Raw genomic sequence first — 72,089 nt, forward strand, 5'->3', positions numbered from 1 at the left:
AGGATGTGAAAAGGATGTATGCATGTAGATGTGCATGTATGAATGTGAATGTGGATGTGGATGTGGATGTATGGGTGTGATGTGGATGTATGTATGTGGATGTTTGTATGAATGAGGATGTGAAAATGGATGTATGCATGTAGATGTGGATGTATGCATGTGAAAGTGGAAGTGGATGTGGATGTATGGATGTAGATACGGATATGGATGTATGTGTGTGGATGTGGATGTATGAATGAGGATGTGAAAAATGATGTATGCATGTAGATGTGGATGTATGGATGTGAATGTGGATGTGGATGTGGATGTATGGATGTGGATGTGGATGTGTATGTATGAATGCGGATATGGATTGGATGTATGATGTGGATGTACGTACATGGATGTGTATGTAGAATAATGAATGTGAATGTGTGTGAAATAATGTGTCGTCGACATGAGTGAATGCATAAGAATGAGTACACATATTGAATGGAATGTGGAATAAGTAATGTGGTCCGAGAGTGGATAATGTGGAAAGACAAGAGTTTGTTATAGAAACTGTATTTTGTGACTGTTTGTAAATGACTGTTTTATGTCAAGAATGCTGGGGAAGCATTTTGACCGTCTTGAGGATTAAGGTCATGAACACTGAACTGATAAATTTGCAACTACTGACGGAGAGTCAATGGAGGACGTCTCGCGTAGCAAGGTCAATCGAGGTCTTGACCAGCCTCGGTTCGATTTAAATGGGGAGCTTCCAGTACGATGGATGAGGGACCAAGGAAGCGGCCTATGAGTGAAGCGCTAGGTCTGCGAAGGATCCTAGAGGGTGCTGACCATACGGTGCTCGGGCTCTGGGTTGTCGAAGATACCCACACGTGCATCATGGAAGATATTGGAACAAGGAATAAGAGTTGTTTTCTGAAACCGGGCATGGATTTGGTTGATTGACCTTGCTGGTCCTCAACGGATGAGTCCATGGCTCTTTTATATGGATCTGTGGGTTGATCTTGCTGATCTTCCACGGAGATTCCATTCTATTATATGAATATATTGCCGGTTACTATGAGCTAGGAACTATGGAAAAGGCCCCTGAGTGAACAGGTGATTTGCCAATGATGCCATAAGTGACTGGAAATAAGGATTCAGCCAGAGACTGAGGATTGTCATCAGTGACATAATGGTTTCATTAAAGGATTGTTTTAAAGTTAGCTGATGCTAAGAAAAAGACAATTTCATATTGGGTGTGTAAGTGGTGTGACTAGTTTTATGTTTGCATGAACTTCCGGCTAGGGGGCCTTGGAACTCTTTTCCTTGGTACCCGAGACAAAACCTAACCAAATTCTTAATTGGAGCCCATCACTACAGTGGTTGGGCGGTTGGCTAACCCATGGGTAGGCTGGACTGATGGATCCGTAAATCGAGATTTAATTTCTATTATTACGATAGATGAAGTAAATCCCAGATAGTAATTGTTCTATGGATAGGAATCAACGGCTGTGCCTCTTGATGGGGAAAAAAGCATTGATCCCAATGATCCAAGTGCAAGTTTCTTCCTTGATCTGACCAAGTACTGTTAGAGGTGTAGTCGGATCAGTTTGATTAGTAATGATCTTGACTACGTTAGAGTAAAGAGTTATCCTGGTGGAATCGCCCGTGCTTTTCAGGTAAAGGAAGTTTTTTCGGTTTCGGTTTTGGATAAACCGACGGATTAGTCTCTTGTCTGGATATCCGTGGTGGGCGAGGCCCCGAGTGTGGGACCCTTGCCCCACGCATGATGTGCTACTTCCTCTGCTAGTACCCCAAATCCATTGCGCGGTGGAGACAGGGATCTCACAGTTGGTATCAGAGCCAATTAATAAAGATCAACTGAGAAGCCAAATAGGTCAAAAATTTATCAAGAAGCACAAAAAGGTTGTAATTGTGTGATATAATTCATACAATTTGATATTCAAACTGAAAATTCGTAAATTAATAATTGGGTCTTCAAATGGAAGTACCGCAATTGTATGGAACCCTGACTTGCTTGAGGCCTAGACATGATGGTATTTACCTTATAGTTCCAAGTACCATGACTACTGTATATACCGAGGGTATAACTGCAGCTCTTTATCGGCAGTATATACGAGTAAATCCAAGACTTGAAATTATAAGCATTAATGCTATCCAGATGATGATTTCGAATGTGGTTGATATGATTTTTTAATTCTGTTTGAGAACTGATGAGTTGATTTGGATTCTGATTGAAAAATGATGATCACTGAAAATGGATTGAAATGTAATAAACTGAGCGAAACCACAATGTGGATGATTGGGACGAGTCCCTGTGATGATATTCATAACTAGAATGATGATAATGAATTCAGAAAATCACTATGAGATTAGTGGATTGTGCTGTCAAATTGCTAATGTTAACACTTGACACGGTAGATCAAGTTAAGGGATGATAAATTGAGAACTTACTTAATTGAAATTCCCGTGGAGAAATGTTCAGAAGGAAATTTTTCAGTCTAATGGACCATTATCGTATGAATGATATGATCTAAATGAATTGTTATTTAATGATGAGTTCTATATAAGGAATATCTAAATTTCACTTGCATCCTTAATAGTGATGCGATGAGAAGATGGGTTACAAGATATGAGGATGCGAAGACAAAAAGGCAAACAGAAAGAGCTCTCTTTCGGAGGCAACATGGCTCTCGTAAGGCGTACCCTAATCATCTAGCAACACTTTCGAATGATATCCATGTTGATTGGTTGCATGAGGAAATGGAGAGAGCAGAGAGCGGCGAGGGGCTGCATATCACGATGGAAGAACGGGAGTATGCACGAGGATGCACGAGTATGCACGAGGATGCATGTTAAAGGTACATAGAACTAATGTTTTGCATTAGTTGTAAGTGATTTGCTTTTAATATTTATTCACAATGCTTACACAAATAAATTGCTTCTATTTTGGTCCAGTGCACTATGTTCAATGCTATATCGTGTGAAGGCAAGCATTTTTGAACACAAAGAATTGATGAAAAGAGGAATGCACAAGATTGCGGTGTCATTAGTAGCTTTGAGGGAGCTAATGAAAAAATGGTTGATTATTGTGGCATAATCCAAGATATATTTAGGCTTGACTTTCGTCGCTTCTTTGTGTATGTTTTGGATGTCAAATGGCAAATGAACGTGGTGGAAAAAGGGCCTAATGCAACAATAAAACGCCATGTTGGTCTCTGAATTTGGGTTCTTGACTTCCATGTGCCCTTGTCATGGCAGGAGTCGGGCAATCTTTTAACTGATGACAAAAACCTTGGCATCCAAAACACCGGTTCTCACTTCTGAACTCATTGTTCTGAATGGGCTCTTGATAAGGTATTCTGGGGAAAGTGTCTTCCCTTTTTAAACAGAATCTTTCTTTTATTTTAGGGAGGGAATAATTTTAAGATCAGAAAGGGAGATTCTTACTCCTGTATACCTCGAAGTTTGGGGGAGGAATCTTACATTCTACCCCACTTAAAAAGGTGCGAGATGTCCTCATCTCGCAAAGTAGAGGACAACTCTTTTTCTAAGATCCAATTTATTCTGGGGTTCCTTATATTCTCGACAACCCAACATCAGAAGATATGCCTTTACCCCATTTTTGGCTTGCCTCTCAGAGGTCCTTTTGTTAGATCACCTCATACCATTGAGGTAGGTGCGGCAATAACCAGCCGAATTATTCCCATAGATGAGTTACCTTATACGTGTGCAGCTTGTGAGTGCTCCTTTTGTGACCATATGATGGACGGACTTATGGAAGTGTAAAGAGCTCTATCTTTACTGTATATGTTCCAAGAATGAATAAAGTTGAAATCTTGTTCTTGTCTTGAATCTTGCTCTCTTTGAGACTTTTCTTGGTGGTTAATCTTAATTAATTTTTTTCTCTAAGTCTCATATTCGTACATCTTGCGAAATTATCCCAAGTTTGCGAGATGAGGACATCTCGCGTTTTTCAAGTGGGAGAGAATGTAAGATTCCTCCCCAGCCTCTCAAAATGTCCAGCATATTTCCCTGTAACCAATTCCCTCTTCAGAAATATAAGAGATCTTGTCTCTGCCTGTTTTGGCATAGAGAGAGAAAATATTCTAGAGAGAGAATATACAGATTTTGAATATTTTTCGATAGAAAAATATCTCATCTTATTAAAATGAATGCCCTTGAAACAGAAATTCAGAAAGAACTTTCCAATGTGCAATTGGAATTAATTGGAAATGGGTATAAAGGACCTTAGCCTAAGGGTCTAGATTTTCAAAAAATTTAGATTATGGTCCAATTAAGGCTCCTATGGGCCAATTGGATCAATCCATGTGTAGGGAGGAGATAAATCCAATTTTGTAAAAGAAGATACCCAAAAATGAATAAATGCTCACATAAGATGAAGAGTTGACTATGTACAAGGTTTATTAGTAAAAAACTATGAGCAATATTAAAAATATGAGATATTTTGGGTATAATGATTCCATTTTGACACCTAGGTAAGGAAGGTGAGTCCCTTCAATACTCACATAAGATGAAGAGTTGAAAATGTACAAGGTTTATTAGTAAGAAACTATGAGTAATATAAAAATATGAGATATTTTGGGTGTAATGATTCCATTTTTGACACATATGTAAGGAAGGGGAGTCCCTTAAAGGAGGTGCATACTTCACATGCTTGAATGAGTTTTAAACTCAAAAATAATGTGATATTTTTATCTCTCCTCTCTCTTGAACCAAACCAAATCAAAATGGAACCAAACCGAATCAAAAAGTAACCAAACTAGGTCCAAATCTAGTCCAAATTCAACCAAACTAAAATCTAGAAAATTCTAGAAATCAGTTAGCTTTGGTTAGAGCTTCCCTCTCCTATAAATAGATCATGAATCCTTTGAAAAAAATAGAAGAATTTTTCTATACTAGAGTTATGCTGAAATAATGCTAATTTCTACTACTCTCTAAAATTCTCTCCAAATTGAAGAAATTGGAGCTTCCCTCTTTGTTCAATCCCAATTGGTGGCTCCATCAACATACTTAACCAATTGATTGGTTGGGGGCCTCTACCGTGAACAAAGAATCAAGCAATTTGTAAGGTCAATGGTGAATTTTGATCTTTTCTATAATTTCTCAATGCTTCTCTCTTCTCAACCCCTCTCAAGCTTGAGAAGCTTAATTGGAATGGTTTTTGAATGCTATTGAAGTTAATTGATGAATGGTAGTGAAGAATTACATAATTTGATGAATGCTATTGAGTTTAATTGATTAATGATAGTAAAGAATTACATAAATTTCCATTTATGCTTAATTCTAATGGTTTTTATGTAATTTCTCTCTCTCACTCAAGAAATGGTCATACTCATGACCCATTCTCAATCCAAATGAAGCTTTTCATAAAGCTTTTCCTTAATCCAAGATTAATCTATGCTTGAGGTCAAATTAATGGCTTTTTTCTATGCTTTTAGTTTATGTAATTCATGAATATTAATGATTCAATCCATTATTGGGTTAATGATCCAATTAGGGATCATTCTAATCATTCCCTTTATTATAAGCTTTATTTTTTAAAAATAATTGAGATTTATCAGTCATAGCATCGGAGCTATGGTAAAATTTTTGTAAAAATTACACATAAAATAAATTCATTCAAAGCATGAAAAGAGAACTTACTACCATATTCTAGGAATTATCATCCTAGATTAATTGAAAGAATTTTATTGTAATCATGGAGAATTTGATTTTTATGTTATGCATAATTGATTATTATTTTAATGTAAAAGTGTTACTTTTATCATATTTGGATTTCATGCATAGAGGTATGCATAAAAGATTATTATTTTAATGTAAAAGTGTTACTTTTATCATATTTGAATTTCATGCATAGAGGTATGTATAAAAATTGATTATTTTATTATAAAAATGTTACTTTTATCATATCTGAATTTCATGCATAGAGGTATGCATAAAAGTTGATTATTTTATTATAAAAGTGTTACTTTTATCATATTTGGATTTCATGCATAGAGGTATGCATAAAAATTGATTATTTTATTATAAAAGTGTTACTTTTATCATATTTGGATTTCATGCATGGAGGTATGCATAAAAATTGATTATTTTATTATAAAAGTGTTACTTTTATCATCTTTGAATTTCATGCATAGGGGTATGCATAAAAGTTGATTATTTTATTATAAAAGTGTTACTTTTATCATGTTTAGATTTCATGCATAGAGGTATGCATAAAAGTTTATAAAAGTGTGACTTTTATCATATTTGAATTTCATACATAGAGGTATGCATAAAAGTTAATTATTTTATTGTAAAAGTGTGACTTTTATCATATTTGAATTTCGTGCATAGAGGTATGCATAAAAGTTGATTATTTTATTATAAAAGTGTGACTTTTATCATATTTGAATTTCATGCATAGAGGTATACATAAAAGGTGATTATTTTATTGTAAAAGTGTTACTTTTATCATATTGGATTTCATGCATATAGGTATGCATAAAAGATATTCTTTTTATACTAAAAGTGTGATTTTCATCATAAATGGATTTTATGCATAACTTAGATGTGTAGAGAAATCTTATATCAAATATAAGAATTCTCTTGTATTCTATAAATAGATAGTTGAAGTGATAGGATGTGATAAGAGGTGTATGAGATGTGATAAGATGTGTATGGGAAGTGATAGGATGTGATAAGAGGTGTATGAGATGTGATAAGATGCATATGAGATGTGATAGGATGTGATAAGATGTGTATGAGATGTGATAGGATGTGATAAGAGGTGTATGAGATGTGATAAGATGTGATAAGATGCATATGAGAATGAGTTAGGATGTGAGATGTGATAAGATGTGTATGGGATGAGGTAAGAAGTGTATGTGATGGGATAAGATATATATGGGTTGTGATAGGGCAAGAATGGATGTGATGTAAAAGAACAGATGTGAAGGCGTATGTGGTTATATGAATGGGAATGTGGAAATGGATGTATGAATGTGAATGTGGATGTGGATGTATGAATGAGGATGTGAAAAGGATGTATGCATGTAGATGTGTATGTATGAATGTGAATGTGGATGTGGATGTGGATGTATGGGTGTAGATACGGATGTGGATGTATGTATGTGGATGTTTGTATGAATGAGGATGTGAAAATGAATGTATGCATGTAGATGTGGATGTATGCATGTGAAAGTGGAAGTGGATGTGGATGTATGGGTGTAGATACGGATATGGATGTATGTGTGTGGATGTGGATGTATGAATGAGGATGTGAAAAATGATGTATGCATGTAGATATGGATGTATGGATGTGAATGTGGATGTGGATGTATGGATGTGGATGTGGATGTGTATGTATGAATGCAGATATGGATTGGATATATGATGTGGATGTGTATGTAGAATAATGAATGTGAATGTGTATGTGAAATAATGTGTCGTCGTGACATGAGTGAATGGATGAGAATGAGTACACATATTGAATGGAATGTGGAATAAGTAATGTGGTCCGAGAGTGGATTATGTGGAAAGACGAGAGTTCGTTATAGAAACTGTATTTTGTGACTGTTTGTAAATGACTGTTTTATGTCAAGAATGCCGGGGAAGCATTTTGACCGTCTTGAGGATTAAGGTCATGACCGAACTGATAAAGTTGCAACTGCTGAAGACGGCGGAGAGTCAATGGAGGACGTCTCACGTAGCAAGGTCGATCGAGGTCTTGACCAACCTCGGTTCGATTTAAATGGTGAGCTTCTGGTACGGTGGATGAGGGACCAAGGAAGCGGCCTATGAGTGAAGCGCTAGGTCACCTGCGAAGGATCCTAGAGGGTGCTCACCATACGGTGCTCGGGCTCTGGGTTGCCGAAGTGCGTCGTGGAAGATATTGGAACAAGGAATAAGAGTTGTTTTTTGAAACCGGGCATGGATTTGGTTGATTGACCTTGCTGGTCCTCAACGGATGAATCCATGGCTCTTTTATATGGATCTGTGGGTTGATCTTGCTGATCTTCCACAGAGATTCCATTCTATTATATGAATATATTGCCGGTTACTATGAGCTAGGAACTATGGAAAAGGCCCTTGAGTGAACAGGTGGTTTGCCAATGATGCCATAAGTATACCGATGAATGAATGACTGGAAATAAGGATTCAGCCAGAGACTGAGGATTGTCATCAATGACATAATGGTTTCATTAAAGGATTGTTTTAAAGTTAGCTGATGCTAAGAAAAAGGCAATTTCATATTGGGTGTGTAAGTGGTGTGACTAGTTTTATGTTTGCATGAACTTCCGGCTAGGGGGCCTTGGAACTCTTTTTCGTGGTACTCGGGACAAAACCTAACCAAATTCTTAATTGGATCCCATCACTACAGTGGTTGGGCGGTTGGCTAACCCATGGGACTGGATGGGGTTAGGCTGGACTGATGGATCCGTAAATCAAGATTTAATTTCTATTATTACGATAGATGAAGTAAATCCCAGATAGTAATTGTTCTATGGATAGGAATCAATGGTTGTGCCTCTTGATGGGGAAAAAAGCGTTGATCCCAATGATCCAAGTGCAAGTTTCTTCCTTGATCTGACCAAGTACCGTTAGAGGTGCAGTCGGATCAGTTTGATTAGTAATGATCTTGACTACGTTAGAGTAAAGAGTTATCCTGGTGGAATCGCCCGTGCTTTCCGGGTAAAGGAAGTTTTTCCGGTTTTGGTTTTGGATAAACCGACGGATTAGTCTCTTTCCGGATATCCATGGGCGAGGCCCTGAGTGTGGGACCCCTACCCCGCGCATGATGTGCTACTTCCGCTGCTAGTACCCCGAATCCGTTGCGCGGTGGAGACAGGGATCTCACATAACTGAACACTCCTCTTTTATACTCTGATGATCTCCCACGATTAATATATTTCAAGTTTCATTTCGCTATTATCCCTCTACATTTCTCTTTCAAGTTTCAACATAGACATGGATACAAGAAGGAAACAATGCACAGATAGAATTATAGAAGAGACACTGACATTATAGAAGAGACACTGACATTATAGAAAAGACAACATTATAAAAGAGACAACAGTATTCATATATTCTAGAAAATATACATGTTTGTTGCTGTGTGTGTGTGTATATATATATATATATACATGGGCTAATTTTAGGGGCGACGACGGCGAGGTGTTTGTGATGAATGTGAGAATGAGGATGTGAATGTGGCTGTGATTAGGTTGGCCTTGGATGAATGTGAGAATGAGGATGTGAATGTGGCTGTGATTAGGTTGGCCTTGGATGAATGCTCTCTTTTGCTCTTGACATTTCTTCCACGGTATTTCCTTTGCTTGCGTGCTGGCCACCTATTCTTGCCTTTGAGCCTCCAGCTCAACCTGTCTCCTGGATTCCACCCATTCATCCACCTCAGCTATGCACTTATCAAATTCGTCGATAGTAGCTTGGTGGTCTTGTACTTCCCTTTGGTATTGTTCTTCTTGGTGACACCTAAGCTCTTCGGCTTCCCTTGCGAAATCTCATGCCCATCTTACTATATCTTCTTCTGCACGATCATGCACCACCAAAATAATTCCTAAATTATTTAATATGAAATTGAGTATATTTGTACAGCTTTTATCCTGAATTGTTTAATATGAAATTGAGTATATTTGTGCAGATTAAGTTCATACACACAAAGGAAAATGTTTTATTAGAAACCTCATAGAGCTGTACATTAGTTGATGGAGGTGTTGATTATAGTACAAAGTGGTAAGGGGCCCGCGGACATCACACAATCCCCCTATCGCTTGGTACTGACCCCATGATCCATATGGCCTTATGTTTACCCCCATGTCTATCCTTTTATAAAGAAGGGGTCAATACCAAGCAGCAATAGGGAACTCGAAGGAATCGCATAAGCCCCTAATCGCTTGATACTGACTCTCTTTTGTTTTTTGGGAACTTCCATTTTGTCATCTATGTCAGTACGAAGCGGTAAAGGGCTCGCGGACATCGTGTAATCCCCCCTACCGCTTGGTACTGACCCCATAATCTATATGGCCTCATGTTTACCCCCATGTCTATCTTTTTATACAAAAGGGGTTAGTACTAAGCGCTAGGGAGCTCGCAGGCATCGTAGTAGCCCCTAATCGCTTGATACTAACCCCTTTTGAATTCTTTTGATTTATGGTCAGTACAAAGCGACAAGGTGCTCGCATGCATCGCCTAAGCCTCTTATCGCTTTGGTACTGACCCCTTGTATATTAAGCGTGCTCTTCCTAATCGACTGAAATGTTTCTTTAGGCATGTCAACTCCTGAGTTGGACATTCTCTTGGAATCTGGTGACAAGGCAAAGAGTCTTGCTGCACAGAAACATTGTATATGTTCCTATACAATGCACATGCCCACCACCGTGCTCCTGAATTGTCTGTAATGTTCAATGCAGAATTTTCTTTTTTTGAGAACATTACCAAGATTTCTAGGATTTTTCTTGCGGTGACCGAGAGTAGGAATATGAACAAATAGTTTTTGGCAACATCGTGATGTCCGATGGTGTGAATGATATGTTCATCCATCTGATTTTGCAACAGAAAACGTCTGGAAAAGAAGGCTCAACTGCTGTTTTAAAAAGATCCCCAGCTGTGCAGCAGTAGAGTAGAGGAGAAATGCCCATTACACTCAAAGAAGTGTTGCCTTCTCCAATACAGTTTACGGATTTATTTATTTTCTGCATCTCCTTATTGAAGACTCTGAGCCCTAGACAACGGATTTACCAAGCAGTCAAGTGCCAATTGAGGATGATGTAGTTGAAGAAGAGGTGGCTATCAATCCAGCAGAGGAGAGGGCAGAGGCTGAAAAGGAAACGTTTCCCACTAGTACATCCCTTGTCGGTGTCGATGCAACAGCACCCATGAGCACAATCCCATTGGAAGCCAGTCCACCTAATGAGAGAACGAACAGGGGGACTTGTCATTTCCTTCTTTGCCTATCTTTACTATGGCAGATGAGTGTGATTATGTATTATTGAGACATTATGCATCATTTTAATATTTGTGGAAAGACTATTGTTTGGTTGCTTTAGCAAATTATAGTGAAGCAGACATGGGGTGGGTAGAGCAAGGAGTTGACAAACACCTCCTAGTTGATTCTGCAGTCCTCCAAGACTCTGAGTATCTGCCCAAAAAGGATATATTAAGGGACATGTTCAATGAAGCTAGGGCATATGAAAGCCAATTGCCTTCTGAGGAGGAGGCTATAGTAATTACAGACTGTCTTGGCTTGGCAGATATGGTCAAATATATAGCAATCACCGTACATGAAGACAGTAAATCTATGATCCCTTTGTGGACTAGAAAAATGCTTGAAGGTGATGAAAATCAACAGGTAACAGCACACCAAAAACTTCTTAAGCTATTAGTGTTTGTTTTACGTGTATTTTTTGAATTAAAGGTAGTACATTGCTTGCAGGTTTTTGTATATGATGATTTCTTGAAGAGAGCAGGAGGCTCAAGATCATCTGGTGCTAGCAGCTCAAAATCAACAGGTCATTGAAAGGATGATGGTCTCACTGAATATATAAGACATTTGAATCATCAAAAGGTGCGTACATTTTATGACACTTACTTATAATTGATATAGTAAGTTGACTTGAATCATGATGCTGACAATTTTGATTGCACAGATCATTATTTTTCATAAAAAATTCTCAACAGACAATATGAAATTTCCTTTATTCATATTGAAAGTACTCTCGAGGTTTTGTGGTGGATATAATGTGCCATTGAATGCTAAGAAAGTGGTGCTGGTGAAGAAACAGTTTGCTTTGCGTGTGTTTAGTCAAGGGCATGTGTGTCAAGTGCTAAGATGCCCCTACTACCTATCATACACAGCAGCCCAAGCTCTTGCAGCACGAATAAATGAACCAGACTCATTGCCTCCTTATGGCAAAAGATATCTAATGACGACAAGAAAGAGCCGGTGTGTTCCTCTAGGACTGTTGCAACTGCCAAGAATAGATCTCCCAGCAGATGACGTTCAAGAAGAAGACGAAGGAGAAGGAAGACCACCAAAGAAGATGAAGCCCACCTTATGGCAAAAGATATCTAATGACGACAAGAAAGAGCCGGTGTGTTCCTCTAGGACTGTTGCAACTGCCAAGAATAGATCTCCCAGCAGATGACGTTCAAGAAGAAGACGAAGGAGAAGGAAGACCACCAAAGAAGATGAAGCCCACCTCCTCATCAAGCCCACTTTCTCCCAATGCAGATCAACTATAAAGTATGGTGTATGATTACACAATATATGCTACAATCATAAAAAAAACAAAACCGGATGTATGTATAAATTAGACTGGAAGTATTGAGATTCTTTTAAGTCTTCTTCTTCTTCTTTGTGCGTCATTTCTACTACTTGTCTCCATGTGCCGATGTTGTATTAATTGGAATCCCCAATTTAGGATTAAATTTCTCATTTGCAAATCAAGTGTTCTCTGCATTTTTAACAATATCAAGTTGAAAAGGGAATTAGCATGATCAGTAAGGACGTTTTTTTAAAACAAACCCCCACGGGCACGAAATTCTTTTGGTAGATGGATCATTAAAGCTTCTATACATAACTACCTCAAATCATACTATTCTTTTTGGTAGATGGATCATTAAAGCTTCTATACATAACTACCGCAAATCATCAAAATCTTCATTCTGACAAGGTTTACGTGCATCCAATCAAATATTCACGAGAATTGAATCTTCCAAGCTACATAATACATAGTCCCCAAGCACTAAATTTCATGAGCATAGATAGAAACATGTCAAGTATGCACATAATTGGATGGCATGCTAAAGCCCCTACACCATCCTGCACTCTTCACCATAGCCCCTGCACCATCGTGCTCTCCCTTTCCATGACCAGAGCCAAAGAAATTATAAGTCATTTACAAACCTGTAATGGCAGTGTACCTAGAAACAAAGTAGAAAGGCCTTTTTTCTTTGAATTGAGACAAAGCACCATCAGACCAAACCCAATGACGTTGTAGGGGAATATCATAGGGTAATACCCAATTATAATGTAGCATGAAACAATGTTGCACAAAATGGGTATCATGCTTCTTATCATTAGAGATATAAAAGTGAATCATTTTGTGGATGTCACCTACAATACGAAAGTATGTAATATGCACAAATATGGACACTTGGCTTGAATAGCAGTGCATTGAGTGTATGTCATTTTTCTCCTTAAAAGTGTAATTCTCAGCAAATTCTACAACAGATATTACCACATCTTCGGGAAAATTGGATATGCATTCTTTGTATTGCTCAGCTTACCACCTGTACACAAAATTATGTTTGATAAACTTTCCGAGAGCTGGTTCATTAAACATTTGATTCAGTGCCTTGCATGACATTTCCTTGTCTTCTTTTTCTTGCCACCATCAGCAGTGGTTCCACAGTCTATGTCCTGAAAGATCTTCATGGTGACAAGTCGACCAACATATGCATATTCAGCTGGATAAACTGCTATGTTTCGAGGACCACGGATAGTGCATCTCCCCATCAAACACTTCAAAACATGGAAAATAGTACCTTCAGCTTTGGGACATAGGATGGACTCCCATGCACTTGTGATGCTCTTATAGGACTTCTCTACAGCCTTGCACCCACATGGTTGAGAACCCACATTACAAATGACACAATTACACTGACATGCTTTGCCATGCAACCCAAAAGTAGATCCTATAATCTGATTCAATGCATCTTTTAAGAATGGCATCTGAACATGTGTTATGCAGTAACAAGTGTATCGATCCTTAAGCTTGCGCACAAAGTATGGCTTTAATTTCTCAAAAGCTCTTTGATGAACTGGTGCCTATGGATGCATCTCCTTAAACAACAAATATAGTTCAACTTGTAATACAAAACCATTGTAGAAAGTTAAACATTTGGTTTGAAACTGGTTTGTAGTTATAGGTTCCTAGGTGTATGCAGATGGTTCACCAACCGATATCTTATTGGTTTAACACCGGTATCATATTGTTTCAAAACTGGTGCTGTCTAAAGAAAAACTGATCTTTACCTTATATCTCATGCATGTTGCATAGAGCTAATGTTCCAAACGGTATCATACCGGTATAAAACACTGGTATCATATGGCCATCCCAAGTTCTCCTTCCGGTCTTACCCGGTATCATACCAGTGCTCAACCGGTATAGAATTAGTTAGAAAATTTGCTATGTATAGAGTACATTAGAGGATACCATGCTCTTAAGCCAGTATGATAGCAGTGTTTAACCAGCAGTTGGCTTTTCCCTATCAGTAGTGTTAGTTGTATACAGCTATCATTCCACAACCTGTACCATATTAGTTTGGGAGCGGTGTGATATTGGTGAAAAGCCTCAGGAATGCTTACTTTTGCTATAGCCTATGTATAAAGGTTGTTTTCGATCGGGTATCTTACTAGTTTAACACCAATCTCTTACCAGTTTTCTTGGTTTTGTTTATTGCCACCCCAAGTTGAAAACCATTTTGAACCATGCCCTGCCTTGTGAGGGAGGATGGTTTTTTTTATTTGCTAGATTTTTCAGTACTTAAATTCCCCAAGTAGTCCAAGATCTATAGGTTGATTGACTGGAAATTTGATAGTCAGACATAATACACATAGACACATGATAAAAGAAGGAAACAACGCACATACAAGGATGATAGAATCATAGAAGAGTAGAGAATTTGGCATTTGTTTGTATACCAATTGGAAATATCTAATCTAGTATCTGAATCTATAATGAAGGAATATGCAATGTATAAAAGCACACCAAATCAGCACAAGTGTTTTTGGGAGCACGGGTTGTTCTTGTTACCTGAGATTGATCGAGAAGGTGTGTTGGATGCTTAACATAAGATTTTATGCCAAGGTGCTTGCGACATACATCCTTTTTGTTGGGTGAAACATGAGTATGGCTTAACCAAAAATTGAAAACAAGCTCTTTCACCTCATCACTCACTGATTATGGCCTACTACACAGGCTTGCCTATGGCATGAAGATAATGGCAAAATACCATTAGCAGAGGTTTGCAAATGCTCTCTAGCTGTATAGAAATTATGTCTGTGTATGTTCAACTACCTTGAGGCATTTGCAATGTTAAGAGAGGATGTATTCGTGCTGGCACCATTCATAAGAATCATTGGAATAAAATAGCTCCTCAGAGTTTCTAGGCACTTTGACTACTTCAAGTGTATTTCGTATGCCATCTATTAGACTTGTCTAGTTCCATAGTAAAAAATTACTGGAAATTTCCTTCATGGAGTAATGTGGAGAACCTGAGCTAATATATCAAGCATGGTATTCTCCTCTAGAGCCTTGGTCTGTTGATTAAAGTACTAAACAACGTCGTTGCATATTTTTTGACGCTTCTTCTTGTTTGCACCATGACTTGCATTGTGCTCTTGTTCTTCTTGTACCTTAGACTTTATCCTTGCACGTTGTTCTTGCTTCCTCTATGCATGATAATCCTTGATTGCATTGGCATAAAACTTTACGCATGACTCGCAACCCTCTACACAAGCTAAACTTCTACAGCTACCTCTAAATGCTTGGGAATCTATGATGGGCGAAAGGTCCATGGTGTATGTCTGTGTGTCGGTGAAACAACAATAAGGGGCCTGTAAATAGGTAGAGAGAGAGAGAGAGAGAGAGAGAGAGAGATAGGTAAACAAAAAGGCGGTAGCAGGTTTAGGGTACACAAGAGAGAGAGAGAGAGAGAGAGAGAGAGAGAGAGAGAGAGAGAGGAGAAAATGAGGGAAAATGACTTTTTCAAATATCTAAAAAATAGTTTAAAAGCCATGTCCAGGACATAGGTTTCAAGTCCACCTTACCATGCATCCACCCTTTGTGGAAGACTTCAAGAATCAATGTCGCTTGGTTGCAAAGAGTAACAAAAATGGTAGGATGTTTACCTTGGATGTGAACATGCCTGAAGTAAAGGCAACCATGTTTGCGCATGATGAAAAAGGTGTCATTGTAGATATTGACATATGGCACAAGCGCATTGGTCATGTGAATGTACAATGACTAAAGTCTATGTAGGCCCCAAAAATAATATTGTTGCAGGTTTGCCAAAGTGTAAGGTTGATGGTATGCACAAAGTATGTGAAGCATGCCAGCTTGGTAACCAGGCCAAACATGCTTTCCCACATGAAAAGCATGTCAGTGCAAGGCCATTACATGTCATACATTCAGATGTATGGGGACTGACCAAGACTGCAACAATTGCAAGTTGCAGGTATTTTGTTACATTCATTGATGAGACCACACTAGGAAAGTGTGGGTTTACTTCATGAAGGAGAAAAGTGAGGTGTTTGCTCACTTTCAAAGATTTAAAGCCTTGGTCAAGAAGGAAAAAAGATATGCAAATAAAATTCATGAGATCAGATGTTGGGGGAGAATATTTATCCAATGAGTTCAACGATTTTTTGAGGAAGCAAGGAATCAAGAGACAATTTACATGCAGAAAGCTCCGCAACAAAATGGTGTTACAAAAAGAAAAAATAGGCACATTATTGCAAAAGAGGCACGTGCCTTGATAGCTAAAAAGAATGTGCCACATTATTTTTGGACAGAAGCAATAGCAACTTCTATGTACATTATGAACAAGACACCCACTGCAGCTATATGATGCCTAAATAGAAGTTTACAGGCATAAGACCAAATGTGTCTCACTTGAAAGTATTTGGGTGTATTACATATGTGCATGTTCTTGATGAAGTGAGAACAAAGTTAGATCAAAGATAGAGAAATGCATCTTTATTGGTTATGCTATGGAGCAAAAAGGTTATAGATGTTATAACCCTACCACTCATGAGATGTGAGTAACCCTACCACTCATGAGATGTGAGTAAGCAGAGATGTTATCTTTGATGAGATGAGTAGCTGGTATGCACCAGTACCACTCATGAGATGTGAGTAAGCAGAGATGTTATCTTTAATGAGATGAGTAGCTGGTATGCACCAGTACTACTGACGTCAAAAGAAGATGCAGATGTAGTGAGTAACCCTACCACTCATGAGATGTGAGTAAGCAGAGATGTTATCTTTGATGAGATGAGTAGCTGGTATGCACCAGTACCACTCATGAGATGTGAGTAAGCAGAGATGTTATCTTTGATGAGATGAGTAGCTGGTATGCACCAGTACTACTGACGTCAAAAGAAGATGCAGATGTAACCCTACCACTCATGAGATGTGAGTAAGCAGAGATGTTATCTTTGATGAGATGAGTAGCTGGTATGCACCAGTACTACTGACGTCAAAAGAAGATGCAGATGTAAGAATTGTTTATGTTGCACCACATGTAAAGCATAAAATCATAGGTGCTTAGTGGACCTGGAGATTCCTCTAGCAGTGGATCCAATGTTAGCCCATGGCAGGGATGTTGAGGATAGATATAGGTACACATGTATCACATAGAGGGAAGGAAAAGGTAGATCAAAATTTTGTACCTAATCTGTCTCAGCATGTCACTCATATGTGGATGGTGACTCTATCAGCTCTGTGAATAGAGCCTTGATGAGGATCTTGGCACTCCATCTATGGTTACTTCTGGTGTAAGGACAATGAGGATTGTTTTGAGGACACCTGGCAGTGATCCAGGTGTACGCAAGTCTTCAAGGGTTAGGTACGTTGTTGATAGGTTGAGATATGATGGATATACATCCCATCATTATACTTACACGGTTAAAGCAATACGGGAATTGGAGTCCACTTGTTATGAGCAGGCACTTGGAAATAAGAAATAGGAAGATGCCATGAATGAGGAGATGGCAACATTGGATTCAAATGAAACATGGGAGTTAGTGCCTTTGCCTAAGGAAAAGAAGGAAATTGGATGTAAGTGGGTGTATAAAGTCAAGCATAATGTTGATGGTTCAGTTGAGCAGGCATAAGGCAAGATTGGTGGGGCCAAAGGCTATGTGCATACTTATGGCATTGACTATGAAGAGACATTCAACCCAGTTGCAAGAATGGCAACCGTGAGAGCTATCATTGCTATGGCTGTAGCAAAGGATTGGTCTTTACATCAGATGGATGTAAATAATGCCTTCTTACATGGTGATTTTCAAGAAGTTTACATGATGCAGCTACCAGGTTATGAGAGTGATGCACACCAAGATTTTGTGTGCAGGTTACACAAAGCCTTGTATGGCTTGAAGCAGGCACCGAGAGCATGGTCAAACAAGATCGGGGAGTATCTTGTTACCATTGGATTTCAGTTATCCAATGCATATTTTTCACTTTATGTAAAAAAGATAGATAGAGGGATCATTCTATTAGTCATCTATGTGGATTGGGCTGGTAGTGTTATAGACATGAGATCTACCAGTGGTTTTATGTTCTCATTTGGGAGTGCTATTGTGAGTTGGAGCAGTAAGAAGCAGCCAACAATTGCCTTGTCGATTATAGAGGCAGAGTACAGGGGTGTTGCTATGGCAGCTTGTGAGGTAGCTTAGTTTTAGTGAGCCCATGGATAGGGTAGTTGTCATTTATTGTGACAATATGAGTAGCATAAAGTTGGCTAGTAACCCAGTATACCATGCTAGATCGAAGCACATTGAGGTGCATTATCACTTTGTGAGGGAGAAGGTTCTAGAGCAGGTGATGTAGATCTGGTATTTGTTAGCACAGAGGATTGGGTGGCTAACATCTTCACAAAGGCATTGGACACAAAGAAGCTCCATAGGTTTAGGATCTTACTTGGAGTGCAATGTGTGGAGTTGAGTTCGAGGGGGAGTGTTGAGATATCGAGCTCAACTCTAGTGCTATGGGCGAACATTGATGAGTCGCATGGGTGATAGCTTCCGCACTTATGTCACTAGCACGGTTGGTGCGATTACGGTTGATATGCCACCAGTGGATGGCAGGCTGTGTGACAGCCACTGTGGAGTACTAGAGTTATGGCATAGTTATAGAGCCGACTCATATAGTCAGGTTCACACTATAGACCGACAACTTTGTATGTCGTAGAGTACTTTCCCTTTATGTATGTACTCTTATCTTTTAGTTATATGGTTATAGAGAAGAGAAGAAGATAGAAGAAAATTCAGCCATCCGTCTCTCTCTTGTGTCTTGCACTCTCTTTTGTGTGTGTGTGTGTGTGTGTGTGTGTGTGTGTGTGTGTGTGTGCATGTGTGTGTGTTTTCTTGCAAGGAACTCAAGCTCTCTCTCTTCTCCACATTTTGTTTATATGATCGTGCAATCCCCTATTGTGACTACATAAAGAGGCATCCACCTAGGGTGGCCAAAATAAATAAGTGATAGATGACTAAGTAGTTTCCTCATGTTGATTGGGCTGTCATGGTTATGTCCTTTAGCATCTTTATGGTCATGGAGCTCTAGTAGAAGGTATATATCTAAGACGGATGACTAAGTAGTGTGATCATGCTCTCATGGCTCTGTGGATGTGGAGCTCTAGTAGTAGGTATAGGCCCAAGCATCTAATGAATCACCCATGTGAGGAAATAAAACCCCTCTCTGTAACCTCCCCCTTACCTTGTAGTATACTGGGCATCTCAAATAGGTAGTGACTCTCTACCTCTACCTCTCTTATCATGCATAATTGGCATATATACTCTGTTTATTACGGGTATGGAATTTATTATATTATATTTTGACTCTTAATACTTTAGAAAGAATATATGGTTGAGTAATATTTGTGTAGGAACCAATCCCTAAGTTGAATGTGAGCAAATTATTTAAAGGTTGCACAAGGTGCAAGTGGTAAATGTATGCACAAGGAGCACTTAAGTATGATTAATTTATTTAAAGGTTACACAAGGTGCAAATGGTGAGTGTGTGTGTTTGTGCCTATCAATGTTTCATATTGGGATTAATAATTGAGTTATATCAATTAATTGGAACAACTAATATGTTTATGTTCGTGAGATAGGTGATGAGCCATGCGAGTGTGTCGCACAAGTAGGATGTCAACTCAAATTATTGTTCCATATGGTTATTTTATGGTAGTGCTCCATGACATTGATGTATATAGTTTATCTGTCTCGTTAAGCGTATGGGCATTGACATTTAAATTGTATGTGCATGTTAATAAATTCTATAGTGGAAGGCACATAGGTGTGAATAGGATAAATGCTTTACCAATTTTGTAAAAGGAAAGCCCAATCTTGTACTTTCACTCTATTATTAGCTCTAGGGCTAAATTTTAGAATATGCTTAAAATACCCATGTCGTGGGAGAGGGAGCCTCACGCATGGGGGGGAGATTGAACCCAATGGTTTGTCTTGTGTGTGGTGAAGTATTTTTTCATTCATGTATTTTTCGTTCAAGTGTTTGTGTTCACCTCTTCTATGCTTTGTCTTTTTTCTCTATTCAATTTAATCAAGTAATTGAGAATATATGGTTTACGTTTGTACTTTGAGATTGATCCCTGTTTCAATGGTATCACAGCTTTGGCAAGTACAAAGGACATCTCCTCAAGGTTTCAATGGTATCACAGCTTTGGCAAGTACAAAGGACATCTCCTCAAGGTTTTAAAAATCAAAAACACATTTTTGAAGCAATTCCAAAAATTCAAGGTATGCCTATTACCTTGTAAACTTTGATTTGATTTATTTCAAAAGAGTATGTAAATAGCTTAAAAGCTTGCAAGCCTATCAAGGCCAACCGTGAGAAGTACTTGAAAAAATCACTATAAAATAAAGGGCTCTCTTTGGTCCCTTGAATAAAATAGAAACAAGGAAAGACCTTTGGGTAAATCCCAAAGCAAAGTTAAACTCTCTAGCTTACAAATCTCACAAAAACATGAGCAAGGCTTTCAGCTAAAACACTATTTTTTCTTCTTCAAAACGGAAAGGAAAAACGGAGAAGCTTTTGCAAAACGGTGCCTCCTATCACACATAATAGAATTTGCATCTCTCCATCTCTTTAAGATCTTATGCTTGCAAGTGGTTGGTACCATCAATAGAGACCCCAACTATGCAAAAAAAGCATGCAGATATGTTTGAAGCATGGAGGGGGTTTCTTATCTTCCTTGAAAGATCCATGTCCCCTCTGCACAACGAATTCAGGGGTGCTAGCAGTGGAAGTAGCACTTCTTGCGCGGGGCAGGGTCCCTCACTCGGGGCCTCGCCCACAAATATCCAGACAAGAGACTAATCCATCGGTTCTTTCCGAACCCGAAAAAACTTCCCTCGCCCAGAAAGCACAGGCGATTCCTCCGAAATATTTTTACTCTAATGTAGTCAAAAGCCTTAACTAACTGAACTGATCTGACCAAACCTGTAAGTCCCATAGTCAGATCAAGGAAAAGACTTACACTTGGATCATAGAGACCAACGCTTTTTTCCTCATTGAGAGGCACAGCTGTTGATTCTTTTCCATAGAACAATTTTTATCCAGGATTTACTTCATCTATCGTACCATAACAGAATTGAGTCTCATTTTAGGGATCCATCAGTCCAGCCTAATCCCATCCAATCCCGAGGGTTAGCCAACCGCCCAACCACTATAGTGATGGGATCCATTTAAGAATTTGGTTAGGTTTTTTTCGAGTACCAAGGAAAAGAGTTCCCAAGCCCCCTAGCCGGATATTCATGCAAACTTAAAACTAGTCATACCACGTACACACCCAATATGAAATTGCCTTTTTCACAAATTCAGCTATCTTTAAAACAATCTTTTAATGAAACTATAGTATCACTGATCTAGTCCGCCAAAATATCCGGTTGAATCCTAATTTTCAATTTTTCCTTCATCGGTGTACCTATGGCATCATTGGCAACCAGAATGCTCACCACCTGTCCACTCAGGAGCCTTTTCGATAGTTCCTAGCTCGTAATATTTTCACTTATAAAAATCAAAATGGAATCTCCGTTGAAGATCAGCAAGATCAACCAACAGATCCATATAAAAGATCCATGGACTCATCCGTTTTGAGAACCACCAAGGTCAATCAACGAGATCCATGCCCGAATTCAGAAAAATAACTCTTACTCCTTGTTCCAATATCTTTCCCGACGCACGTGTGGGTATCTTCGGCGACCCAGAGCCCGAGCACCGTATGGTCAGCACTCTCTAGGATCCTTCGCAGGTCACCTAGCGCTTCACTCATAGGCCGCTTCCTTGGTCCCTCATCCACCGTATCGAAAGCTCACCATTTAAATCGAACCCAGGCTAGTCAAGACCTCGGTCGACCTTGCTACGCGAGATGTCTTCCATTGACTCTCCATCAACTATTGCAACTTTATCAGTTAGGTCTCCACGACCTTATCACAAGACGATCAAAATGCTTCCCCAACATTCTTGACATAAAACAATCATTTAAAAACAGGTCAATTATACAATTTCTAACGAACTCTCATCTTTCCACATTGTTCCACATCAATCCACATTATTTAATCCACATCCATTTCATATGTATTCCCATTCTCATCCAATCACATCATTTTCATCTCATCACATCTTTCCTCATTTAACCTCATCAGATCTCATCCACTCACATCTACCCATATCCACATCTCATCACATCACATCTCATCCATTCACATCACATCTCATCCATTCACATCACATCACATTCATTCACATCTATCCTGTTTCACATCACATCATATTCATTCACATCACATATCATCCATTCACATCTATCCCAATTTACATCAAATCCATTTCACATCACATCTCATTCATTCACATACACATACACATCCATTCTTTCACATACACATCCACATCTTTCACATACATCCACATCCATTCTTTCACATACACATCCACATCCACATTCATTCTTTCACATACACATCCACATCCATTCTTTCGCATACACATCCACATCCATTCTTTCACATACATCCACATCTATTCTTCACATACACATTCACATCCATTCTTCACATACACATTTACATCCATTTTCATCACATACACATCTATTCTTCACATACACATTCACATCCATTCTTCACATACACATTTACATCCATTTTCATCACATACACATCCACATCCATTCTTCACATACACATTCACATCCATTCTTCACATACACATTCACATCCATTCTTTCACATACATCCACATCCATTCTTCACATACACATTCACATCCATTCTTCACATACACATTCACATCCATATCATTCATTTACATCTCGATTCACATGACATCACATCTCATCCATTCATTCATATCTATCTGATTCACATGTCATCACATCTATTCACTCAGGGACCGCTTCGTCGGCCCTCGTCTCCATCGTATCAAAAGCACACCATTTTTCAACCATACCGAGGTTAGTCAAGACCTGGGCAGGTTTTGCCGCGTGAGCTGTCCTTTGAACACTCCCCGCCAGATGATTGCAACCAAACTTCCCTTAGAAAAACATATACCGATTGCTCCCTCCAACAAGATAGTCCTTTAAGAGAACAGGGTTTCTAAGCAAGTTTTCAGTTTGATTTTCTTTTGAATACAAGGAGTATTTCTTGAATTAGTATCCCCAAAACTCCTTGATGAAAAGGCACTATAAAAGTTGTAACATTTATGAGAAAGTTGGGCTATACTAAAATAGTTAACTTAGGATTTTTGGGCACCCAAGTGTGAATAAGGGGCCGATTGTATGCAAGGCATTATCTCATAACCAATAGCTAACTTAGGAGTTTTGGGAACCCAAGTGTAAATAAGGGTCCAATTATTGTATATAAGGCATTATCTCATAAAAAATGGACACAATCTCATATAAGGCATTATTGTATATAAGGCATTATCTCATAAAAAATGGACACAATCTCCCTTTTATGCTAAATGGGTTTCCAAGTATTCTACTTACTTTTGCTCTTTGATTTGTATGTGTGTGTGTGTGTGTGTGTGTGTGTGTGTGAGAGAGAGAGAGAGAGAGAGAGAGAGAGAGAGTAGAGAGTGGAGATTAGAGATTAGATTGTTCATGTTCTTATCTACACATGTGACTGTGAGTGAGAGTAGGTAGTGAGAAGTGAGTGAGTTCTTGTGCAAGAAGAAGGTGAAGCAGCTTCTTGTAGGAAGGTGAAGTAGCTTCCTTGGTGAGAGTGCTTGAAAGAGAGGAGATGGAAACCATCAATCAAGCGTGGATGTATTTAAGATACGTGATCTTGGAAGCAAGGTAAGTTCCATGTTGATTATTTGTGCTCTTTGTTTGTGAATGTGGGAGTTCTAGAGAGAGCTAAAATGGGCCATAACAAGGGTGATTGGGGGTGAGGTTTTAGAACCTTTACTTTAATGTGGGAGTTCTAGAGAGAGCTAAAATGGGCCATAACAAGAGTGATTGGGGGTGATGTTTTAGAAGGTTACTCTACTTTTATAGAGAGGAGGAGTCTCACCTCCTTTTAGTATCAAAATCCAAGGTGGTTGTGAGTCCTTGAGTGGCACTCATGTTGTTGGTATATCACCTTTCCTATGTCAAGATACTTTTTTCCTACCTTAGGCATCACATCTATGGTAGCATCCAACCACTCACCATGTTTGTATATCACCTTTTCTATGTCAAGATACTTTGTGCCTACCTTTGGCATCACATATATGGTGGCATCCAATCCTCACTAAAGTCATAGTCTCAGAGTGATTCACATGTGATATCCTCTTAGTTAACCTTCTCATGACATGTGATACAAAAGTAGTGTGATCTATTGCAATCCATTGATATCCTCTTTGTTGATGACTTCACTTCTCTCATGACATGTGATACTAAAGTAGCACAATGAAAAAACAATACTCCACCCATGGAATGAGATTCCAACGAGGATTCCAATTCTTAAGATTAGCCTTGATAATTTGGTCATCCTAGTGTATGTAATCCATGGACCAATTGTGACCCCTCATAAAGGAACGGTCAAGAGAATAACATCATAACAATCGGGTTACTTAAGGAAGTTTCATCATGACATAAGTATGATGATAGGAGAATGAAAAGCTTTTTATTTTTAAGGCATGGAGGATTCCCATTGGCTTGGTGTGTAACCTCTATCATTTTGACAAATAAGGTTAGTAAACTTTAAAGTTTGGTTAGTAAACTTTAAAGTTTGCTCGAGGATTTCTCCCAACAATCCTTAATGTGACATTCTAGGTCATCAGAAGTACACTGTGTGTGATAGCTACTTTAACTACTTCCAAATCTGGATTGTGGAAGAAGACCAATACAACCAAATGTTTGTGACTCCTTGGGACTTCTCTTCTGAAAGATCCCTGTCCCCATCACGCAACGAATTCAGGGGTGCTAGCAGCAGAAGTAGCACTTCTTACATGGGGTAGGGTCCCTCACTCGGGGCCTCACCCACAGATATCTAGACAAGAGACTAATCCCTTGGTTCTTCCAAAATTGAACCCGGAAAAACTTCCTTCACCCAGAAAGCACGGGCGATTCCTCTAGGATATTTTTACTCTAACGTAGTCAAAAGCCCTTAACTAACTGAATTGATTTGACCGAACCCATAAGTCCCATAGTCAGATCAAGGAAAAGATTGCACTTAGATCATAGAGACCAACGCTTTTTTCCTCATTAAGAGGCACAGCCGTTGATTCTTTTCCATAGAACAATTTTTATCCAAGATTTACTTCATCTATCGTACCATAATAGAATTGAGTCTCATTTTAGGGATCCATCAGTCCAGCCTAATCCCATGGGTTAGCCAACCACCCAACCACTGTAGTGATGGGATCCAATTAAGAATTTTGTTAGGTTTTGTCCCGGGTAGTACCAGGGAAAAGAGTTCCCAGGCCCCCTAGCCGGATATTCATGCAAACTTAGAACTAGTCACACCACCAATATGAAATTGCCTTTTTCACAGATTCAGCTATCTTCAAAACAATCTTTTAATGAAACTATAGTATCACTGATGTAAGATTCCTCCTCGGGCTGAATATTGATTAAGCCTCTACTTCAATCCCTTGTAATCATTCTATGTTTCTGAATACAAGAAAATATTATTTTTCCTTATTTTGCCTAGTGAGATAAAAATTTCTAGAGAGTGGTAAATCAATATTGGGATATTTTTAGATAAATAAATTTTACAAATATCAAAAAAATGTTTCCCCGAAACAAAAAATCAAAATAGATTTTCCAAGGTGCAATTGGAATTAATAAAAATTGATTTAGAGGACCTTAGCCTAAGGGTCAAGATTTTTGAAAAAAAAAATTTGATTATGGTCCAATTAAGATTCCTATGGACCAAAAAGATTAGTCCAAGTGTTGGGACAAGATAAATCCAAAGAGTAAAAGAAAATACCCAAAAATGAGTAAATGCCCACATAAGATGAAGAGTTGACTAAGTACTAGGTTTATTAGTTTATGAAGTATTATTAAAAAATGAGATATTTTGGAGTAATCATTCATTTTTGACACATGGGTAAGGAAAAGGGGCCCTTCAAGCAGGTGCCTATTTCACATGTGTGGATGAGTTTTAAACTAAAAAATAATAGGATATTTTTATCTCTCCTCTCTCCTGGATCAAACCAAATCAAAAAGGGAGCCAAACTGGTCCAAATCCTGTCCAAATTCAGCCAAACTGAAGTTGAAAAATTCTAGAACTCAGTTTGACTCAATTAGTGGCCTCCCTCACCTATAAATAGACCCTCATTCCTTTGTATTCTCATCTGCTGTGAGAACTAAACTATGCTGGTATTACTCTAAGTTAAGCTTATTTTCTATTATCCTCTAAAAACCCTCTACAAATTGAAGAGATTGGAGCTTCTCTCTCTCTTCAATCTTCCTTGGAGACTCCAACAACATACCAAACCAATTGATTGGTTCGGGGCCTCTACTGTGATCAAAGAATCAAGTATTTTAGGAGGTAAAGTGTGGATTATTGTCTTCTTTTTCTTAAATCTCCAAATGTTTCTCTTCTCAACCCCTCTCAAGCTTGAGAAGCATTACTTTGAATGGCTTTTTGAATACTATTGAAGTTCTTTAATGTATTGTAATGAAGAAATTTATAAATTTCCATTTATGCTTAATTTATAATGATTTTTAAGCATTTCTCTCTCCCCCCCAAAGAATGGTCATTCCTATTACCTATTCTCAATTCAAATGAAGCTTCTCATGAAGCATTTCTCTAATCTAAAAGTAATTTCTATGCTTGTCTAATTGGAGGCCAAAATTATGGCTTTTTAATACTTTTATGCTATTTAATTTATAGTAAAATTAAGAATCAATCCATAATTGGATAATGATCCAATTAGTGGTTATTCTAATCACATGAATAATACTAAACTTTATTTTTTCAAATTTATTGAGAATTATCAGTAATAGTAGTGGAGCTATGGTAAAATTTTTAAAAAATAAACACATAAATCATTTTCATTTATATTATGAAAAGAGAACTTCCTACCATATTCTAGGATTAATCATCCTAGATTAATTGAATGATTCTAATTGTAATCATGGAAGAAAAATTTGATTTTTATGTTTATGCATAAATAATAAATTAGAAAAAAGAGGAATTTCTAGTAATTCATTTTTATGTTAAAAGAGTAATTCCCATGACAATGGAAATCCATGTATTCCAATGAATTAAGAGAAAAAAATTGAAATGCTAAAATCATGTATATTTTATTTAAAAATTAAGGAAGGATTTTAGTTAAATTTATCTTTTGGCATAGATAAATTTTAAATGATGAAAAAGGAATTCCCACTATATTAAAATCCAAATATTTAAATGAGGAAAGTGTAATTCCTAGTGTAAAGGAATTAATGAAGATTTTATTTAATTTTTAAGAGAAAATTTAGTTAAATTTATCTTTTTGTATAGATAAATTTAAATGATGAAAGAGGAATTCCCACTATATTGGAATCCAAATATTTAAATGAGGAAAGTGTAATTCCTAGTGTAAAAGAATTAATGAAGCTTTTTATTTAAATTTTAAGAGAAAATTTAGTTAAAATTATCTTTTTGTATAGATAAATTTAAATGATGAAAGAGGAAGAAGAACTCCATGTATGGACTGGCCCTGATATTTGACTGATATGGCAAGAACTTTGAAATCGCAATCTTCCACCTGAACAATATTACTCATTGAAAAATTACTTTGAGGTGAATCAACACCTTTTCTCTGAAGAATTCTTTGAAACAGCAAATCTCTGAACCCTGGTACTAATGTCAGTAATTGGTCAAGAGAAATCTGAATTTTTGAATGTAACAGAGCTTCATAAAGCGAGTCAACCATAGAAATTTCCTCTTCTCCTTTATCCTATCCTTGTTCTTCAACAAACCTCTTCTATTTGTTCCGACAATAGTTCTTCCAAAGCTGGCTTCTTTTTGTCGACCTTGCTTCTAACTTTCTCCTTATCCACCCATTGAATTGGACCTTTATTCAACTTTGCAGCTCTTGTCACTGCCAAGGCAGGAGCCTGTTGTTTCCCATCCTTATCATTTGCATGGACTACACATCCAAAACAATCACAAGCAACATTCTCAACCATATCAGAGTTGCTCTGAAACTAGTCCTCTGTCACTGTCACTGCATTTAACTGTGTTATTTGTTGGTTTTGCTGCATCTTTCCTCTCTGATTATGATCTGCTCTATAGGGTACCTTACAATTGGGATACCCCTCTCTGTCCTATGCTTGCACCATAACTCACAAGCTGGGCCCTGTCTATGGCCCTCTTTGTCACAATAAGTGCACTTCAATTCTCCTCTAAAATCTAATTGCCATGTTTGTCTAGGTTGTGATCTAAACTATCTATTTGGTCCTCTAGCTTGAGCACGGAAGACATGATTAGATGAAGTTTCTTCCTACTGCAGCTTTGACCTTTGTACACCGAGGGGAACTCTTCCTCTGAAATTTGGGTTATACCAACAATTGGTTGCTAAATGTCCTTCCTTTGAGCATATCTGACACACTGGTCTGTCATTTGTTAATACTGAGGCATACTTCAATGCTTTAAGCCTCTTTAACAGTTGTTCATCATCGAATCCTTTCTTCTTCTTTCTGCCCTTATCTTTGGACTTAGATGATTTCTTCTTCTTTTTCCTTTTCTGGCTAGTTGATTCATCATCTGAATCTGAGTCACTATTATATTCTGAATTATCATCAGAGCTCTCTGAGTTTGTGTCTCCATTAGAGTCAGAGTATAGGTCTGAATCAGACCTCTTTTTCTTTTTCTTCTTCTTGGTAACACCCAACCTCTTTTCCACTCTTACTGCTGCTTGCACCAAAGCATCAAAACCTGCAACAATGTCTACATTAGCCACTGCTGATCTGATTGTCTTCCTTAATCCATTCAGGAAATAGGAAGCTAACATTTCATTGGAAAGCCTATCTTCTCCTTCCAATCTTCTAGAGAGAACCCTGAACTTCTGAGCATAGTCCTCTACTAGCATTTCTTTTTGTTGAAGATCTTTAATTTTATTTATAACATCATTGGCTTTTTTCTCCCTTCTTAACCTGGCAAGAAAACTATCTCTCAAAGCATCAAAGTTTCCAAAATGTCCCAAACCATACTGGCTAAACCAATCCATTGCTGAGCCTTCTAGGGTAGCAGTAAACTGCCTCTTCTTCACCTCTCCCCCATAAAGTGTGTCATAGCCACTAGCCTCCCACCTTGTTTGGAATTGGGCTACATGGCAGTCAGGGTCCTCCTTGGGTTTTCCCCTGAACTTTGCTGATCTCACCTTTGGGTTCTGTGCTGGTGGATTTTGAGGATTCATTGCTGCCCCTCTAACTGGCCTCCTTGCTAAGACTGGTAATGGTTGAAACTGCAACCTTCTCCTACTACTTCCCTTGGATAACTATGTTCAACAAGGTTCCTCCAAGAAATGTCCTGAAAGTGCTTGAGAATACTGGTGGATTTTGAGCATCCCCAACACTTCCTACTTCTGCATTAACATTTGAATCACTATTTAAAATTGGAATGCCCGAATCATATTCAGATTGTACCGAACCTGTCGGAATCCCTTCTCCTGGAACAGCATCCACAAACTGATCATGTGCTTCTTCCTCTCATCAATATCCTCTGCTTCTTGATCCAATGTTTCCTCCTCTACATCTTCTTCCAAAACAGTTTCCAATGGTCCACTTGTCCCTGGAGGAACTTCATAATCTGAATCATAATCATCACCTTCTTCGTCAGCATTCCTGCTTGTTAAAGCAGCATCAGCATCTCTGGCCCTTAACCTTGTATAATATCGTCTTGAATTCCCCAAATTATCTTCAGACATCCAAGGCTAGTGGTCCTCTGAATATGTCATATCCTCCCAGAACTCAGGGCACTCGAACTCGTAGGATCGCCAATGTGTACATGGCCTCTAAAAGGTTCTATACAAGACATTAACAAACAATACTCACTCAACACCATTCAGAGCATAGACTCTGATTTATCACGATAGCATAATGATTGCACAAACATCAAGAAAGACATGATAAATGCTGAGCCAAGATATAGCAGAACTTCTCCTTCATTCATTAGCAATCAAAATCATCGTATTCCCTAGATGCAACTGTCAGGGTATAACTACTCGGTTCAGATCCCAAAGGGTACATCCACACGTAACTAACCCCCAAGCCCTTTGACTAAGGTCTAAGAATTACATCAAAAAGCCCTAACATGGAACTAAGCTAGTTTTTCCTGACCAAACTCACCAAGAATCTAGTTGGACAAATGGACAAAAATGATAGGTAGATTACCCTCATGAGAGACCAAGGATCCTCATTATGAAACTGGGAATTATGGAAAAAGGGTTTTTGAAACCGATCTCAAACTGGAATTTTACTTACATTGGAACCTCTATTTTTTCATTCAAAGGACTGTTTTATGCCAGAATGCTAGAGAAAGCATTTGGCTTATGATTTTCTAAGAGGAGGTTTGTTGGAACAGCTGGCGGGGAGTCGTCAAGAGACGTTGCTCGCCCACAAAGCCTGCCGAGGTCTTGACCAGCCTCGGTACGGTTAAAATGGTACGCTTCCAGTACGATGGGCTAGCGGTCCCTGAGTGAAGTGCTAGGACACCTAAGGAGGATCCTAGAGGGTTCTAACCAGGCGATGCACGGGTTCGCGATTTCTAGGACACCCATGTGTACGTTGTCACGCGAAAATCTGAAAGGTGTTTTGGGCTTGTGTACATATGGGATGCATGGCATGTATAAAGGCTTTGCCCTGAATACCTTGGCAGATATACAGGGTGGATGGTTTTGCTATAGGCTTGTACAGGTTTGTTTGGAGTGTGGTCCACTGGGAGGTGGTAGCTGTTCGGTCACTTTGTTTGTGTACGCGTCCCAAATAAATGGATACTGGCAAATTGTATTTGAAGATATACATGGAAGCATGGGTAATTAATAGTGAAAGGGGCCAATGTCGCATTGAATTTGGTGTGAAATGGAAGGCTCTAAGCATGGTGGCCATTTTCTAAGCTTTAAAATTAAAAAAATATAACCAACCACGTGGCCAGTAATGAAAATAGCCACATGGCCGTTTGTTTTGCTGCCAACACCCTCGCCAGCGTGAAAAGGATCACCTAGAAGGTTGGCGAAGAGAAGTGTTCGGGATATAGTCGCCGTGCAGATAGAGAAAAGGGAGACCAACATGCAAGAGCGGAATGTCTGGAGGGAGCAGCCTCTGGAGCGGGCTGCTGGACGTGATGGAAGGTGCTGCTGATGGGCTGGTGCTGTAGAAGGGAGCCGCTTTGGTGAAGCGCTATAGCCAGGGGACGTCAGTGAGCGGGAAGCCGCCTAGAAGGTTGCCTGGGCATGCGTGGTAACTGTTGGCGATGATAGGGATTGTCGGCTAGATGTGATAGAGGCAGGTGTGAAGTACAGGTAGGCGACTGGCTGGAGTGGGGCCGGGCGAGGAGATGCTAGTTAGTGCAGCCGGATGCGCAAGAGAGGTGAGAAGGTGTTGGAGTAGCTACTGCTGGGCGACACACACAGAAGTGATGGGCTACTGAGGAGTTGAGGGTTGCTAGTGGGGTGCCCTCTGAAGAGAGAGAGAGAGAGAGAGAGTGATCGGGTTCTTTCTGGTGTGGTTGGCATAGTGCAGGCGCAAAGGAGTGCGAAGAGGAGAGGGACCAGGATCCCTGGTTACTAAATCACCAAATTCTTGGAGTTGCTCAATCTCCTTCTTCTCTGAGGGTCAGGAGGATAAGAGCCAAGTTTTGTCATGTGTGATCTAGTTTTAGGAATCGTAAGTTTCTATGGGGTCTTCTTCCCCGTGCTCTTGGTTTTGGAGGATATTTCCCTACCTTGTTTAAAATCGTCCCTTGTGTTTAAGGAGTCCGATTCCTCATCTAGATCCCTAATGAAGACTAGCTCTTGGGGCATCCCAAGATTTTTCTTTTTAGTTTCCTTCATTTTCCCATTCTTAACTGACTTTTTTCTCCTATTTTTCTTCTTCTTCTTAGATACTGAGGCCATAGATCATTGCTCGAGAACATGTTGGTTTTGGGCTTGTATTCGGGTGATAGCATTCAAAGGTGTGTGATCTAGATTTTTTAGGATATGCCTTTGAGTTTGATTACCTACCCCAATCATGTTTAGGGGTGTGATGATGGGTCCGGTTTGTGGGCTTGTCACCACAATCTTGTTGGGGCACTCCTTAATCCAATGATCTATGCCACAACGGTTATAAGTAGCCGGTGGCATGTTTGAGGGTACCACTTGGTTGAGTTGAGAAAACTTTAGAGGGAACTCCAAAACTTGATGGGATCTTAATAGTGGTAACATTGAAGAGGCATTCTTCTAGATGTGGTGTTAATGTCCTGTCCCCTTCCCATTGTAGAGCAATTTGGTAAACTGGCTTGACTTGACTTCCCCTCTCCCATCCACTACATAATAGTCAGGATAAAGCTCCATGGGGTCCTCAAAGAGGTGGGTGGGTTTGACATCTACCTCATATTTTTGGTAATCAATAGGCTCCTCAAGGCTTACTTGATTAAGAGGTGTCACCCTTGGTGGAGGTGGAGGTGGTTGTGGTCCCAAGGCTAGTGGAGGTAATGGCACATTGGGTGCATGGTGCATGCCCTTTGATAGGAGTTGTTTGTTGTGTGGGATGTTCAACCATTACTTGATTTGTTACAGGACCGAGGGCTAGCATTTATTACGATACCCGACAATGCTAGCTGTGGTCTTATTGTATTGGTGGCAATAGCCTGTAGCATGTTTGGCAATCTCGGGCTTTGTGACCATAGCTCCCATAAAAGCTATAGTTACCATTGTAACGAGCTCTTAAAATTGGACATTCACCTAGTGTTATGTCCCCGACAGAAAATAGAACACCAATGTAGCTCTTTCTTGGATACATGTACACATTGTATGAAGCTTTGGTAGCCTTCATTTCCTCTTGGAGGGCTTTTGAGAAGTCAATCCAAGTCATTTTTGCTAAAAGTATTACCTTTAGCTATAGGTTTTGCAATGGTGGTGCTATGATCACTGGCTGTGCTGATGTAACAGACTTAGAATCTGAAGCTCTTACTCCATGTATCATTAAGTTATCCTCAAGTTGGATGGCATTATCTGTGACATCCTCCCATGTGGTGATACCTCTAATTACTAAACTAGGATGGATATGTTCATGTTTAAGCCCATGGTGGATAATTCAATCTGGATAATTCAATCAAGAAGTTGATTGTTGGAAAAATGCTTGTGTAGCACACAGCGAGAGTTCAAATGCTTAAGACGACTACTAAAATCTCTCACACTAACTCATCTTCTTCTCTCTCAGCTTTGTGCAACTCTAAAGCCACACTTTACAAAGCTCCCTCACGTGCAAACTACTTTAGGAAATAACCTTCATAGTCCAATAAAGTTTAGACGTTCTTTAATTCTCAGAGTTTGATACCAATCACTAGCCTTGCCATCTAGTGTAAGGCTAAATGCATAGGTCTTTGCAAGCTCATTCCTCTTAGGAAATAACCTTCAAAGTCCAGTAAAGTTTAGATGTTCTTTAATTCTTAGAGTTTGATACCAATCACTAGCCTTGCCATCTAATGTAAGGCTAAATGCATTAGTCTTTGCAAGCTCATTCCTCTCACCTAAGGCCTCGCAAACTTAATCGATGACCTCAAGGTGTCTTCTAGGATCACCCTCTTTATTAAACTTATGCATAAGTTTCACGATTTGTGCAGCCTTTCTAGAGCTACTCCGTTTGTTATCTCTCATGATGGGTCCCATAGTTTCAGCCAGCTCTCCCCAATGCTTGAGCAAAGGCTACTTGATCAGTTTAGAAGGGTTGTTTTGTTGCTTGAGGTATTGGTACAACAGGGGCAACATGTGGTATGAAGGGTGTTACCTCTGTGGGCATAATGGCATGAATCGTGGAGGAGTAACATGAGTCCAATAGGTGGGGCTCGTATAGGAATTCCCATAGGTACCGAGATGACGTATGAGCCAAGGGCACCACTGGTCTAGTCATTTGTGAGTGAGAATGTCTCCCTTACTCTAGGGGGGTGCATTGGCAAAGTAGAGGATGATGCAAGGATGCAAGGATCTTTGGTGAAGGTTCTTCCTTATGTGGCCCTAGCTGATGAGATGCATGTGTTAACTAGGCCTGGAGCCATTGTTATAAGGACTTCTGTAACCATGGTTGCCATAGTTGTCGAGGGCATGAAACTAATGGGCAATCCTACATGGTTGGTCATAGGTGGTGTTATTATGAGTGATGTAGAACCCATTACCACATAATCTGGAATTGTGCTAACAGCATCTTGGGTTGGCACCTCTCTACTACCATCTCAGAATGTGGAGTGTATGCTTGTAGATTCTTGAAGTCCTTTGTAACCTAGAGGAACAATTGCAGCAGTCGAGGCTTGGTCCATCGTGTAACTTGGTGATACTACAAAAGTAGGATCAACTGGGCTCAAAGAAGGTGTTATCATTTTGCTTATCATGGGAATTCCTGCTTTGGATGTCCTGACTTGTGACATAGGTCTTTGGATCCTTTCATATTTAATGATCCTATATATGCAATCATCACACAGATGCCCAGTATTCGTTCCTCCTGTGTGGTGGCCCCAGATATTGACTAGACTATCCCTTCCCAAACTAACACCATAAGTTGGCAAAATCCACAAGAGTCTTAGTTGATGCGTCATACTCCCCAATCATTTGTCAAAAGACATTAATCAAAGATTTGCAAGCCTAGCTCTTTCCCCGAGGTAGACGTAATGTTATTATCTAGATTGAGACTATCAGGAAATACTTGTGCAATCCTATCTTGGGACTCGTTTTGGGCATACTAGGTTGTTTGGGCTACTAATCGTTATAGTGCCACTTGCAAAGTCTCTTCTTCCTTTGATCTGGCAACCTCGATTAGTGCCTCTACTACTTGCACTTCTTCTAATGTCCTACCATTAGGCATAAGCACTTGTGGAGGGGGTGGTTTGATGGTCACAGTTTGTAGAAGGTGTAACAAAAGCTATATGGACAGGGATATCAACGTGAATGCTCCATGCTTGCACAATGATAAGAGCTTTGGATTTTGCCTCAAGTCCTTCATCATGTGGTCTATATGTAGTAAGATTTGGTTCAGAAGTAGCAGTTAAGGCCGAACCTCTGAGGTAGCTAGCTACATGGTCAAAAAGACTAGTAGTAGCTAGCTTGACTAGTGAGACTTGGTTCGGATTCTCACTTCTTGGGACTGGGGATCCTTTCATTGACTCAAAATCTAACGAAGTATCACTAGCCTCTAGTACAAGTCCTTGTACAATGCTAAACTGGGTTCCGCCGACCGAAGGTCCTGAGCCCAATGTAGCTTGGTATGTGCCTAGCTTGGTATGTGCCTAGCTTGATAGATGCACTATCATCTAAATAGGCCTCTAATGCATGCCAAGATTGCAGGTACATGTGAATATCGAGTGTTTGAAGGCCCTACGGATGTTGTGGACAAGTTTGAGATTTTTTTAAATTTTGGTTTTTTTTTAATTGTCAAAATTTTTTTGGATTGTCCAAAGTATTTTCAAAACACGTTTTTGGTGTTTCTTAACCTATCATACCCAAAAAAAATAGTGTACTTATTTTTTGGGTCAATGAAGTGCTATGGGCACTGGTTCCCATAGTTAAGGAAGCTCCTTAATTATATAAAAATGCAAATTTTGGGGTGACACAAGTTGCGTCAACATGATTGCAAAACATATATTAGGCTTACCTTTTACAAATTTTCTATACTCTTTTTTTTCCTAGACCTTTTACCTTTTCCCTTTTATCCTTTTACTTTTTATTTTTATTTTTTACTTTTTATGTTTTTGGTTTACGGTTTCCATTTTTTATTTTATCGAAAAGGGGTTTTCCTAGAATCTTTAACTTGGGGCCTACCTAAAAGCCTACATGCATTGAATGCATCCAACCCATCAAAACTCACCCTAAAATGGATATTGACAAGCTTTTGGATTTTTTGGGGCTAGTGGCCTAAAAGCCTACATGCATTAAACTCGGACAGCTAATCAAGATACCCTATATTAGGGAGAGGATTAATCTTAATGAACTTGCATTACACTTATGCAAAAACGTAGAATGTGCAATAAACACAAAATTCTGTGTTGTAAATTCTCCCCAAATTCTCTTTTTATCCCGATTTCTCCACGTAAGGAGTCAAAATTGGGATAAATACTATGTTAGGAAATTGATTTTAGGGTCTATTTAACCCAAACCTTTCAATTTTATGTTCAATTGACTGTTTTTTTCTTTTCAAATTTTAAAAATATTAAAAAAAAAGGAAATGTAGAAAACCAAAAAAAAACTGAACTTGTCAATGAGTGGGAGAATAGTTAATCTAAATGCACAAATTGTAGAACTCACAGAAAATGCAAAACCTGCCGAAATTGCAAAACATAAATTTCTTTAAATTTCAACAAAAAATGCAACAAAATGGATAGATTTTTTGCATTTTGTTTCTATCATTCTTGAAAAAAAAATACAAAAAATATAAATATAACAAAAATCAATCATACTCACACACGCATTCAAAATGCATTGTGGCTATGCAATGGGGCTATTCCTCGGAAATGGCACCACTTATGGGAAGCCCTTGCACCATAGAAAGAGTGCATGAACAAACCAATGCCATCGGGGGAGCACAAAACAACTCAACCAAGAAACCAATATGCCATGACCTAGATCACAATTGCATTGGCAAGGTGTATCACTGAATACTTGTGCTCAAATTCCATAGGAGATGATATTGCCGTGTAGCCACACTCCAAAGCTCCACTCCACCACCACCCCACTGCTGCACTCCAAAGGAAGCTCGACCCTCCTCTCACTCAATCTCTCTCTCACACACACATACACAATGAGCATATAACATCTCTAATTGAATTAGGCAAGCAAGACACAAGAGAGCAAGAGAGTAGAGAATAAGAGCAGTCTATTAGTTGAATAAGAGAATGAGTCATGAGAGTTACATTTTAAGTTTTATAGGTGACCTCTAAGGTTCACACTCTTGGGTGGCCAAAAAGTTTGGTCCTTGGACTCATTTGGCGACTCTAGCTAGTGTAAACACCTATTCTAAAGCTAGCACTCTCAACCTAGGGTCCCATGGTGCACCCTTTGATAGACAAGTGGCGAGCATATACGTAAAATGTGCAATACATGGTTTTGTGAATTCCGGCCATTCCGATGCTTGTGGCCCAAAAGAAGTGAAAATAATACGGTGGATGGTGTCAATGCCATAGAGGTCTCTAGCAAGGGTTAACATACTGAAACGATTGATGCCAAAGCTCTCTATCAATCATCTACACTTTTAACACTATCACCCACAGTGCTATAGATTGGTGGAGAAAACCAATGGGTTTTGTGTTATACTCTCGAAGCTTGTGAGGATGAGCCTTGTGAATGGGATAAGTGCCTTCCTTATGCTTTTATGGGCATGTTGGACCACTTATAAAGTTGTAATAGGATATGCACCTTTCTATCTAGATTAAAGGCCATTTTTCTTCACTTGGAAGCTTTGGACGTGGTCTATGATGTGAAACTTTTTGAAACAAGATATGAAGCAAAAAACATGGGTAGATTATCAATATAAGAAGAAAGATATCAAAGAAGGACTTTTTTCGAACGATAGCATGTTGGAGATAATTGCAACAAAAAAAAAGATTCTTATAATAAGTGAAAAGGTCCACTTTATGTACGAAAACAAAAATCAAGAAAGACTTTGGCTTCTCTAAATTGATAAGTACAAATACTTATTAATTTAAGGGAATAAAGATTAAGGACTTTTGCTTTTACAAGTTTTTCCTAAAAGATACTGTGGAAGTGCGAGGAAGTGCAAGGCAACATGAGAGTTGACAAAGTCAAATGTCAAAAATGAGGGAAGTAGATGTTACTGGTACCATGGATACAAGGATTAGCCACAAGATGAAGAAAAAGATCTGTCGAAAAAGGGTTATTAATCAATGGTTAATCAATGGATGGATGACCAAGATGGGTCCGCATGTTGAAAGATACTAAGAAGATGTTAAAAAAAGATAATTCAAGATGGATTAAATATCTACATTAACCAAAGAAAATTCTCAATACCTAAAGATCAAAACCCAAATAAGGCATCACAAAAAGCCATTTCTAGTTTAAAGCTTCATTCACAAGAGTGTATCTAGGCCATATTTGTTGATTTGTAAGCTAAGAAAATAAGTGTGAATTCCCATATGCTAAATTTTATGTGAGTAAAAATCTTTACATCTCATACACTTTTACATGGTAACTTTAACTTAAATGTCTCTCTTTCTATCTTGTGGGTATTTTTCATTGCTCACACTTCATTTTCTCCTTGAAAAACTAGCTTATAAGAATGATTACAATTTACAACAAAATGATTACATGATGCACCTTCAAGGTGAAAATTAATAAGCTACAATTTTTTGACTTCATTCATTAATTAGTTCACACTCATGCGAATAGTAAGGTTAAACTAAACTTTATGTTTTACTAAAGTGAAAGGTGAAAGGACCATAAGAAATTCATGGCCACGTATGTAATCAGCATGCATTTCTTCTCAAAAAGTTTGATCTAGCTTTCTCCTTAGCACGCGATGCACTTAACCATGGTGATCTGGAGACATGAGCTATGAGCTTGAAGATGTGAGCCATGAGTCTATAGATATATGGAGACGTGAGTCATGAGTCTAGAGCCATGAGCTTGCATACATGAGTTTGTAGATATATGGACACGTAAGCCATGAGTCTAGAGACATGAGCTTGCATACATGAGTCTGGAGGTAAGTATACATAATATTATGCCAGCTAATTAAAACTGCCTTGAAGACTTGTAAGGACACACCTACCCATGTTCTATAAAGATTTTCTTGTCATATAATCTATACCAGCAAAAAATTTCAAAGAAATTTCTTGTCCTTTACAATCATTAAAGAATTCAATATAGTTGTTTAATAAATTCTTAGTAACACCCTATCATAGGATGCCCATAGTCCTATGCACTACTTGGAATCTATGTCAAAGTAGGCCCATTTGATAAAAATAAAAATTGTAAGTCTATTTCATAAAACAATCCATGAGCCAAGTTAGACGTGAAGATCCATGAGCCATGATCCCACCACAAGAAGAAAATGTCGTGTGACACATGGAAACGTAATGCACATATGTCATGTGACCATTGAAAGTGGTTCAGATAAGAGCTCCAAAACTACATCCCTTGCAAAAACAACGAGAGATCTCTCATTCAAAGTAGCTCATTCCAAAGAGAAAAAGCTCATCGACTATGAAAATCTTCTAAAAAAACTCAAAGTACCCCACCCCTATTTTGGAGGAGTGTATGAAAAACAATCCAAAGAGCTTGTAAGGAAGGTGTAGGATGAACTACAAGTCCTTAAACAAGTGAGAGAATATGAACCATTGACACTACCTAAGTGAGAGAATATGAACCACTGACATTGCCTAAGTGTATCCCACACCCTATTCCAAAGCTAACCGAAGAGCTTGTGTGAGAGTGAGGGAACCTTAGAGCATGCTAAAGGCCTTGAATGAGTATGTAACCATTCTTGTGAAAGGCCACTGAAAGAGCTTGTGTGTGAGTGAGGGAACCTTAGAGCATGCTAAAGGCCTTGAATGAGTATGTAACCATTCTTGTGAAAGGCCACTGAAAGAACCAATTTCGGACTCTATGCCTCTAGAAGCAATTGAACTAGATCTCGCATTGCTAGATGCAATGAAAGAGGACTTAGTGGGAGGAGGTGAAAGTTAGTGGCCTTCTATGGGTCATCATAGTCACCATAATATGTTCTCCGAGACAACTCTGCTTTGTCCCCTTCAAAGGTACCACTTCTCAGGGAATATTTCGTGCACATCCTTACATGTTGGGGGCAAGTGCAAGCCTACCAAGTGACTGTAATGTTACATGTTGGGGGCAAGTGCAAGCCTACCAAGTGACTGTAATGTTACATGTGGTGCACACCAAACACCAAGACTCACAACCTTCTAGTCTTCTTAGAAATTTGAGTCATCCTAATAAGTTCTCTTCTAGTCTCCTTAGAAGTTTGAGTCATCCTGATCAGTTCTCTTCTAGTCTCCTTAGAATTTTGAGTCATCTTGATAAGTTATCTTCTAGTCTCATTTTGATAAGTTATCTTCTAGTCTCCTTGGAAGTCCCAGTTATCTTGATAAGTTCTCTTTTAAAAGGAAATGCTCAACTTTGAAGAGACTTATATGAGTAGATGACTAGGAATTTAAGATCACACACAGCTAGACCTAAAGATGAGGAGGAGAAGCTATGTCCCAATTCAACATTCTCCTTCCCTACCTAATACCAAAGGACATCTAAAAGTGGCCATGAACAAGTTGGGACACACATTATTTCAAAAGTGACAAAATAAATTTCGTGTCACATGTTGTTTATAATGGAACGATGGTCTTTGGCAATCTTGGAGGGTGGTGTTTTGGTGTCAACATAATCACCAAGGATTCTTGGGGAGGCCTAGGTAAGCCTGCCACTAGAGTAGGCATAAGCCTTATGGTCAAGCTTACCAACAGGAACACAACTAAACCATTGGGCATCCTTCAAGATGCAAAGATTAAGAAATTTGGTGTAAGGTTACACCACTCATTCATGGTGTTAGATTTCCAAAGAAGAGGTTTATCTTACATGAGAGACACAAGGCCGGTTCACGATTGGGACATACATAGAACTAGATGACTCTATATATGCATGCATAGCTCTATGTATACAGAGAGCTCATGCATAAATCTCTGTGTAGAGATATAATAAAGTAGGAACTTTAGTTAGGGAATGGACATGGGCTAAACTATAAAAGGGGCTTATGGATCTCATTTGTATCTTTTGGTCATATGACTTTTGGAATGTGCATTGGAGCCTAGAGCTACCATACCTTGGCTTATGGAAGGCTATTTCCATCCTTTGGTTAAAGGTTAAATCACTTAGGCATTCATTATGTATGATTTCTTGCTAATTGTATGTTAATCAACATAATGATTTTTCCCAAATCTCAGCTTATGGTTACTTCATTTCAATTGGTATCAGAGCTTTTTATTTCTTATACAATTTGAGTAAGACAATTGCAAGAAAATGAGTATCTACATGTGATTTTGGTTATTTTCTTGATTTTTGCAAGATTTATTTCTTGCATTTTCTTGGATTTTCTTAATGTTGATGGGGGAGATGGTGTAGTTGCAAATTTCAACTTCATTTCATCAATTTTCTAAGGTTTCAGAGCATTTGTGTGAGATCCCTGTCCCCACCGCGCAATGGATTCGGAGTACTAGCAGCAGAAGTAGCACATCTTGGGCGGCCCACGGATATCCGCACAGGTGACTAATTCATCGATTCTTCCAAACCGAACTTGGAAAAACTTCTCTTGCCCAGAAAGCACGGGCGATTCCACCAAGATAACTTTTTACTCTAACGTAGTCAAGACCATTACTGATCAAACTAATCCGACTGCACCTATAAAGATACTCGTCAGATCAAGGAAGAAACTTGCACTTGGATCATTGGGATCAATGCTTTTTTCCCCATCAAGAGGCACAACCGTTGATGATTCCTATCCATAGAGCAATTACTATCCAGGATTTACTTTATCTTTCGTAATAACAGGATTTGAATCTCAATTTACGGATCCATCAGTCCAACACCCCATCTAGTCCCATGGGTTAGCCAACCGCCCAACCACTGTAGTGATGGGATCCAATTAGGAATTTGGTTAGGTTTTATCCCGGGTACCAAGGAAAAGAGTTCCAAGGCCCCCTAGCCCGAAGTTCATGCAAATATAAAACTAGTCACACCACTTACACACCCAATATGAAATTGCCTTTTTCTCAGCATCAGCTAACTTTAAACAATCCTTTAATGAAACCATTATGTCACTGATCACTATCCTCAAAATCTCTAGATGAATCCATATTTCCAATCATTCATTCATCGGTGTACTTATGGCATCATTGGCAACCAGAACGCTCACCACCTGTTCACTCAGGGACCTTTTCAATAGTTCCTAGCTCATAGTACCCGACAATATTTTCACATATAAAAATCAAGATGGAATCCTCGTTGAAGATCAGCAAGATCAATCAACAGATCCATATAAGAGAGCCATGGACTCATCCGTTGAGGACCAACAAGGTCAATCAACCAGATTTATGCCCAGTTTCAGAAAACAACTCTTACTCCTTGTTCCAATATCTTTCACAACGCACGTGTGGGTATCTTCGGCGACCCCCAGAGCCCACCGTATGGTCAGCACCCTCTAGGATCCTTCGCAGGTGACCTAGCACTTCACTCATAGACCGCTTCCTTGGTCCCTCATCCACCGCACCAGAAGCTCACCATTTAAATCGAACCGAGGCTAGTCCTTGCTACGTGAGACGTCCTCCATTGACTCTCCATCTCAGCAGTTGCAACTTTAACAGTTAGGTCTCCATGACCTTAATCCACAAGACGGTCAAAATGCTTCCCCAGCATTCTTGACATAAAACAGTCATTTACAAACAGGTCACAAAATACAGTTTCTATATCGAACTCTCGTCTTTCCACATTATCCCTCCTCGGTCCACATTACTTATTCCACATTCCATTCATATGTGTACTCATTCTCATCCATTCACTCATATCGACGACACATTATTTCACATACACATTCATATTCATTCTCATCCATTCACTCATATCGACGACACATTATTTCACATACACATTCACATTCATTATTCTTCATACACATCCATGTTCGTACATCCACATCATACATCCAATCCCATATCCGCATTCATACATACATATCCATATTCACATCTATACATCCACATCCACATCCACATTCACATCCATACATCCACATCTCCATTCATACATCCACATCCACATTCACATTCACATCCATACATCTACATCTACATGCATACATCCACATCCACATTCACATTCACATCCATACATCCACATCTACGTCCACATTCACATTCATAATACACATCTACATGCATACATCCATTTTCACATTCATACATCCACGTCCGTATCTACATCCATGCATCCACATCCACATTCATTTTTCATACATCCATTTCCACATCCTCATTCATACATCCACATACGCCTTCACATCTATTCTTTTACATCACATCCATTCTCGCCCTATCACACAACCTATATACATCTTATCCCATCACATACACTTCTTACCTCATCCCATACACATCTTATCACATCTTAACTCATCTTATCACATCCTAACTCATCTCATATGCATCTTATCACACCTTATCACATCTTATACACCTCTTATCACATCCTATCACATCTCATACACATCTTATCACATCCTATCATATCTCATATATGCATCTTATCATATCCTATCATTTCCCATATCTATTTATAGAATACAAGAGAATTCTTATATTTGATATAAGATTTCTTTACGCATCTATTTATGGAGACTAATACTTTCGAAATAAAAATAAATCTTTTATGCATCTTACTATGCATAAATTCATTTTAAATGAGAATGATACTTTGAATTAAAATTCAATCTTTTATGCATCTTCCTATGCATAAATTCAATTTAGATGAGAATGACCCTTTTGAATTAAAAATCAATCTTTTATGCATCTTCTTATGCATAAATTCAATTTAGTAGGAATTACACTTTTAGAATAAAATAATTTCTCTTATGTATCTAATTTATGTATAAAATCCATTTATGATGAAAATCACGCTTTTAGTATAAAAAAATATCTTTTATGCATACCTCTATGCATGAAATCCACTTATGAATAAAAGTAACACTTTTGATATAAAAATTTATCCTTTATGCATACTTCTATGCATGAAAATAAAAATGATAAAAGTAACACTTTTGATATAAAAATTTATCCTTTATGCATACTTCTATGCATGGAAATAAAAATGATAAAAGTAACACTTTTGATATAAAAATTTATCCTTTATGCATACTTCTATGCATGAAAATACAAATGATAAAAGTAACACTTTTGATATAAAAATTTATCCTTTATGCATACTTATATGCATGAAAATAAAAATGATAAAAGTAACACTTTTGATATATATATATATATATATATATATATATATAATCTTTTATACACATAATCAAAATGCATCTTCTATGCATGAAAATGATACTTTAGAATATAGAAACCATAAGGATTACTCTTTTAGAATAAAAAAAGATGAATTTTATTTCACTAATTTCTAAAAATTTTACCATAACCTCCTTTGTATGGCTGACCATGTTTCAAATTTCTAAGTCTTTAAAACTAATTAAAAGTGCACCAAAAGTATTGAAATTATCCTAAAGTAAACATTTTTCCACTTAATTGAAACAAACATTATAAAAACTTGACATTAATCAATTAACCATTCACCTAGGATAGAGAATGGTTGGTTTTGTTAGAGAAGAGAGGGGAATGCCTTTTTGTAATGAAGCATAACATTTTTAGAGAAGAGATAAAGCATAAAAACCATTTAAAGCCATAAAAACCATAAAATAAGTGAAAAGAAGAATCACCAACTTACTAATGACTTTGAAAGCTTTCCTTTGGCTTGATGGCTTGAGGGTTCAACTCTTGTTTGAACAAGAGTGGCCAACCAATCTTTGGAAGAGGGAAAATGTCAAAAACTAGTGAATTATTAATAAATTCACAGTTCTTGACTTGGGTGGAGTAGAGTAACAGTGCATAAAACACTATTATTTTTCAACAAGGGAGAGGCTTTTATTTATAGGAAAAATTGAGCTCCTAACCAAACAAACTGATTCTAGAATTTTCTAAATCAGTTTGGTCAATTTTTGACCATTTTTAGGTCAGTTAAGCTAACTTTTTGGAACTAGACTTGAATTAGGAGAGAGGAGAGATGACATATCTCAATTTTTGAAGATTTAAAACTCAATCAAGCATGTGAATGCGCCTCATTAAAGGGCCTCCCCTTCCTTACATATGTGTCAAAAATGGAATCATTATACCCAAAATATCTCATATTTTTAATATTGCTCATAGTTTCTTACTAATAAACCTTGTACATATTCAACTCTTCATCTTATGTGAGCATTGAAGGGACTCCCCTTCCTTACATATGTGTCAAAATGGAATCATTATACCCAAAATATCTCATATTTTTAATATTGCTCATAGTTTCTTACTAATAAACCTTGTACATAGTCAACTCTTCATCTTATGTGAGCATTTTACTCATTTTTGGGTATCTTCTTTTACAAAATTGGATTTATCTCCTCCCCACACATGGATTGATCTTATTGGCCCATAGGAACCTTAATTGGACCATAATCCAAAAATTTCTGAAAATCTAGACCCTTAGGTTAAGGTCTTTCATACCCATTTCCAATTAATTCCAATTGTACATTGGAAAGTTCTTTTTGAATTTCTGTTTTAGGGAAACTTATTTTAATGAAACAAGATCTTTTATATTTCTGAAGAGGGGATTGATTACAAGGGAAGATGCTGGATATCTTGAGAGGCTGGGGAGGAATCTTACAATTTGGACAAGATTTACATCAATTTTAGCAATTTTTGGACCAAATTTGGGACTGGGCTCAATTTTTAGGAAGCTATGGACCAAAATTAGGGAAGATTTCTGCATCTCCACGTTGTCCCACTTCTCCCTCCTTGTGCTTAAGCGTTCCATAGCCATAACTCTATTTTCTTGCCTATTTTGCTTACCAAACCTTAGGATTTTGATCCCTAAGCTCTTTAGCTTCATGGGCTAGTTGCTTGAAGAAATTCGCAAATCGGCACGTGCAGGGCCCCTCCTTCACGACAACTTTCTATATGGCTTTGGAGAGAGAGAGGGTGCATACTAGGGCTGATGCAACAAGTGATTTTCTTAACAATGATGTCATTCAAGCTTGTAATGGTGAGATTTGAGCCTCTTTCTTGAGATTTCATCCATGGCAAAATGCTTGAAAATGTTTTGTAATTTCTTGAAATTTCTTGAAGAATCGTGCTCTTCTCACTTACCTATACTCATCCATACCTTCAATGCTTGATTCCAAACAAGATTTAGGGTTTCTTGGCCCACTTGAATGATTTAGGGGTTCGCCTAAAAATTAGGATTTCCAGTTAAATTTTTTGGGATCCAGGGAATTCATTCTCTTCATCAAGCCTTCCTCTATCCATCCATGCTACTATTACATCATAATGAATAGGGGATTAGGGTTTCTTGAATGGATTAGGATTTTGGTGGTTTCTTGCTCAAATTAGAGATTTTTATGGACATTTAAAAAAAATTAAAGCTTAGTTGAATCCCATAGACTCCTTCTTGATATGCATAATGATCCTTTCAACTTTAAATACTATTTGGAGGGATTTCTATCAATAATTTCATCAACACATGCAGTATTGAAGGGAAAGTTAACCTTGCTTGTGATTCCATCATGCATACTCTTGATAAGTCTTGATCCTTGCATTGTTTTGTCAAGATTAAGAATCAATTTCATGGATCCTTTATCCTCTACAAATCTCTACACATGCTTCTCCAAGAAGAGATAAAGTTATGCAAATTGGAAGAGGATTGAAGTCACTCTTGAAGAAACTGATTGGAGAGCTAAAGCTTAACCATTTGAAGCCATGGAATCAACATCCCTTTACCTCTTCATTAACATGAAATTCTTGAGTTGAGATACCTCTTTCATCAAAATTAAACTCTTGTTTTGAGCTTAGATAAGCATTGCAATTTGGCATGAGGCATGCCTAGTGGTGAGTACTCTATCTTCTTCTTGCCATTCAATCTGTGATTCCCTAGCCAACTAGAATCTAGTTGAATGTGTAAGAGGTACCTTGCACTTTGGAGGAGAGGCCAAGGAGTTTTCTTAAACCGTCCTTTCCATGAGGGCCATGGTAAAGTGGTAAGGAAGGGGATTAGGTACATGGTGGTGAAGACATGGCCCCAACCCTTATGATCAGAAATTAAACCTTGGTAAGGGGGTGGGAAGGCTTGGCTAGGAGATTGGCAAGCAAGAGCTCTATACCGACTTCTCTAAATCCAATCAAGTGGCAATTATGCCTACATACAAGTGGAAATGGGTTCAAGTAAACTTGGAAATGCACTTGGCAAAATCAATGGTTCACAATGTGGTTATGCAAGGATGCATAGTTGATCTTGTTGGTTTCATTGGTTTGGGTTTGCATCATTGGTTGAGATCCGTTTGCAAATGCAACAAAGTTATCAAAAACATTTGTCAAAATTAAGTCAAGTTGCATTGAAGGGATGCTAGTTGGATGCCACATGATGCTTGGGGTATGTTGGAATGCATTTGTGCAAGGGTGTGAAAAAGGGATGCTAATTGGATGCCACATGATGCTTGGGGTATGCCGGAATGCATCTATGCAAGGGTATGACATTTGGGCATAATCTACATATTTTTCAAAAGTGCAATTCAATCTGAGGGGTTTTGGGCTGAACTTAATTGGACACTTGCACTTCATTCCCTATCCCAACACCTTCCAAACAAGCCAAACGACATACCATTTGGAGCTCTTTTGGTGAGCGGTTACACGTGTTTTCATGGGGCAACCTTGTTTTAGCAGTTTGTATAGCAAAAGTGATCTTATGGGCTGAACTTAATGGATGTGTATTCCCCCTCAAAAGGATCCTATAATGAGCTAAAGATTACCGAAATTAGACTCTTGAGTAGGGAGTTACTGTCCATTTTTTGGTGAAAACTTGTTTTACAAAAACCTGAAACAGAGAGTATTAAGGCCCAGGCTGAACTTAAACGAATCACATAGGCTTATTCCTCATATCATTATCTTTGCATAGATCCTTATTTGTTCAATTGGATAACCCTAGCTTCACTTATTGGTTGGCAATTTTCTCAAAATAGTCCATTATGGTCGACAACTTATCATTGGTCTCATCAGAAGACATGGAAGGGGAGGAGCTAATGGAGCATGATGGATACAATGGAGGAGTTGTAAGAGTAATTTATTGTGACAAGCACTTATAAAATCACTTTTCCATCAATGGGCGACAAGCTTCAAAGGAAGTTGAAGAGGAGGCAAATATGGGAAGCGCTCGTAAGCACATTCCTCAAGGTGCACAAACCATTTCAAATGATACTCTCTTGCAATTTCTTGTGGGCTCGATTTCAAGACACTCATGGAGAAATTGGATGTCATCAACCATGCCGTGAATATGTGTAAGATTTCTCCTCAGAGCCTAAATAACAAATAAGCCTCTACTTCAATCCCTTGTAATCATTCTATGTTTCTGAATACAAGAAAATATTATTATTCCTTGTTTGGCCTAGTGAGATAAAAATTTCTAAAGAGTGGTAAATCAATATTGGGATATTTTTGAATAAATAAATTCTACAAGTATCAAATTTTTTTTCCCTGAAACAGAAAATCAAAATAGATTTTCCAAGATGCAATTGGAATTAATTAAAAATGATTTAGAAGACCTTATCCTAAGGGTCAAGATTTTTTGAAAATTTTGGATTAAGGTTCCTATGGACCAATAAGATTAATCCAAGTGTTGGGATAAGATAAATCCAAAGAATAAAAGAAAATACCCAAAAATGAGTAAATGCCCACATAAGATGAAGAGTTGACTAAGTACTAGATTTATTAGTTAAAAACTATGAAGTATTAATAAAAAAATGAGATATTTTGGATCATTCATTTTTGTCACATTGGTAAGGAGAAGGGGGCTCTTCAAGGAGGCGCCTATTTCACATGTGTGGATGAGGCCCCTATTTCACATTGGTAAGGAGAAGGGGGCTCTTCAAGGAGGCGCCTATTTCACATTGGTAAGGAGAAGGGGACTCTTCAAGAAGGCGCCTATTTCACATTGGTAAGGAGAAGGGGGCTCTTCAAGGAGGTGCCTATTTCACATGTGTGGATGAGGCACCTATTTCACATGTGTGGATGAGTTTTAAACTCAAAAATAATAGGATATTTTTATCTCTCCTCTCTCTTAGATCAAACCAAATCAAAAAGGGAGCCAAACTGGTCCAAAACTTGTCCAAATTCAGCCAAACTGAAGCTGGAAAATTCTAAAACTCAGTTGGACTCAATTAGTGGCCTCCCTCACCTATAAATAGACCCTCATTCTTTTGTATTCTCATCTATGAACTAAACTATTCCAGTATTACTCTAAGATAAGCTTGTTTTCTATTATCCTCTAAAAACCCTCTACCAATTGAAGAGATTGGAGCTTCTCTCTCTCTTCAATCTTCCTTGGAGACTTCATCAACATACCAAACCAATTGATTGGTTGGGGGTCTCTACTTTGATCAAAGAATCAAGCAATCTATAAGGTAAAATGTGGTTTATGGTCTTTTTTCTCTAGTCTCCAAATGTTTCTCTCTTCTCAACCCCTCTCAAGCTTGAGAAGCATTCAACTGAATGGCTTTTGAATACAATTGAAAGTCTTTAATGAAATTGTAATGGTAAAACACAAAAATTTCCATTTATGCTTAAATTATAATGTTTTTAAGCATTTCTCTCTCTCCCCCAAAGAATGGTCATTCCTATGACCTATTCTATATTCAAATGAAGCTTCTCATGAAGCAATTCTCTAATCTAAAAGTAAATTCTATGCTTGTCAAATTGAGGCCAATTAAGTGGCTTTTTAATGCTGGTAGTGCCTGGATTTGAGATCTATCTTTGTGAACATTTGGGTCCCACTTAACCGATCCAAAAGTTCATCAATCCTAGGAATAGGATACTTATTCTTAATTGTTAATTGATTCAATCCTCTGTAGTCAATACAGAGTCTTAATGTTCCATCTTTCTTCTTTTCAAAGAGAACGGGCGTACCCCAAGGTGAGACAATGGGTCTAACGAATCCTTATTCTAACAGTTGTCTTAATTGTTCTAACAGTTGTCTTAACTGTTCCTTAAGTTCTATGGCTTCAGGGACTGGCATTTTGTATGCATGCTTGGCTACTGGTGGCTGAGCTCTGGGGGTTAATTCGATCTCATGATCTACTTCACGAGATGGAGGCATCTCAGTCAACTCTTCAGGAAACACATCTGCATACTCACTTAACCACTCTGGTTCTTTCGCCTTGCATTTTATGTCTATTGGATTCATTTTAACGACATACACAACTTGCTTCTTTCTGAGTCCTTTTAATAATTTGGAAACCTTGACTAAATGTAGCAATGGGGATCTGGAAATTCCAATTCCTTGAACTTTACTCCCGTGAAGGTCAAGGAAAGAGATGGTTCCTTTGTAACAATGAATGTCAGCTTGATTCTTTTGGAGCCAGTCCATTCCAAGGATTTCATCATATATTCCCAAGGGTAGGACTCTGAACTGGAACTCTGTTACGTTCCCATCTAGGCTAAACTGAATAAGGTCAGTCTCAAGGTGAGTGAAAAGAATCTCCCACTAGCTAATTCCACTTGCATAGGTTTCCTTGATTTTTGATTTAGGACTAATTTACGTAGACATCCTGGGGAAATAAAAGAATGAGTAGTGCCTGAATCAATCAAAAGCTTGAATTGCATACCTCCGTACTTTGCTGGAGTCTGGAGGACTAAGAATTTACGGTTATTCCCATGAAAGGTGACTGCTCTAGCTGCTACAGTGTGAGGTGGAACTCTCTCTCTTTGCATTAGGAAAATTCTGGACTCAAAAGAGGGCTGTTTCAACAATAATATAATAATAGACACATAGATTGAGTGACATGTAATCTACGAACGAGATTCACCGGTGGTGGGACCTCTGTACAAACCCACCCAAAACGTGGAGAAACTCTTATCTTCATGAAATATTAAAAAAAACCATCACCTTGTCTTAAAATATTTAAAACCGTTTTTTTGTCAGAAACTAACACAATAAAAGAATGTTTTCCACATTCCTGTGTTAGACGTGGAGCACTAAAAAATTCTTTCCACCACCCCTAGAACTAATGAAGCTTGAATGCTTGGAATAGATAGATACACATTCTCCCGGTTATTCCCTCAACTTGGTTCCACTTTTGAATCTTGAAACATCTTTGGCGCCCAAAAAGAACACACCGTCCCTCATTTCATCCTCCCTCCTTGATCCACAAAAGCGGTTAGCCCAGTCATCCACTTTCTGCTACTTCTTCTTTCTCATACGTCTGTTATTCTATCATGGCACCCGAAAGTGGACTGAAACGAGCAAGGAGCAGTATCTCATCTGTTGTGTTGTATAACATAAAAGACGAGAACGAAGAATGGATTCCCCAAGTATACAGGAAGTACTCTTGGGTCACTATGCAGCCAGGAAAACAAGGCCACTACCGAGTGAAGGGAAAGGCATCTGAAGACTTGGCCAAACATTGGAAAGGAAGGATCCTTGACTTTAAGATGGCACCAGGAGGGAAAACTGTCAAAGAAGTGTTGATCCAGCATGTATTCATGCAAAAAGAGATCAACGTGGGACCATTGGAAGGACTTCCAAGACACAGACCACATTGTAAGTGCTTGTGTTTTGTATTTCAACGTTGCAAATAAGGTGATTGATATACATTTTTCTGCCATGCACAGATTTGTACCCATCCAACCTTCAGGAGTGGGAGCCTGCACAATGCTTGACGGGGTTCTTGAATGTCGTACATGGTGAGGTGGGGGAACTTCAATATGAAGGTCGTGCACCAAGTGATCTCGCAAGAAGTAGAACATATTTCTATGACTCATTTTATACCTTGCCCACTCAATCGAGTCGACATGGAAAGTTGGAACGTATTCCGTTGCCCGCACTTGATAGTCCGGAGTGGCCATTGCTTGACACAGAAGTGATAGAGTCATACAGGACCAAAATGTTTAATGATATTAAATGTGCTATGAAGCCTAGCATTGGTGCAAGAAATGTGCACTTAAGTTTGTTTGTTCCAATTGCATGCTTTGTTCATTTATTTTCTGATTGTAAACAATTGAGAAAAACTAGAACAACTTTTGTGTGCAAAGATGTAGATGAAGTCTGGCTTGATCATTTGTTTGACAAAGGTTGGAGAGTGAAATCATCAAAGGGAGATGATTTGATCGAATGTCGATTGAACACCTCCGACATTGCATTTCGGTGAGTGTTAAAACATTAAAATGTATTTTTGTGAAACAGTTACAACGCTTATTTGATTATACTCGAAAAATTATCCTAATGATATTTTGGAATCAGATACTATATTGCCAGGCAACATCTGTGCATGTCATTTACTTATAGAAGGTGGCGATGGATCAACAACAACTGGGAAAGCATGGACCAAGATACAAGAGATGGCAGCCACTCTTGCTTGATAGATATAGTTATGATTCGATAGGGTCACCCATCTTTGACATTGGAAGTGGAAGAGAATTGGACTCTCGAATATGTTAGGAAGGAATTAGAAGTAGCTATTCAGAATCCTCCAGATCAATTTTGCTTCAAGCTCGATGGTCGGAAGCTAAGTAAAAGAAGAGAGCATCAGATCATTTGTAAAGATGTTGCAGCCCCACATGAATTGGAGGCACTAGAAGATTTATGATGTGACCATGTATACGGTGTCAATGTATTTTCCATATGCAATAAACTTATCTATTCAGAACATTGCTTTTGTAATGCTTTATTGTTTAAAACAATGTAATGAAGGCAAGAATTCCCCAATTGAATTTTTATGTACACAAAAAAAGGCTTAAAGTAAGAAAGCAAGCAGTGAAGGAACACAGTAGCAAATTCGATCCTCTGATTTTCAAATGATAAGTGTATTTACATTTGATGTTCTCCCTCCAATACATGTATAGCTGCATATTTACAAACGTACATTTGTTGGAAGAAGGAAAAAACTATTTATGGCTGGAACCCATAGGTATCGGCTTCAGGATGGAGCCAGGGCTCTTCTCCCAAGTATGGAGCCCATGTAAGAGGCTCAGGGGGGCCTATCCCCCCTCGTGGATTGGGCGGGATGAAGTCCACTGGCCCGTCTGGAGGCATAACTTCAGCGACCTCGATCAATTTCGCAATCGTTTCCTCCCTAAACGTTTGGACGTCTAGGTCCACGTAGCGAGACATTGATGGAAACTGCCATCACAATTCATCAAGGCATAAATAAGATCAACATGACAATATATAAGAAGATAAACAAGCGCACAAATGCGTATGGGAGCTGAAAATGCTTACATCCTCTGAAGGGAGCTGAAAAATGCTTCGTAGCAGCAACATTGCATTAAGTGCAACCCTCCACCCACAGCTGTGGCCATCTTCTTGTTTGGGGACACTAACCCTACGGATGGTCGATCGATCCAGGGTGTCGATGTCCATGCTGAGGCTCTCGTAAGCTGCCATTAGTTTCCTGACTCCACTGTAAACAGAGACCAATCATTATCCTGATCAATCCGGACTTCTAACTCAAACAATAATATGTATCTTAATGATTTTTACTTACAGCAAAACATTTCCATGGACACCAGATGTCGAATTTGCAAGGTAAATGACTTTTTCTTGCACGTCGACTAGTAGAAGACTCCAATGGGAACTGCACAATAGAATTCTATTAGTTTCAATCCAAAGGAAGCACTATATAACTCGTGTACGGTGATTCCTATAAACATCATGCGAGAGAGAGAGAGAGAGAGAGAGAGAGAGGGAGAGAGAGAGAGAGAGAGAGACAAACTCACTTTTCATGATATGCCAAAAAAAATACTCGGGCATCGTCCAGCTGGACCTCCCGAAACCAGTTCAGCACATCGAGGTACGGAACTGACTCTTCTAGCAACAGTGTTGAGACCAGTGAATCAATCTGGAACACTCGTTGCTGTACATCCTCGGGCAATAGCGAAATAACAAAACTTCACAAGGAAACATATCAAGAGTGAGGCATCAACTTTAAGAGCCAAGAATGAAAAATTGTGGGAGGACAGAGAAAAGAGTATACCTTAAAACACATCTGAGCACTTTGTCGTTGACTTCAGTTTTGGGATCAAACAAAATGTTGATTTCTTCAGCATGAATCGGGAAATAACATCTATGCCCTCTAATATTAAAGGGTACATAGAACTCCGGTAACAAAAATTGCAGAGCCTCCCGATTCATGGCGTGGAGTGCGCGAACATTTTCCCTTTTTGTTTGCAATGCAAGCATTGCAGCTTGATGTTCCCTTTGAGCGCTTGTCATTAAATTTGCCCGAGTCTGATGCTCATGATCTGGACTTCCCTCGGTCACCTCTTCAATTCTCACTTTTTGTACAGGCCGGACATCCAAAATTTGTAACATTCGTTCATCAGTAAACGTAACTGGTCTAAGTGACTTATCGTATCTGAAACGAAGGGCTATTAGGCTGAAAAAATCCTTGTCCATTACTGTCACCCTGTGTGCGTGGGCAGCAAGAACGTAACTATCCAAAAAAAATTCGATCATCCAATCTTCTGTGGCCTCTTGCAAGCAAAACAAGGCCGATGCCTTCCACCTAAACAAAATTCCATTCTGCTCACAAATTCTCCTGGCAAGCCTCTGGAAAGGCAATCTGGGAATAGCAGCTGTCGGGTGCTTCATAAACTTTTTGATTTCTCGCAGGGCTGCCGAATGCTCTGCGAAACGCCTGACTCTAGGCTGCGTTTTGGACAATCGGGAAGGACTGCTTGATTTTCTAGACCTTGAGGCATTCAGAACGCCCATCTTCTTCCCAGTAGATGAGGGAGCTGCATTATCAATGGGTCTAGCTGTATGCCTTACACGAGCCATCTGAAAACGCAAGAAAAAGCAGAAAACTTTGCTATTCAGTAGTACACGATTAACAATTCACCATAAAGCGAAAGAGGGGGGCCAAGAAAACAATATGCACTTCCTCGCGTTATGGTGAATCCATTCACCATAACGAGAGATGAAGGTCCACAGAAACACAATAATTTTTCTCGCATTATGGTGAATTCATTGACAACAATAAGAGGCGGATTATCGTGCATTCTTTGAGCTTCGATCTTGCGTTAAAGTGATTTGATTCACTATAACGCGAGACTAAGAGCCAGTCAAATCAAAACAATCCTCCTCGCGTTATAGTGAATCGATCTACTACAACGGGAGGAGGGTTCTCCCGAATCTCTTACCTTTCCGTCTTGCAGTTTGGTGAGTCGATTCACCATAACACATAGAGCAGTATTGAGATTCTAATGACTCGTCGTCTGCTTTACGGTGAATCGAATCACCATGACGGAGGGCAAACAGTCGAAGAGAAAACAACGGCAGGGGGCAAACAGTCGAAGGAAAAACAAAACAATCAAGTATTATAATAGAAACACAAAACAATCAAGTAATACACTTTCATCACATTCTATGAGTGGGAATGGATGGAGACTGTCGTGTAGGAGGTGATTTAATTGACACCAATAAGAGGTGGATTATCGTGAATCCTTTGCCCTTTGGTCATGCGTTATGGTGAATTCACCATAACGCGAGTCTAAGGGCCAGTCAAAGCAAAACAATCCTCCTCGCGTTATAGTGAATCGATTTTCGCGAATCTCTTACGTTTGCCTTCTGCCATGGTGATTCGATCCACCATAAGACATGGAGCTTATTGAGATTCTAATAGCCCGTCGTGTGCTTTAAGGTGAAGGCAAACAGTCGAAGAATAAACAATGGCACAGGGCAAACAGTCGAAGAAAAAACAAAACAAACAAGCAATTTTCAAGAAACTTACAAAACAATGAAGTATTATACAAAAACTTACATTTCTTGCGTGTGAATGGATGGAGACTGTCGTGCAGGTGTTGGAAAGTCGATTCAGTACTGTGGCGGTAATCGGAAGTCAGCTGGAGGCAAGCAGGAGGACGGACAAGGCAAAATCGATAAGAGGACGAAAAGGTGGCGTGATTAACGGCTTTGATTAGTCTTTAGAGCGAACACACGTGCTGGCGGGCTGCCAGGGCGACTAGGCGGCGCTAACGTGTCGTATAGCATTAAAAAGGGCTTTGATTAAACTTTATAGCTTGTACACGTGCTAGGTACACGGCGGGATGCCACGTGGCATTCATGGAATGGCGGGTGAAAACGCGGCGCTGACGTGTCGCGTAGCATTAAAAACGGATTTTCTAGGATACCCATCTCATTTATTGCCTCTTTTGGAGTGCGTATCCTCATTTATCTCCCCACCAACGGCCTTTATCTCCATCAACGACTGACTATCTCCTCCAACCCTCCTTCATCAATCATCCTCCTGTATCCAACGTCAAAGACAAACCTCCAACCTCCTTCATCTCCATCTCCTGCGACGATTGTATACAATTCGTTTTCCTGGTATTTTTATCTCCTTTGTGCTTTTTTCTTCTTTTGTTATTTCGTTGTTTTGGTTTCAGTCGTGGAGAACTTCTTGCTTTGTCTTTTCATCGCGTTAAGGTGAATTGAAAACCTATGAATCCTCGCCTTATGGTGAATTGACTGCGAAGTAGAGTATTTTAATTCGTTTGACACCTCCTCTCTCAGTATGGGTACTGGAGAACTATCTTTATTTTTAATTCAACATAACGTTAGAGGCGTTGCCAAAGGATGATAAAGTCGTCATATTGCGGTGAATCAATTCACCACAACGCGAGCGAAGGTCCCATAGGAAGCAAAATACTTCTCCTCGCATTATGGTGAATCGATTCACCATAACGCGAGAAGAGGTCCTTGACTAAGCTGCAATTTTATTTGCGTTAGGGAAAATAGATTCACTTCAACGCGAGGAGGAATACCTGGATTCCTCTAGCATCTCCTCTCGCGTTATGTTGAATTAATTTACATTTTCTTCTTTTGTTATTTCGTTGTTTTGGTTTCAGTCGAGGAGAACTACTTGCTTTGTCTTTTCATCGCGTTAAGGTGAATTGAAAACCTATGACTTCTCGCCTTATGGTGAATTGACTTCGAAGAAGAGTATTTTAATTCGTTTGACACCTCCTCTCTCAGTATGGGTACTGGAGAACTATCTTTATTTTTAATTCACCATAACGTTATAGGCGTTGCCAAAGGATGATAAAGTCGTCATATTGCGGTGAATCAATTCACCACAACGCGAGCGAAGGTCCCATAGGAAGCACAATACTCCTCCTCGCATTATGGTGAATCGATTCACCATAATGCGAGAAGAGGTCCTTGACTTAGCTTCAATTTTATTTGCGTTAGGGAAAATAGATTCACTACAACGCGAGGAGGAATACCTGGATTCCTCTGGCATCTCCTCTCGCGTTATGTTGAATCCATTTACACCACACAGAGATTTGTTGTTTAAGATCGACTGTCTCTTGATTCATTGCCTAAACTAATATTTTCCATGTCTTTTCTACAGACTTGAATTCAGCCATGGCGCAAGTTCAAATCGAATTTGATGTGGACGAAGAGATCAAAGAAACTCCTGCAACTCTATTATATGACTTCCTGTACAAATGTCGACATCATGATTTGCACCCTGCAATTTCGTTGATGTTCAATAGCGATTTTTCTCTGGAGGATACATTGTCTAGCCATCATGGATACTTCGAAGAGGCAAAGCAAGAGTTTGACGAGCTCACAAATGAAGAACCAATGATGATTGATGGGAAAAGTCACATTCATTTTAATCTCAAGGTTTCGCCGGAGAAGAAGCAGAGGTTAAACAGAGATTGGCACAAGGTGCCATGTGACAAGAAGAGAGCCTTGCTTTGCCCTTTTCACAAAAGAAAGTGCCGCTTGATGGAATACTCCTACGCCTTCTTATGCTTCTTGCACATGAACGTGCAATTAACAGATGAAGAATGTACAGAGCCGCTTGCAAAAATTGAAAGTGAAGACACGATTTCTCGTCAGGCAAGTCCCACCGTTGAGGATGTTGCTGAAGAGGAGGACACTCCTCATGTCATTGAGGAGTTCAATGTTGAAGAAGAGAGGAAGCTTAGTTCGGTGGTTGATATTAAGGCAGTTAGAGAACAAAACAGTGATGTAGGTCAGCTTGTGATTGAATCAGATGACTCCTCCCCCATTCCAACGCCATTACTCCCCTCCTACCAAGTAGGAGATTCAGAGTATATACTGCTGACAGACATACAACGTGTATTTAACTTAAGGGAGGATCATTGCATAGCTTTCATAGCCCAGAATCTGGAGGTCGATGACAATTTTGTAGATGATGATGGGATAGACAAGTACCTACTAGTGGACAGCCATGTGAAAGACACCGAGTTCCTTTCTGCTGCAGCAACACTAAATATGATCTATGCTGATGCCCTTAGATATGAAGGAAAAGATGCCACAGAGGAAGAGCTACAAGAAGCAAGGGACAGATTGAATATCACCAACATGGGAGGGTGTAGGGATGCGCCAAATAAGTCAGCGGAAAACGTTCCTAGTTCGAGCACTAATTTATGGCAAGACGCCTTGCTTGAAGCAGATGAGAACCAAGAGGTTAGTTTTTTTTTGTTGTGGATTTGGCTTTATCAACTTTGTCCTGAAATGTTTGGTGATGTTGTTTCTGGCTAATGCTCCTTTATTTTTTCAGTTGGAAATATATGAAGACACATTCCTCAAACGTGCTTCAGGCAAGCGTATGGCGGGATTGGGCCACGATTCGACACTAGGAACATATATACACCGCCTAAAATTCCCTCAAATTGTGATATTTCACGCTAGCTACTCCAAGGACAACGCCAGTTTTCCTCTGATGGCGATAAAGACTTTATCCAGGTATTTAGGTGGCTACCACGTAAGGCTGAATGCAAACAAGGCAATACTTCTGGAGCGGCAAGCAGCTGTTCGAATTTTTGGAGAGGGACCTGGAGTATATTCGTTAAGATGTAAATATTATTTAACATATGCTGCTTACGGGTTGGCATGTGGAATCACAGATCCCAATCTGTTGAGTGATTGCGGGAAGAAGCATCTTCTTAGAACAGCAAGACCAATGGTCCCTCTTGTGCCATTAATAGAGGATGAAGAAGATGATGCAGAAACGTCAACAAAAAAGGCTCGGCTGGGGGAAGTCTCTGTTCCAGATTAACAAATTTAGATTGTTCCAGTTGCTAAGAAGTTTCGTCATATTTCTCAATACTCTTCTTGTTTACCATTGCAAACTATGAAATGTATATATATTGGAAACATTTATATGGGACATAGATGAAAGCTCTTGTTCTTTTAAAATCTTTCACAGTTACATCATTGTTTTACAATATATATTTCAATGATCAATTTTCTTCCACACTCTGCCCTGTCTTTGTCGTTGTCTTAGCCATTCAGCATGATTCTGCTTTCCCTGTGAGGAGACATATATTGAACGTCTCCGTTCAGCCTGAACCTTTCTTATTGCACATGACACAGCTGATTCAGCATGTTTGATCTTCACACGAGCCCTCACTTGAATCCGCCTATACCACCACTGACATAGTTGCTTCATGGGATTACTTTTCTTTATTCCTCCTCCATGTTGAGTGGCCCTTTGATAGGCACAACGTGCTTGCCAATGAGATCTTTCCATGCCTTGGGTAGACCAAATCCCAAGGCTTCCAAACTCTTCCGCAAAAAAGGTTCCATGTGCATGCAAAATGTGCTACAAATGCTCAACAACAACAAGACATTTAGTATCGTACAATATTTTTTGAACAACAAAAAATACTCAAAGCTGTAGGTTTTCAAGTAATAACCATGTATTGTGTCAAGTTTGTCGCACCCCATGCCTTTTCATAGCTAGTGTAGAACTCTGTCACAACTGCCTCAAATTTCTCAACATCCCCATCTTCAAACCTTGCTTTTTGCAACAAAGGTGCTAGGCGATCAAGTGCCAACCACGCTTTGGCCTTTGCCACCCTTGCTTGTCCTGAAGAGCCTCGGTCAAGTACAACTGCATGAAGCTTCCTCCACACCTCAAAATCTGTACCCAGATGACCTCTCTGGGTATGATTAGATAAGAACTTTCTGGCTTTTGCACCTCCAAAACATGGTTTGCTAGGAACATTTCCGGTCTTCCCTGATCTTCTCAAGTCCTTCTCAATCTTCACTTGACCACAATGTAAACCTGCATCTGAAAGCACTTGCTCTATTTTTTTAATAGTTCTTTCACTCTCTACTGCTGGTTTCATATTCCATGAAAATTCGATGTACATGTAGACTAGTTTCTCAATTATTCTAACCAGCGCATGCAAAACACAAATATGAACTCTGATCAAAGGGATAGGAAGAATTGGATCCCAAGTAGGATCCACTCCTGGAGCATCACGATTTGGGGGTTCACGCCTATTACTGATTGCATTTGGGCATTTCCATTCTCTCTCTTTTCCTCCTTTGGAGACACCTCGTTCGGTCATACAATACAGGCAAGGATACTTGGCCATTGCTCCTTGGGAAATACCAAACATGCATTTCAAGGTTTTAAGATCTGCAGCCAGGTGCCATTCAACCTCATATTCACCATATCCTTCTACATAAAGCTTTTCGCCATTCGACTGCTGCTGGATAGTGGAAGGAAGCTCAGTCTGGTTGAAGTACCACTTCAGAATTTCATGGGTCTCTGTTGGAACCTGTTAACAACAACTGTTAGATTGTCTACAACATCATAACAAGAGGATAGCAACATAATATTCTTTATTTAAAAATGGATAGCACGTCACCTCAAATGCAGCCAGCCACCAAATCTCATTTTCGGATTGTACACTAAAGTGCTTCTCATCAGCATTACTGATACTTGCATCCAAAGCTCTATTCATTAAAGTAATGCTAACCCTTTCCAGCTTCTGTCCTTTGATCACCTCACTCTCATCAAGTTTCAAAACAAATTTCAGCCTTCCATTGCACTCATGTACACTGATGTCATAAAATTTCACCATAGCCATTTGTAATTTCCGAACATCCATGATGAAATTGTTGAACTCTGTAAGCTCTATAATTTTCTGTTCCCCGCTCTTTTTAGTCACTGTCAATGTGCTAGACACGTGACAAGGCTCTCCAACAAGTTCGACCATTCCCAAGTTGAGAATATTTCGAGCTTTGTTTACGTGAAATGGTTTTGGAATGGGAATTACTGTCTTTTTTCCAAGCTTGCAATTGAAACCCTCTTTTACTTTATTAAACAACATCCTGTAAGACTTTGTGCTTATACCAGCCATGTCACATATACCTTGTGCATCTGCAGGCGTGAATGCTTCACTCACCTCTTGCAAGGATTGCTTTGCTATGTCTGATCGAAGTCTTGCAAACTTAGGATGCTGTATTGCTGACTCCACGATGTCTTTTGTCAGAACTTTGCCAAATATATCAGAACCTTGCTCTTTTGGACCCACAACATCTGTGACCATCCTGAAGCAACAACGATAGCTATTTCAGTCCACCATTCATCTAACTATACCACCCCCACACCCAATCCCCCATCTCCAAGAAAGGAACTAAAGATGAAAATGAAAGTGAGTGCTCAAAGAAATTTAAGCTCAAAGAAATTATAGATCCCAATACCTGCAAGCTTTTACACGACGCTTCCATTGGCCACCTCCAACATTGAGTTCTTCCAATGGTTTGATCTTTCTCTTGCGTAATCGAGCACCTAATGGCGTGTCTTTCAAATATTGCAATTTTCTGTTGAACTTTTCAAGTTGTTTTCGAAGGTGTGCATTCTCACTCTCCAATGTGAAATTGTTGATTTCTCGAACTGCCAAAATTTCATTCTTCTCCTTTATAGTGTCCTGCATCTTACAAATAGTCTGCTGCAAATGATCAAACTCTTTTTGTAACCCAGCACAAACTTTTGCCTTGTCCTCGTTTGAAGCTTGCAAAGCTGTTGTGATCGATGCCAAGTAAAAATTCGCACCTTCAAGCATTTTTATCCTGGCATCTCTATCACTCAAATGTCTTTCAAAGATACTCTGACATTGGCCAAACAGTCTTTTGCAATACCCAAGCAATCCATTTTCACCCTCACACACAAACTTGAAGAAACTTGTCAACCCAAAGAATGATGGAGATTGAGAGGAGGTTGGATCTGGTGGGTAAATACTACCATCCAACCAAAGGTCCATATTTTTCTTTCCTTCATTTCGAAGCTCAGTAATGCGGGCTTCGCATGCTGGCCTAGACCAGTTTCTCTTACAGCAGGGAGCATAATCGGGTTCTACTTGGAAGTGGATGTCCACCTTTTTCCTCTTTTGCTGCACAGGTTCCATTGCATTGTTCTGTGCTTTAACAACACCAAAATCATAATGAACTCACACTTTAACCAAAAAAAAATCCAAAGATATTACACTTATCTCCCGTGAAGAAGATTGCTTCATTAAAACCAAAAGACAACATCACTAAATAATACCTCCTTGTCCATCAAACAAACTTGTTGGTATCCTGGATGAACCAAAATGTACAGAGTACTTGTAAGCACAACCCTCACTTGAAAAAGGTAAGAAATGGGATTGTTATTCATGCACAAGCAGGTATGGCGCATGAAGAACAAATACTTTTCCATCCTTTTTCAAAACTTGCCGCCTTGAGAAGAAGAGAAAATCAAAAACCTCCCGCTCAAAAAAACTCGGATTTGGAGTGGTAGTGGTTGTGCAATCGGGAAGACAATGAGGGAGACAATGCAAGATGATGGGTTGCAGGGACGAAGTTCGGTTAGCAGAGTTGGATTCGTTACATTCAAAAGTGTAATGAAGAAAGAGAGTGGTGTCTTTTTTCAATATAATAAGGCACCATAGTGGGAATAAAAAACTATACTCAAGATGCATTGTTTTGAATTAAAAAACACCCTACATGTCAGTTAATGGAATAAAGAACTCAAAAACGACGCACGTGCCCTCCAATATTATATGTGGATTTATTGGCTTGCTTTGTCCACATCACCATCCCAAGGGATCTCTTACAAGGCCCCTTTTTGAGTCCAAATTTTCCCTAATGGTTATTCCAATTCTGGGAGGGAGTTCGGAAACTGCTTTGCATGGAGGTTGCAGGCTGAGCTGGCACTCTTCTTGGGTTACCCTGATTCTGGCGCGGGGGACCCGGATGGACTAAAATGGAGGAGTCGGTCTCTGAACTCTAGGACCCTGGCTTCCTTTGCCCACCGCGAAGGAGATAGGCAATCCTTGAGCTGGTGCCCAAATCCCTGACATCTGAGCATTTGTTCTCGCTTTGAAGCTCTTCCCTTTGCATTCTGGAGATAGCCGAAATTCCTATACTTCGGGGGAAAGGTCTTCCTTCATTTCTGAAGCTTCCCATGTCCACATTCTGGTTAGGACCTTGGTGTCTCTTTGGAGGCGAAAAGTTGAAAGCCCAGAGTCTGAAATCTTTTAAAGGATGAGGAAGCTGGCTTTGGTGAGACTTTCATGATGAAGGCTTTAGCAAAGTCCTTTGCCATTCTAACAACTTTAGCCATGGACACTGGCTTGGCATTCTTGACCAGTGTGTCTAAGGGTTCGTTCATTCCCCGAATGAACCTGGCCATGAGTTGCTCTTCATCTAGAGGTGGTGAATATTTGAGTAGAAGAGCAAAGGCCTGGTGATATTCCTCGATGGTTTTGCTCCCTTTCTTTAGCTCTAAGAATTCGTTCATTTTGGTTTCCAAAAACCCAAGGGGACAAAATCTCTTCCTGAAATAGGTTTTAAGGTCGTTGCAAGACTGAGTATTTTTGTCTAGACGATTGGTGTCACAATGGTTCCTCCATGCCACCCTAGCTGTTTCCACTATTTTCAACCTGGCAAGAGCCATTTTGCTCCGCTCATTGTAACCTGCGACGTCAAAATATTCTTCCATAGCTTCCACCCATTTCTCCACGGCCTCGCCCAGGTTCTCCCCTTCTCCTTTAAAGGGTCCTAGCTGAGTTCTATAAAGAGCCTTACGAACGTCGAGGTCAAGCTCATCATCTTCAGAGAGAGGGTCTAGCTGACGGCCATAGTTTCCTCGTCTCATGATTCTGCCAAAAATGATATATTATTAAATTTTTATTTTGATATCATCCATGAGATCCTAAGACTTAAGGGATTCGGAGAACAATTTCTTAAACAGGATAAATGATCTTATTGGAGATCTATGATATATATCTGGTAACAAATTTTTCTTTATCAGTTCATCCATAAACAATCACTTATACAACAGTGAATTTTTTTTTCCAGAAAACATTTCTTTATTTATATAAAAGTTACAATATGTACATAGAGCAGCTCGGCTCCAAAAATCAAAATCTCCTCGGGAGACGCATAAGATGGTGGTACTGGGCCATAGCAATGCCCTGATACAAACGTTCACTTACTGCCAAGGGAGCTATTGTCTTCTCCTTAGGAATAAAGCGACTAAGGAGTCTGTAGATTTGGCATGAAAGTCAGAAATTTTGAGGCGTTGAATGATATAGAATGACACCATGTACCACTTTTCAACTTTATTAAAATCATGGCCAATGAGAGATTCTGCCTCAACGTTGCACGCCGGTCGCAAGAGGCGTGGACATACTGCCCTGCAAACCACTTATGCTGTTGTCTCTCCGTTGGGTCAGGAAAATATAAATCCTCAAAATGGCGTGCGAGTCTGACTCGGCTTGTTTGAGTTGCAGCGGAAGAGATGAGATGTTCGAAGGCGAACACAGCCATGTCTTGTGACTGGTTGAGATCGAGAATACCAGATAAGTATGGAACTTCCATCTAAAAAAATAATTCTTTACGAATGAGACTTACGAAATGAAAATATATTATGAAAAATGCTTTTTCTGAGTTTTTGTTTTATCAATTTTTGATAAGAATTCATTTATCCTTATTAGCTTTCAACAAAGCTTTGATACCAGCTGCTGTGAGGTCCCCGCCCCCCCTCCACGGTGCACCTGCCCAGTGGAAGTGGCAACGGCCTCTCGCGTGGGGCGGGGATCCACACTCGGGCCTCGCCCACAGATGTCCGGAAACGAGAGGCTAGCCCTGGCGACGGTCCCTCCGAGGGCCCAGAAGAATCCCCTCGCCCGAAAGGCACGGGCGATTCCACCATGGGAAAAATCTTCTAACGGGGGAATTACTCTAATGAGTCAAAATCTTAACTAGTTAAACTGATCTGACCGAACCTGAAGTCACATAGTCAGATCAAGAAGAGACTTGCACTTAGTCCATGGAATCACCGCTTTTTTCCTCATTTACGAGGCACAGCCGCCGCCTCTGATCCCCTCTCACAGAACAAGGTCTTCTCAAGATTTAGACTAATTAACGTAACTAACCGTATCTAGTTGTTTCTCAGGAATCCTCCGATCCAGCCATCTGGCACATGGGTTAGAGCCAACCACCCGACCACTGTATTGGTGGGATTCCTTTATAAAGATTTGGTTGTGTTTTTGCCCGGGTACCGAGGAAAAGAGTTCCCAGGCCCCCTAGTCATGCAAAAATTAAGGTAGGCATACCACGTACACACCCAATATGAAATTACCATTTATAACAGATTCAATTGGCTTTAAAACAATCCTTCAATAGAAATCATAATATTTTTTATCATTATTTTCCAAAATTTCGAGTCCATTGAATTACAATAATATCCTCTAGACTCTATGTTGAAGACCACCTGACCAACCAACGAGATCCAGTATCAAAATTTGGGTCCCAAAAATCTTTTCTTTTAGTCCATCCAAAATCTTCCTCGACGTATGCATGGGTGTCCTAGCAACCGCGAGCCCATGCATCGCCTGGTCAGAACCCTCTAGGGTCCTCCTTAGGTGTCCTAGCACTTCACTTAGGGACTGCTTCGTCGGTCCTCGCCCATCGTACCAAAAGCGCACCATTTTAACCGTACCGAGGTTGGTCAAGACCTCGGCAGCCTTTGCCGACGAGTGACGTCCCTTTACGAACTCCCCACCCCGCCGGCTGTTTCAACGAACCTCCTCTTAGAAAAACATAAGCCAAATGCTTCCTCCAGCATTCTGGCGTAAAACAGTCCTTTGAATTAAAAAAAAACAGAGGTTCCAATGCAATAAGATTTCAGTTTGAGATTGGTTCCAAAAACCCTTTTTCCATAATTCTCCCAGTTTCATAATGAGGATCCTTGATCTCTCATCAGGGTAATCTACCCCCATCATTCAGTTTGATTGTCCAACTAGATTCTTGGTGAGTTCGATCAGAAAAAACTAGCTTTGTTCCGATAGTCTATTCTTTGTGATTAGAAACTGAAATTGGTCACACGAAGATTTTACTTGTTTCAGATCGAGAGATGGACAAGTAGGTTTACTGTCTGTCCTTCTCGTAGTCTAACTAAATTCACTCGATTTAGTTCTACAAGGATTCCCTTCAGATAAGCATTTAGTTTTGGGTAAATATACATTTAGTGATTTTACCAATTAAAATATCCAAAGATATTCTTTATGCCAAATAATTTGTCGACCTTAATTCATTAGGTAGAATTATGGTGGAAATTCATCTTTTGACACTAAAATTTAATTCAAATCCATCTTTTCTTAAATATCATAAAATTTCTTCTTTTTTAACTAAATACCAATACCTATTTTTTTGAATAAACTTAAAATCCCTCTTTTTCTCATTTTAATGAGTGCAATACAATTATCATGAGAATTCCTCTTTTACAAAAATTAAATCTATCTAAAATTTTTCTTAAAAATTACATAAAAATATCCATTAATTCAATTAAGCTAGAAATTCCACTTTTCTCATTTAAATATTTGAATTCCAATATGGTGAGAATTCCTCTTTCATCATTTAAACTAATTTATGCAAAAAGATAAATTTAACTAAATTTTCTCTTTAAATTTTAAATAAAAATATCCATTAATTACACTAGGAATTACACTTTCCTCATATAAATATTTGAATTCCAATATAGTGGGAATTCCTCTTTCATCATTTAAACTTATCTATGCAAAAAGATAAATTTAACTAAATTTTCTCTTAAAATTTAAATAAAAATTTTCATTAATTCCTTTACACTAGGAATTACACTTTCCTCATTTAAATATTTGAATTCAATATGGTGGGAATTCCTCTTTCATCATTTAAACTTATCTATGCAAAAAGAATAATTTAACTAAAATTCTTCTTTAATTTTTAATTAAAATATACATTATTTTAGCATCCCAATTTTTCTCTTAATGGATCGGAGGATTCCTGAGAAATAACTAGATACATCTAGTTACGTTAATTAGTTTAAATCCTGAGAAGACCTTGTTCTGTGAGAGGGGATCAGCGACTGTGCCTCTCGTAAATGAGGAAACTAGCGGTGATTCCATGGACCAAATGTAAGTCTCTTCTTGATCTGACTATGTGACTTCAGGTTCAGTCAGATCAGTTTAACTAGTTAAGATTTTGACTCGTTAGAGTAATTCTCCTGTTAGAAGATTTTTCCCATGGTGGAATCGCCCGTGCCTTCCGGGCAAGGGGAGTCTTCCGGGCCCGGTCTTGGAGGGACCGCCCGGGCTACCCTCTCGTTCCAGACATCCATGGGTGAGGCCCCGAGTGTGGATCCCCACCCCGTGCAGGAGGCGGACGCCGCTTCCGCCCGCCGATAGGTGCACCGCAAAGGGGGGCAGGGACCTCACAATATGAGGTTTAAATTTGATGACTACCAAGATTGGGGCTATTGAAGACCAACACTATGAAGATTCCATTGATGGTAGAATTGGTGGTATGCATGGGAGCAAGCAACCTATGCACAAAGCTTCTTATGGTGGTCCATAAGGAAGGAAAGCAAGGTATGCAAGAGGCTTCATTGAAAACCTCTTCATTTGTATTTATGAGTGATGCTAGGAGACCCCTCTCATCAAAGACTTGAGACCCTCTTCATCCCTAGGCGGGTCATCAGTGTCCACCGCCTCACTAGATGAGCTCGATATCTCAACACTCCCCCTCGAGCTCAACTCCATCTCATGTACACCAAGCGAAGCCCTGAATCTGTGGAGCTTCTCTGTACCCAATGCTTTGGTGAAATGTCAGCTACCTGATCCTGTGTGCTAACATAAACAAGGTCAACGTCTCTCCTGCCAAGACCTTCTCTCTAACAAAATGGTAGTGGACCTCTATATGCTTCGTGCGAGCATGAAAAACTGGGTTCCTAGCCAACTGTATACTGCTAATATTGTCACAGAAAATGACAACTTGTCTATCCACTGATAGACCCAAATCTGCAACAAGTAGCTTTCTCAACCAAGCTACCTCACATGCTGCCATAGCACCACCTCTGTATACTCGGCCTCTTAACTGGATAGAGCAACCGTAGGCTGCTTCTTGCTGCTCCAAGTCACAGCAGCACTCCCCAAAGAAAACATGAAGCCACTAGTAGATCTTCTATCTGAGATACTACCAGCCCAATCAGCATCTGTGTACCCATGTACACATATCTCTATGTACCCATGTACACATATCTCTGTGTACCCAGCCCAATCAGCATCTGTGTACCCATGTACACATATCTCTATCCCAGTTTCATAAAATAGTCCACAATGCAAAGTAGACCTCACATACCTCAGTATGCATCTCAATGCATCCAAATGTGGCTTCCAAGGAACCTGCATAAACTGACTCACCAACCCAATAGTATACCTCAAATCTGGCCTGGTGATCGTCATGTAGATCAAGCTTCCTACTATGCGCCTATACATAGTAGGATCCTCTAAAATCTCTCCTGAATCTACACTCAACTTGCCATTCTGATCCAATGGCACTGAGATAGGCTTACAGCCTGTCATACCATACTTGGACAACATGTTCAACCATACTCTCTCTGCAGTAATCCAATACCATGTGGTGACCTAATCACCTCAATGCCCAAAAAATATCTGAGCTCCCCCAGATCCTTCATCTCAAACTTCTGTCTAAGCAAGATCTTTACATCAAAGATCTTGGGGTCCTCCAAAAGCTCACCTGTATTACGGAAAGCTTTGTGTTATGCTCCAATGGCACTGAAATAAACTTACAGCTTATCATATTATACTTGGACAATATGTCCAAGCCATAGTACCTCTATAATAATAACAAAATGCTACGAGGTGATCTCACCACCTCTATACCCAAGAAATATGCTAGCTTACCCAAATCCTTTATCTCAAACTTCTACTTCAAAAGCATCTTGACATCATGTATGTTAGCATCATGATCACCAATGATAATCAATTTATCTATATAAATGACTAATAGCATGATCTCTCTATCTGTCTTTTTCATATAAAGCAAAAAATCTACATTGGATATCTGACTATGCTCCCCTGATCATTCTTGCAACCAAGCCGAATGTTTCCTCATTAGTCAATACCATAGGTTTGGGCATAACCCTTGGCAACCAATATTTCCTTATACTTACTCACTGATCCATTTGAGTTATGCTTGACCTTAGACACCCACTTACATCCAATTTCCTTCTTTTCCTTAGGTAAAGGCACTAACTCCCATGTTGTATTTGCATCCAATGCTGCCATCTCCTTATTCATGGCATCTTCCCATTTTTTACTTCCAAGTGCTTGCTCAAAACAAGTGAACTCCAACTCTTGTATTGCTTTAACCATGTAAGCATAGTGATGGGATGTATAGTCATCATATCTCAATCAATCAAAGAGGATATCTAACCCTCATAGTCTTGTGTATACCTCGATTACGGCCAGGTGTCCTCAAAATAGCCTTGGTTCTCCTTGCACTAAGAGTAACCACTAATGAAATGCCAACTTCCTCATCAAGGCTTTACTCTAAGCCACTAGAGTCACCATCCACATATGAGTGACCTATTGATGACCTATTGACAAATCAAGCACAAAAGGTTGATCTACATTTTCCTTCCCTTTGTGTGATACATGTGTACCTACATTGTGATTGTTGCTTTATAAGTGGGGCACCATCAAGTAGTATTTGAAGAAATGATGTCGAAGAGTCCTAAAATATGAGAGTACCTGATGCTTAAAATTGCCTTTGAAATCTTTGATTTTGTTTCAAAAAATTAACCCTTGAAAAAGCCTTTGAAGGTCTCCTCTTGATTGTAACCCTTGATGAAAAAGAAAGTAAGATTCGTAGCCTTTGTTCTAGATATCCATACAATGGTTCAAAAATTCCCATAAGCCATTAACCCTTTTGCCCAAAGGATTCCATCGCTTTGCCTTCTTTACCCTTTGGGTTTTTATGATCTCCTCTCTTTGTCCAAAATACTTGTACCCTTGCTGTGCAGGCTTTTGCAGTAGCCCTTTCTTTTTTCTATGAGAATTCTCCTTTAATTTGTTGAAGCTTTAGTAATTTCCAAAAAATCAAAGCTTTGGCGTTCTTCAAGCTTTGGCCTTTTTTACTCCAAATAATTGTGTAAAACCTTACTTTTTTTTTAATTTTGCTTCAAAAATCCTTCTCCTTGAGTGGTTCCCAAAGTTTTGATACCATTCTTATGGACCTTTATGACACTTGGAGAAGGAACTCTAATTCTTAATCACAAAAATTAGATTGTAATATATACTTACACAAATTAAAAGCATAAACCTTAATAAATAAATTTAAATATACAAAGTGAGATGGAGGATAGAGTAGAGGTCACCGTTGTGACAAAAGATTGGGTTGAATCTCCCTTGGATGAGTGTGGCCCTTGTACCACTCACCCATATTTATATGTACTAGAAAAAAGCTTGCTTTTCAAAAAATAACTTCCAAAAACAAAGCACAAATGCTTTTGAGTTTTTGAGCGTAAAAGCTCTACAAAAATATAGCAAGCTATAATTAAAAAGTCTTCGGTCTACCAAAAGTATAAAATACTATTTGGTATGTATAAAGGTATGAGGCCTTAGGCTTACAAAAATATTGATGCCTAAATATGAAGCCATAAAAGGTGTTCACATGTCTTCCAAAATATCTCATAGTGGTCCAACACATGTTCCACCCGTAGTTAACACATAATCCACCACTCAATCACATCGTCTACATCCAAAATAATTTTAGTTAGTACACACAATAGTACACACAACTGATTAAACACATTAATCTTAACCATATCATACCAGCGCACACAGCTGATTAAACACATTAATCCTAGTAAATGATATGAATTTTATAAAAGACACATCCAAATAAAATATCTTGAAATAAAATAATGGGTATCCCCATAGAGGTACGACTAACAAGATTTTCACTCACAATCTGCGCGATAGATTGTCAAACACCTTTACTTGCAACAACTTACCAAAACAGTGGTTGCAAAAAACCTTATACATTTGTAGTAAATATGTAACCTTCAATAACGGTACAGTAAACAAAGAACCTTATGCACTTGCATAAGGTTATTTTGTAGTAAATAAAGTGCATAAGGTTCTTTTGTAGTAAATATGTAACCTTCAATAACGGTATGGTAAACAAAGAACCTTATGCACTTGCATAACCTTCAACACAATGGGACAATAAACCTGTAATAATGACACTATATATGAACCGATCACATAAACATACATCCACCAATACTTGCAAACACTTATATTCTTTGCACAAACTGTCTACTGTATGTGAACCAGTCATATAAATATACATTCACCAACACTTGCAGCACTTAGATTCTCTGCACAAACTTCCTTGCAACCAAATTTGTGCTGCAACTTTGGATCGAATTAGAAATTGGGAATATACAATCAAAATTCACACTTCTTCACAGAGTGCCTACGAAAAACTTGCAAAGCTAAAACGGGGCCCGAAATGCAAAAACTAAACCCAAATTGCACCAAAAAACTTCATTAATTGAACACAATGTGGTATTCTTCCTTCACCAAGGAGGAGGCTTCAATCTGAGACAATGACTTCCATGTAGCTCTCATAGCTATCAAGGTGTTGCTCCAAAATCAAAGAAGGAAACAGAGAGAAATACCCTTA

Source organism: Cibotium barometz, chromosome 30 (assembly GCF_041138505.1).
Source record: "Cibotium barometz isolate CiBa-2024 chromosome 30, ASM4113850v1, whole genome shotgun sequence".
NCBI classification, from domain to species: domain Eukaryota; kingdom Viridiplantae; phylum Streptophyta; class Polypodiopsida; order Cyatheales; family Cibotiaceae; genus Cibotium; species Cibotium barometz.